Here is a 71,261-nt window from a genome sequence, read left to right as displayed (position 1 = left end):
CAGCAGAGAAAAGAACCTGAACACATGTGAATGTATCGTACCTGCCAATATTGAGGCTGTCACTGCCAAGGTGCTCGGAATTCCCTGTATCCCTTCAACGGGCTGCCTGGGAATCTGTCTGCAGTGTGTGTTTCTTCCCTATCGAGACTAACCCATTTACAGTTGCATGTTCTCTCTCTTGCTTACCTTCAACCTCAGATTTGTATTTATTCTCCCAAGCGGCTTTTATTTGTGCTCTTGCTTTTCCTTTTCTTTTTCATCCTCTGCCACATCCTTTCATATTCTTGCTTATTCCCTGTGATGACCCACATTGATGCAGAAAAATATCTCTTCTCTTTTTTTAATGCTCCATCCCTTATTCAGTTCCTTTTCATATCATAAGTATATATGAATGTGCAAGAGCATAAGAGATACAAGGGCCTAGACAAAAGAAAGGATAGCCTGAAACACAGGCACAAGGGTGTACAGTGCAAAGATAACAATGTCAAAGCCAGAGATCACATATCTAGTAGAGCAGGTTTGATGCGCAGCATGGAAAAAAGAAGAATTAAAGTGTTGTTCTTTTTTCTCACAAGTAGCTGCAGCAGATGTTCTTTCTGAACAAAGAGCAAGTGTGTGTGTTTGTGTATATATGTAAAACTGGTATTTTATCATACTCTTCATCTTGAGATGAATCCATTTCTATTTTAAACCTTTCCAGAAAGCTATTAAGCTCAGCTGTTATTTGACTGACTGATTTTAACCCAGTAGGAGGAGTCTGGACTTTAAATGTATATTTGATTAGAAGGTTTTAAATCAGTGCAATGATAAATGGGGAGCTTTTCGGCTGACCCCATAAGGTGTGGATACCTTTATCTCAAGATTCCACAGCAGTGAACATTCCTTTGTCACACTGTTATGACTTTGTTTCTAGAACAAGCATTGTCTCCTGGAAGCTGGAATAAGCTGCACAAAGGATTTAATCAAAGCCAAGATATATCCTATTGTTCTCTTTATCAGAGTCTCAGAGAAAAACATCAAGAGGTTCAGGTAACGTATCAAAACTTTTGCATATTTGATATTCTGTCTTATTCGGTGAATAATTCTCCATTTCAATAGTGTTCTCACTGAGAGCCTCTTTTCATCTAGCGCTTCTATGTGTACTATTTCCTCACGTGACTCCTTCCTGAAATCTTACAACCAGGGAAAGCAGGAATTCCCCAAATCCAGCACTCTTTGGTGTCACTGATAGCAATGAGCGTTGTGGGAGGACGACACTGAACAATATGTGGTTTTCTCCATGCTCAGCACTCCCACAGCGTTTCTTACGGTAACGCTGGCTGGAAGAGGAGAGCTCGTAAACACTTGCACCCTCCCTGCCTTCAGTCCTCTTAAATAGTTTCCCCATAGCAAATATTTTTCCTCGGGGGCAGCATGGAGGTAAGAGGAGGATAGACCTGAAGTAGCTGTATTCTCCACTGCTTTTATTGCTTGTACACTCAGTGCAAAATAAATCCTTGATGGGACAGCTGGGACCTCAGGATTAACTTAAAAGGTAAGACTTTTATTTTTGGTCTGCTCATTTGATACAGGAAATTATTGCCGAAGCCGGAGACTGAAGATGAGTTTTTACGTATGTGTCGTCTGAAGGAGAAAGAACTGGAAGCGCTGCCGTGTCTTTATGCCTCTGTAGAGGCAGATGCATGGAGCAGTATTGAAGATCTTATCCGAACAATAAAAGACAGGATTGGAGAAGAGCAGCGTAAAGTCATCTGGATAGATGAAGATCAGCTATAAAAAACAGTAAGTCAAATGGAGCTCTTTGGTGACAAAAGGACATACCCAGGTGGAGCAGGGGCTTGCAGATTTCTCTGATTCGGTGCCCAGCGCTCGCTCCTGTTTTCCCCCTTGCTGGCTGGGGACTTGCTGCTGGCAGAATTGGTGCGTGGAATGGAACTGGAGCTGTGCTGAGCAGCCGGCGGCGCGGACGCTGGGGATCCGGGACGTGGGGCACAGCACAGCCACCACCACAGCGTCTGACCACCGGCATCTCTAACGGGACAGCAGCTGCTTAACGTGCGAGAAGGACAGAGATCTTGAGACGGAGCTTGGGGTAATTTATTATGCTGAAAATATGGATCTCATTTGTCTCACTGAAAATTTGTGATGAGACCAGATAAGTGGAATAAAGCCTGGGGACTGGGTTAAAGGATACGGAGTTGAGATATACCTCACACACACCCTGAGGTGGGATCCTGAACATACTCAATTAAGGAAGCTGAAGGCTGGTTGGTAGCAGGAGAAACACTACTGCTGATGGCCATAGCTGCTCTGTAGCCCTGTTTTTCCATAACCATTTTAATCAGAAGATAATAAAATAGCTATTCTTCCTGGCATTAATTAAAATGACTATTTTCCATTTTTATACCCCCGTTCTACGTAACAGTTTTACAGGTTTTCTTTTTAGTCTTGGCACTTACAGGAAAATAGATTCCACTGTTCCAGCGGCACATTAGGTCTTTCCAATCTCTTTCATTTCGTTTATCCTCGCATCTGCATTGTATTCATTTGTACATCTCTCCATTTCAAATGTTTTTTACTTATGGAAAATACCACGGTGCCTTCTCCAGGCAACAGGTTTCTCTGTTTCTCCACTGAAATCCGTATTTTTATACAACATCGTTGCCTGCCAACACGCCTGCTCTCAACAGGAGGGACTGTGCTGAGAGGAAGGAAAGGAGAATTTCATAAGGCAGTAATCACTGCCAGCCACTCAGTCCTTGACCTCTCTGCCATGAGTGACAGCAAGGAGACCACTGAGCGTCACACTGTGCTGTGGCCAAGTAGGAGAACATTTTCAGAAGTGTGTGCGTAACGTAGAAGGCCACATTTTCAAAAGCACTTAACTCCTGAGGGAGTTTGAGCTCCACCGATAACAGGTGGGACTTAGACTCCTAAATCTCTGAAGTCTTTTACTATTTTTCCTCTATACATTAAACACTGTATTGAGACTGCCAAACTGATTGAATAAAACTGACCAGATAATAATGTGATCTGAAATGCAATAAAAATTCACCTACAGATGAAGAGTTGCACATTCCATTATTCTTAGATCCTTCATGCCTTGCCATATCCCTCCCTTTTAAGATGCGTTTAGTAACAAATTTGCCTTTGCTTCTGTGTTCATCCCAAGTCCCCCATCTTGGTGCTTCAGGCTGCTGTGCAGCAGCTGCCAATCAAAAGACAAATGGAATCCAAACAAAACATCTGGCCTGGTAGCCTTCCTAGATTGTCTTTGCAATGAGCTTCTGATGTTGTGGGTGCCTCTCAGGTAGACGGGGTCAGCCCGTGTTAACTTGTGCAATTGTGCTTTTCTGCTCTTTTATGCACGTCATTTTTTAACTAATGGTACCTTCTGGAAGTCATTTGTGTCACTTTACATCTAACTTTCTGTTGTGTTTCTCAAATTATTAATGTTTGAAAGACTCTTGGTAGCTGGCATTCCTCAGCGAATAGCTCTTTACCTGCTCAGTGCCATCTGGACTGTGCAAGCAGGGGGATACTACTGGTTTTCAATCTCTTTACAAAGTACAGGCTGCATACACAATTTGCAGCTCCCTCCAGGGCAGAGAATAACAACCGACTGGGGTATAAATAGAACAAATTGGATGATTCTTCAGAGATCCTCTGTAGCTCAACGAGAAAGTATCAGGTGGAAAAGTTAAGCCTTCCAGGAGAATTTTGCATTCATTCCTGATGTCCTAATAACACAACCTTGTGTAACAGCTGCCTGTGGTTTGTTACTGCCCCTCTTGTGACAGTTCGGAGTCCACAGCTGAGCAACGGGAGGGACGACAAGAGCATTTCTCAGCTGCTTCAGCAAAAAGTTCAGCCAGGTCAGCGTCAGGTCCCTTCAGGAGCCACCAGCTGCCTGCTCACCAGACAGAACCCGTAGGACGTCCCCGTCCCGCTGGCTGTGCCACGGGGATCAGTAACATCTGGTGGAACGGCTCGAACAGACGGCGGAGGGATGAAGTGTCTCTATCTGTCGTGGTTGTTTCTGCCGCGATCTTCTCTCACAACAGCTGTATTTCTGAGCCCTCTTTACACAGAACAGCTGTGGATGTGATTTATCTCACTTAACTTTAGATACAGGAAAGGTATATGGCGAAGTCTAAAGGAGGTTCCTTTTACAAGGAATGGAGATACACCTCCAAAGAGCCATTTGTCTAACTTACCGTAGGTGGCTATCTAAGGATGAGCTTAATTGCCCTCTGAACTGTCTTTTTTTTGTTGTTTTAAATGCACTATAGAAACAAACTAGAGAATTAACCTGACCTTTAGCATTTAGCTTTTTGATCTGTAATTTAGGACAGCTAAACCACCTCATACAAAAAGTGGAACAAGAGATTGAGGCAGAAAACAACAGATCTAATTATTCCTGTGAAACAGCAGAGAACTGAATACACGGACCAGACTTTTCTTCTTGGTATCTGAGCGCATCTCCTGTAAATCCCAGCTCTGCAGATACTATAAGGCGTTGTGGGTGTCTACTCGTGTGATGCAAAGCAGCCAGACCCAAGTTCACCGCCGGAGCTGTGTGCTGTAGCCTGCAGAACCCTCATCTCTCTCGGACTCAGTGGGGAAGGACTGAAGAGTATATTCCCCCTTGACTTCTGGATGTGAACCCAAAGGGCAAATCTATAGCTGGAGCACATTCCAGAACTGCAACAGAGCAGAAGGGGCCGTTATCACTCACACTGGCCGAGGAGGTGCTCCTGATCGCGATCCAAATGCTCTCCATCTAAACTTGAAGAAATTAACCTCTGCATCTTCTGAAATATATTCAAATCTAGAGGCTTGAAAAGAGGCCATGAATTTCCCTAAATGTCAGAGTGTTGGAACCAGTGTGGATTCCAAGCCCTGCACTGGCAGATCTGAAGTGCAAACTTGGAGCTTGGGCTGTAGATCGGTGCAGTATTTTTCATTCTGCTAAGTCTCACTTGTGAGGTGTTGCCTTAAGCTACTAACCACTTCCCTCCTCACGTGTACGCGGAATATATACAAACTGGGCTCCTCATCACATATAGAAATGCCCACCTAGGCACAGGCAGCTTGGGTAGTGGTTGTGTGGTTGAAAAACTGGAGGCCATGATTAAGGAAACAAAATGGAAGTTGGAAATGCTGTAAATGTTTGTTGTAAACTATCACAACCAAAGCAGACTCAGCCTGATCTCATCAGTGGAAGGAAGTGGCAAGTGTTATATTGGAATATTCTTTGGGTGTTTTTGTACTGTTGGCACTTGGTATGATTGGTGATCGGTAACTGGACTTGCAGGAACCACTGAAATTCAGATAAATTCCCTAACTTGGTCTAATAAAGAGAAAAATCCAAGCTGCAGACCCGGGTTTGAGGTGGATGCCGTGCTTGGACACCTGAGATCAGAGCAAGCTGCCCGACAGGCACGTCTGGACACCCGCTGCGTGTGTCTATCTAAGGTAAACAACATTCACATCATTCCATTTTAAAATCAAATCACTTCAGGTTTTTAATTGAAGCCTGGAAACATTTCTCAGCAGTTTGCATGTTAAGTTTTAAAAGGAGTTAACAGAAAGTCTGGGCGATTGCCCTCTATTTGGTATGCTGCTTTTTGTGCAGAAAGGAGAAAAGCGTAGAATAATAACCGCCTTTCAAAATCTGTTATTGGAAAACTACTACTTCTTTCCTTTAAGAGCTCACAAGGGCTTGTTGAAAAATTTTCAGATGTAAATTGTTCTTTGGAAAATGTCATTGAAAAATTGGCCACTAGAAAACGCAATTGGAAAATTTTTCAATGGAATATTGTTCTGTTAGAAAATGTGTTTTCATCCAAATCAACAGTCTATGGAAATGTTTCCGTTCTAACATTTTATTTTTTTTTAAATGCAAAGTATTTCAATAATACTGAAGCATTCCCTTTCAATATTTCACAGTCTGCATTTAAATATTTGATTTGATTGAGACACTTGTTGAAGAAAATTTGATGTTTATGTACTACAAAATAATGGAAGTAATGGTTTATATCTGTCAGATGTGGTATAATGTCTATGATCATGAGGAAAAAAATCAAACCGAATCTGGCTCTGCACTTTGTTTAACTCTGCTGCTAAAATGATGTATTATATAAGTCAGTACCATGCAGTTCGGCACATTGGGGAATTGTCGCAGGTAAAAATTTCATGCAAACTTTATTATACAGAATCTGATATTCCTTTGAATCAGAATTTTGGCTGGAGGCGAAGCTGTCAATCGGTCTGTCTGCAGCACAGACAGCTCTGGCAGCACAATCTGCAAGGGAACGGGAACACACACGCCGCAGACTTTTGCCTATGAACTTTAAGTGGAGATAGTTGCCAAAGCTGGAAAAATGCCTGTAAACCTGTTAGAGGTTTCTATATTCTTTTGTGCCAAGCTATTTTCGTGGCCTGGGGTTTGAAAACTCTGTAGCAAGGATGGAGTCAGAGACACTACTCGGGTAGAGTGAGTTGAGCTCTGAGGGGTCCGGGCTGGGAACCCTGGGGCTGTCACACAGGTTACAACCCTGTGCACGGGCACATGGGCTGAGAGGTGGGAGCAGCAGTTGTCACGCTGTCCCCTGGAGACTGGAAAAGCAAGACACAGTTGGGGGTTGCGACTTCCGGGAGGGCGACAGTGTAGAATCGTGCAATTATTTGAATTAAGTACTGCGAGTTGTTCAGCATTAATCAGCTTATACTGTGAAGCCTATCAAATGTGTTCCCCTTTGGTGCAGTTGCTACCTCCCTTGCTCTCATTCAGTTCTGGGAACTGAATAGGACAGCACTATTTTGTGCTATATGCTATTAAAAGGTACGGAACGTTTCAATCAAGAGATTGTGATTCCTTTCTTGTTAGTTAGTTTTCCACATTTCTCCTGCTTGCTCAGTTTCCAGAGTTTTCGTTTGCTCCCCGCTCCATGTAACACGTGGGCTGATTCGGGGTTTGTACCCCTGAGATCCTTCTTCAGAGCACTATGCAGTGATCTAGTGCACCAAATGCTTTTTAAAAGTGTGTAAATTGAAACTGTAATTCCAAAAAAAACCCTTGTGCTTTACCAGATTTGTCTGTAGAAGAAAAAGGAAGCTCTCCTGTGCATCAACGCAAAGCGCCTTTTGACTTTGGAGACCGAATCGCAGTGTGATCTTTGGTTCGAGCACGCTGAACAGCGTCTCGTTTCCCTGGCAGCGCGGATGGCAGCGCAGCGACTGCCTGGACGCCCCTCCTGGCACAGCAGGTTCACACCGCGGTGCGACCATCCTGCCCACACGGTGCCTGCGGGAACCGGGGTGACCGCTCTGCACCTCCCTGAACAGAAACCCTCACTGAGCCAGCACAATGCTGAACGACCGTGACACCAAACTCCCTCCTGTGTCTTTCCAGTACTTCAGAACCCTGCCGCGCTCCCCGAAATCACACAATATTTCTGCAAAACTACCTCTAGCCCTCAGGGATGATCCTGGACCCAAACACTGAAGAATCGGTGCCATTCTCATGGACTTTCTCCTGATTCTTTCTAATGTAAATTTTGATCTCTGTCTCTGAACCTGCAAAAGCAAACAGAAGGCCTCCCATCCCTGTAGTTTTCACCTTTAGAACTACTTCTTTTTTATCAGAAAGGTGTTAACATCTTTGTGCAGATAGAGCAAGCGGATGGAGAGCAGATGCGGTTTGTCCATGCAGGTCAGTGACACGGCCTGGCTCCCCTCGGTCTGCTCTGCTCTGCTCTCCAGACTCTGAATGAGAGCATAATACAAGTCTGGTGCTGTATCAAGGATTTGAGCGGTCGCTGCCTTAAGCGGTGAGATTTCTAGTTTGATTTGAGAACTCTACCAGTAAGCCAAGTGAGAACAACAGGAAGCTCATCCACCCTCTCTCCCCCGCCTCCTTTTTTCTGTTCCTCTGCTGCAGAAACTTTCTGATGTTCAGATCAGAGGCTCTCCGGGGTTAAATGCACCATTAGTCACTGGAAAAAAGGAGAAAAAGACCCTTTAAAAGCAGATGGTGGATGATAGAGAACCTGTTTGAGAGTAAATATCTACAACAGCATGTCTGCTTCATCAGATATTAGCATCAAAAGCTGTCTGACAATTTAGCAACAAACAGCAATATTGATTTTCTTCCAAACTGCAGATACAGAAAGACAAAGATGGAGAGGTGGCTCTTTCACAGGATCCCCGTCCTGCCTGGGCAAATAACGAGGCAGGGCCGCCAGACAGTAAAGTACCTGCAACACCCAGTTTCATCAGTGCGGTGACAGCAGCTGGTGGGTTAGAGGGTATTAAAGGATGCACGAGATGGTTCAGCTCCAGGCTGTGTGTGCAGAATGGAGCGGTACCGTCCCAGCGATGAAGAACTGGGACTGTTCCCAGGCTGTTCCCACCAGGGAGAATGGGAAGTCGTGTGAAGTGGCAGAGCTGGGCTGGGGTGTGGAGCAGCTCTGGGATGCAGCTTGATTCCCTCGCTGTTGTCAGAAGAGACGTGAATTCATTGCTACAAAACAGTCTGAACAGTAATAGCTACCACTCGATCTGTCCCTCCCCAGATACAGCAGCCATCCTGACTTTTCAGTCCACTGGCAATACAGCCAATTTGCCACCTTGGCAGTCTGGAAAAATTCCGCCTGAGAACTAAGATGTGATAACTTTCTCCTTTATTCTCTGTCCCATTAACTTATTTTTCACAAGTTGGTAGAAAAGCCTTCTTGTGGTCAGCAGTCAAATCTTGGAACCATTTCTTGATGACAAGTGATGGGTATATCCAGTACTTTGGAGAACAGCTTCCTTTTTCTGATTTAAATTCACTGCAACTAGTGGTCTCACATCAATTATGTACACTTCTCCTTGTCTCTCTGTCTGAAATGTCAGTGAATCTGATAATTTTTGCTCGCAGAAGAAGTGGGGAACTAACAAGGATGTCTGGCACAGCCTGCAGTGATTGCATCTACCAAGGCATTAGCAAAACAGCAAGGAAACAGAAACAGGCACTGAAACTCGCTCAAGTTTAATCCCCTGCTCACAAAGCAGTACCCAGAGAGTAACTCCTAACACTGTGCTTAGCAAGGCACCAGGGCACACTGGGGCAGTGCTCGGGAAGGGCTCCACAAGGCCATCTCCAGCTCTGCCCATGGGGACATCCACAATGTTCAGGAAAGAAATAAACATGGTAAGAAATAAAGAGCAACTCATAATTAAACTGATTTATTCCTGGCATAAATGGACACAATTCCATTACCTTTCTGTTCCGTCTGAATATGCACCAGCAGGAACTAAGCTTGTTGACAACTCTGACCTAGTTGGAGTTCTTTATAGTAACGTTACTGTATGTTAAAATACTGTTTTAAGAGCCAATTTTTGGTTGTCACCTTCATTTTTGCACCCTAGAGAAAGCCTGTGGGGTGAAGTTCTATTAAATGAATGTGAAAATTTGATGCCTAGTTCTAAGTGCACATTTATAAATATAACATCAAATCCAGCGGCTTACAACAGCTTCTCTCCCAAACAGCTTTGCCCGATGGTCTTTCTCTGACCAGCCCCCTGGAAGAGCCGAACACTCTTCCAAAAACAACCCGCTGCTGAGATTCAGCTTTGTCATTGTAACATGTCGGCAGCGTTTACTTCGCCATATCCTGGTGCTGAGCTGATTTGCTCATTATCAGATTGCTGTTTATTAATCAAAGCAGTAACAATGGGACAGAGAAGCTGGAATACAGCACAGACAGTGCTTCATTTGTTCCAATTGATTTTCCTATCACATTTTATTACTCCTATTTACTTTGTATGCCTCGGGAAGATTGAACTGCACCGTGCTGTAGGGGTACAGGTTTGAATTTCTCGTCTTTTTAGCTCTTCCTATTTCTATGATGACAGTCGGAACAGCGGGTTCTTCCCGCAACTAAGCCACGACCTTCTCCGCTATTAAACAAGGCAGGGAGATTTTGTGATAATTAGGCTCCACCAGTGTGTGAAGTCCTGCAGGTGGAGTGCCAGGGAAATCCATGAGGATCATGGATACTGTGCGCATCTGAAAATTACATCTCCAAGACGACATCTTACAAATTCTGAGCACTGACAAGAACCATTGCCACAGCTAAAGCAGCTAAAAGGTATTAATACAGTAAAAGAGCGTGCAGCGTAGGCATACACATATGCTTAGGCTGGGATGATCTGGTGGTTTCAAGATGAGGTTTTGTCTTGCAGTAAAATTAATGGGGATGATGGTGATGACACGTGTTTTTTCCTGCTTCTTCCTGGCTCTTTTCTAGTGTCTCAGATCACTGTTCAGAAGCCGGATCTTGCAAACTTCAGCCAGCACATGTAAAACATCAGGGAAAACCAGATGATGACTGTCAGGAGGTATGTGGTGGTTTATGGAAGTTGACGCATGGGTCAACAAAAAGACAAAGGATGGCACAAGCTGTAAGATTGAATTAATCGTCTCCTTTCCATAAACAAGGCTCACCGAGAAACAAAAGCAACTTAAAAACTGCCTGAAAAAAACTATCAAAATCTGTGATGAAGCTCCTGTTTTCATCACAACTAGGATTTCACTCTAGAGATTTATAAGTGAAGCATTTGAACTATATTTATTCTGAGATTGCCCCATTCAATGAGTACAACAGGAAGCCCATGGTTGGCTGCAGCTGTAGGTGTGAGATGCGGTTGCGTGGGGAGGTGATGAGAATATATTTAAAAAGAAAACAAAAAAAAGCTTTGTTTTCTTCATTAATTTTATAATTAGCTTAATTCAAGAGCGAGGAGGCGGCTAGCAGGTGGTAGCATGTGTCATTAATAAAGTTCAAAACAGCATCCACAAGCAGTCAGCTGAGCTGAAAGTTTCCGTGGGCTCTTCAGTGTTACTGGAAACAGGAGAGTCCCGCACACAGGAATTGTTTGCTTTCTTATCACATGTTTTATCTTGCTGAGAGGCTGTTTTGTGACTTTAACAGAATGTGTATGCACGCGCAAACACACAACAGAAAGAGTCTATATAGACATGTGCAACATCATCCTCTTTGGGAAGATGCCACGTGACATTAGGTAGAATTGCTTTTTTGTTGTCTTTACTGCTTATTTTGTTCTACTAGCAGAAGCTTTTGGTTTTTAGAGCAGAAGATGCTGGGTTGGAGCGCCCTGGCCCCCTCTCTGAAGTACGAACAGACACCTGTGAGTTGTCCAACAGTATCTGAGCAGCACGGCTTTGAGCTCCTCGGCTGGTTCCCTGTCCTCCTGCAGCTGATGACCTTCAGCTGCATCAAATAATTATTTTCTCACTGGGTTTTTTTTTCAGCAGCAGTAGCGGTAATTGAATGATTGTAAAATAGGACACTAGGCCACTGAGGGTTAAGTGAAAACTAAAATGATGCCATCTACAGGAAGATTTTTTGGTCACACTCGAGGTCACAGTCAGATAAAGGGTTAGGAAATATCAGCCTGAGACTTTAACATCACAAATGGGTTTCTGCAAGCACAGCTTGTCAGTGATGGGAGGGAGCGAGGAGAACATACAGATAGTGGTGGTGGATTTAACCTGGACCGAGTTCAGATGCCAGGATAAGATTCACTTGAGCGGTATTGATCAGAGTGGAAGTATTAAGTATCTTTGTTAATCTGGCACTGTCTCATTCATGCTGTATTATTATTGTTATTAGAACCTGTGATTTACTGTGTCCAGCCTGGATCAAATTCAGCAGCTGTATTTCTCCAGATAATGTTTTCACCCTTTCGTACCGAGGTGCATTGGTGGCAGCAGCAGTTTCACAGCTTTTTGAAGAATGATGTCTCCCTCCAGTGGTGACGGGATACAGCTTCGGTTTCCAAAATCAATTAGGCCCTGTAAGTCTGAGTAAATGAGTGTGCATGACAATACACTTTGCTGTGAAATAATCTTGTGACACATAGAAGAGACTGACCCTTCATTAGCCTATTTTTATAACGTTTCTCCCAGTAGGACTGCTCTGTCTCTTTGAAAATCCTCTCTTGTGTGGCAAATCTCATTTGAATATTCTTCATTTTAACAAAATAGTTTAATATATGCAAATAGTACTGGATTCCCACTCAATTTGCATGCTTTACTGTTTGAATAGTAATAGTTTCCATCCACTGATTCCGAGGTTGTACAACAAAATACTGGGTTGGGTCCCATCACCCTGTGCCATGAGGTAATAGGGTGCTTTAGACATTTTGTAGAAAAAAGATCTCTTTGGATGAAGCTGTTTTCAGTTCAGAGGAGACATGTTCAAGCCCTGGTCACCTTGTAACAGAAAGCCATATGATACGAGTGCACTGGAGTGAAGAGATATTGATTTACCTTCTGTAAAATAAATGTAAAGTCAAAACCCTGAGCATTTTTCAGCACCTCTCCAGTACCACGTCTGATTTGTGTGACCCTTGCTGCGAGCCCCAAGTCTCAGACCTTCCACTATACATCCCACACTCTTCTAATCATCCCTGGCTTGCAGATTCATGTTATGAGTTGCAAAACTTGTGCGGCCTGTGCCACAAGTGCTCCCTTATTCATCCATTTTGTGCTACTTACGTTTTCTGTTTTTCCCCCATCTCTCCACATTTCCATGTCTGAGATGAACTTCATAAACCACTTTTCTTAACCTCCCTATACTGTAATCCCAGTAGAAACAGGGCAATATTATAATAAAAAGAATATTAAAATAGCAGTGTTACCTCAACATGGCGAACAGCAAGAAACTTGATTCTATTTAAACCAGTATTTGGCGTTAATTATGCTTTTCCTTCCAATAGTGAATAACCACTCAGTGCTGAAACTGGAAGGCTTGCTCAGAAAGGGTTCCATGTGATTATTTGATTAGGATATGTCAGTGGTGCTTGTAGTTCCCATTCTGCTGATTTCGTGCCAAAACAGTGGGTTGTGATGGCTTGAGAACCAGTGAAACAGTTCCCCTTCTTCTGAGTATCATAAATGGATTGCAGAAAACATATCTGGGCATTTTCTTTCTAAGCTCTTCCATCATCTGAACTGTGATATAGAGTAGCTTTCTTCAGTGCTCACTGTATCACAACTGTTTGCTAAAATATGAATATCTTTTAGAAGATAAAATGTTATCTTGTCTCTTCCAGGAGAATGCATTCTCCTTCCGTTTATTTTGGGTTTCTCGCTGTATTTTTTTCCCTGTCACCCACAAATATTCATTGTATGTTTCTCCCTCCTTCTCTTCTAGCCAAGGTTATAAATTAAAATTCAATTTCATTAAAATTGTAAGTAATCATTCTCTGGCTCTCATTAGTAATGATTCGGTGCAGGGGGATCCCGGCTGTTCCCACAACTGTAATTCAATTGGACTCACCAGCTCTTGTTCACAAATCGCTTGAGCTGCACTTTCTTCACAAATTTATGGCATCAGCACTGTCCAGAGGTTGAATTACAGCTGCAGGTTTGATCAGGGACTGCATTATTCTGTATCTAATCCCTGCATTCTGACAGCAGCGGCGGGAGCACTGTTGTTTTACAGGAACCGTGCATTGTTCTTCTGCTTTATGTCAGGGGCTGAATTGCCTTTGGAATCGGGGAACCGTCAGCCCAAAGCTACAAGCAAACAACAAGCTCAGAATGACATGGTGTATAAATAACAAACATGGAGACAGTCAAAAGGCAGCACTCCTTCTTCTGCACTCTCCTAAATTACTGGAACGGTGATTGACCGCAGACTCTGCTCTTGCATCATCAGATGCTATCTGACTGTATTGGTGCTCTCTGAATATATTGTTGAAATGTGACTCCCAGCTTTTACCCAAAATGAGGAATGTTGAAATTCACTGGTGGCAGAAAGTCACTGAAACATTGATTAAATATTTCAGCCAGGAGCCATATTCATGCATTCATTCCCATAGAAGCCTTTCCTCTTGAGCAGTGATCTGCAACCTATGGTATTCTTGGCAGAAGGGGGATGTCAGCAGATCTGGAATGGCACGTGGCTGGACCGGTGCCGTGGTCCACAAAGCTCTGATGTCACCCATCAGCTCACAGCCAGAACTTTGCATCATGTCCCCAAACCCACCTGTACCCACCCTTGGAACCCAGTGGAAAAGAAAAGCCTAAAATATTGTGTTTCTAAACACAATATTGTCATCCAGCTGACTGGAGCGAGGACTTGTGGCTCTTAGTTTGGAATTGATCTTCATTAGGGCTATGGAGGTACAAGCCCCAGACACATTTAACCTCAGCTTGGAACAGGAAAATAAAATAGTGCATTGCCTTTGAAAGTTTCTCCTGCTTTAATGTATCCATATGCATGTGCTCCAACAACACGGAGCAGATCTGTAGCCGACGTGTATTGGTATCTCTTACTCATTCTATTGAGTTTTACTGTTAAATCATTAATGGAAACCACTGAGCACAGGGGCAATAAGGTAGTTTCACCACTGCTCCGCTTCTTGTGGTTTCTGCTAATTTTCTTGTGCAGTTTGGCTTGTTTTAATAGCAAAATCTCTCACATTCTAGTTTTGCACAGACCCTGGGATGCAAATTACAAGAGACGCGGAACAATTCAGGTTGACTTTAATGAGGGTCATGGTTTTTAAAAACTACTTTGAGAGGAAACCTAAGGTCCTTTTGTTTCTTTACGCAACCCTTTTTAATATGCGTTGTTGTTGGAGAGGCTCTGACATGAGACGGGCTGAGGGAAATGTCTGCTTTCATATGACAACTCCGAGCAACAGCGTTTGGCTCCCGGATCGCAGCGTTCGGCTGAGCCGCCCGAGGCACCTGTTGTGCACCGTCCCCTGTGGCTGCAGGATGCTCCGCCACCATTTCCCAGATGTGCTCCAACATCTTTTCAGTATATTTTAGTTCCTTCATATGCTCGTTCTTTATTCCTTTGCTAACTGAAATATATTTTTCCTATCCCTAATTAACTCTCTGCCACCCCGCTTGTGGTGAAACCTGATTTATTTCTCCTTCTCTGCACTGAGAGGACAGGATACTTAATCTCCTCCGGGTGGACGCTGAAACACCGTCTGAATAAAATGCTGATCGCTCATCTGGTTAGTTCCTGCCAGCTCTTCTCTGCATTCCTGCCTCTTGGGTTTTGCATCGTTTGCTGTTGTTTCTTTAAATGACAGAGTCCTTTCCTTCTCCATTTTTTGGAGACTGATAATTCCTAAATCAGCTAGTAGTCACATTTAGGTGTGCATGGGAGTGTTTATTCTTTCCTATTATCTGTAAGACAGGCTATAAAAGGATTGTTTGGATAAATACTTTGAAAGGGTATTAAGCTGATGGCTACAATTTGTCACACTTGCTGTTATTTTGGGGCATTTTTTTGTTGTTGACAGGGACCCACTTTTTGTATTAATGTCCACTTGTTAGCTACAGAGAAATAAAGGAGGCTTGGGATCCCCCCATTCAGGGAGCAATGAATAAACGTATTGTACAAACAAACAAATATAGCAGCCCAATGAATTAGCATTTTGAAAGCCTTTGTGTTTGATACCCATCTGCAAAGCAAAGAATGAATATCGGATATATGTGGCTGCATGCATGCATGTTTGCAGTGGCAAGCTCTTTCAGATGGCAAACACTCACTGTAAGTGCCAATGTTTTTGCACATCTTGAAAATAATTGTGTAAAAATGGAAAGAGAAAAGATTGCCCATCTGCAATGTGTAGCAGCAAATTATGTGGGCAGAATGCACAATATGTGCTAAGTGGAGGGAGACAGGTGACAAAGGGGAAGAATCAAGATTTTTCTTCTTCGTGCCGAAGCCTTGAGAGACCCATTTAGTGACATCTCTAATAGCAGCTTTTTGGATACGCATCCATTCTGCCTCTCCTTTGAAACAAACCTGGGCTGAGAAACTCCGCAATGAATTCAGCCAGAGGGCTGGGGAGCCTGGTCTGCCAGCCCATTAATGGTCTCAGGCAGATACTGTGGACTCTGTTCTATTTATTCATCCTCAAGCGTAGGTGTTGAGAAATATGAAGCTGGTAAGTGGGTGACAGGCATCTGCAAGCGTCACCTCAGCAGTTCAGGTTAGCAGCGCGCCTTGGAGTTGGATTGTAAAAATTGCATCATTTGTAACCTTTCCAGCACCAAAGAAACTGTAACCAACAGCTTTTCCTTGCACATGAAGAGAATAACTAAACAGAACATCTGTTTTCCCTTTAGATGTGGAGCTGCATTAGCAAGCCATGCATAAATTTTATTAAGGCATGCTAATTTCCTATGAGTTTGGGGACCTACATGTTGCCCGTGGAGATATTTGGCTCTACATCACCAGATGAAAAGTCAGATTAAAAGCAACGTAGAAGAAATGGGCAGAGCTTGATAGCAAATGTGTTCAGGTCTGTTCTCAAGGAGCTCCGTTTCCTTTGGATTTGATTTTGCACTTTTGAGATTGGTGCCTTTTCTCCCCGCTCTTAATGTCACTCATCTTGTTTTCTGATGACTTTTTATGACATAGACAACTAAACACGTGCCTGCATTGACGAAACTACTTTCTGCTTGAGTTTTTTGCGCTCAAAATCAGAGGTCCAAACAATTTTAGGACTTAAAGTCTGGTTTAAAATTGTCTCTGAGACATCTTCTCGTATAGACTGAGGACACAGGCTGGAGCCACCACGTGCCTGTTCTGCCCCTTTGTGTTCTAGGATTACGTCTCCAAATTTAGAACCCAAAAGCAAGGGTTGTTGAGACACAGCCCCACCAGATCCCACCGGCCCAAGTTATGTGTCCTCTGGGGAAACACTTTGGAGCAAAACCTCACTTTCTGGTCTTTCTGTACTCTCAGAACCAAGGGACACCAGCCCTGCGTGCAACCACAATAACTTCACGCTAAGAACTTAGAGCCCGCAGGACACTTGGCAGGACATGCCTGGAATTACACAGATCATGTCTCGTTGCATTAAATAAGTAGAAAAGTCACAGGCTGGGTTAAAAATATGCTTGTCTTCTCTCAGTAATTAATTGTTTGGGGATTAATGTGAGGTTTTGTGTTTTGAAAGTAAACTAATCCACTCGTTGGCTGGTGTGTAATGAAGTAGAGCAGGCTACTGTCAAGCAGTCTGAAAACAGTGAAAATTAACTACATGAAGTGTCACGACTCACGTATTTTATGTATATAAGTAAAGTATCCCCTGTGGGACAGAAGATGAAAATATCACATGGAAAAGAAAAAATGGTGGCCACAAATTTAATAAAAGAAGCGGGCATACTTTGCTTTGGCATAATTTGCTGTTTTTACTGCTTAGTGGCAGCTGGAATGGACCATTGCAAGAAAATGCATATTTTTGAACTCACAAACACCACGAAACAAGCGTTCTGCAGCCTCTGTACTCACAGAGCTAGCGAAGGGGCAAGTAAATATTGTTAACAAACAGAATACACTGTAATAAAACCATTATAATTTGGAAGGACTGTTTGGTTATCTATTTCTCTTCCAGTCTCACCATTACAATGCTGCTCATGGTCCTTTAGTTCTTCATCTGGACCTAGTTTTGAACATCTTGCAGTCAATAGTTAGAAGCTCAACAAGTTTAGGTAAATCTGGATTAAAAAAATGGGTGTGTATCCCAAACAACGGTATATTTAAGCAATGTTAAAAGGGACAAGGCAAAAACTGAGATACGAATTCACTAGTAAGTGTATTTTTTCTTGAAAGATGCCTAAATACTTCAGTTTTCTGTGGCTTCGCAGGAGTTAAGACTGCAATCACTTCAAAGAATCGGGATCTCTGAGAAAGAGCGTATTACCATAGTGATCATAAAGTCTTGCAGAAGACATCCAGCCAAGGTCTCAATGCCTATAGCAAAAACCTAATATATTAGTACTGGAAGGTTCCCATATACTTAATGACGTTAACAGAAAATAGTTGATCTATTTGAACTATTCTTGTTTCATTCCTTCACAGAACATTATTCACTTTGTCTCTCTCTGCTTTCTCATTCTGCCATGGGGAGTGTGCAGAGAGGCCATTGAAAAAGCCATATAAAACCTCTGAGAATGCAATAAGCAGAATACGGCACTTTTAACATGACAAAACTACCAGCTTAGGTAAGAGCTTGAAGTGCGTATAAACTCCAGCATCTCCTCGGGCAAAGAGAGTCACAGTCTCAACAACAGAGAAAAAGCAAAAGGAGTTTAGATCATAAATCTTCTTCAGATCTACAAGCTTTGCTATCTGAATGCACAACGAGCAATTCGAGGGCCCCAACATCTTTAAATAAGTCAGGCTAAGCCAGGAGTGCTTCTGCCCTGTGGTAACAACAGTTCGATATTTTGACTCTGCTTGCTCATCTAGCACAGTGGTCAGAAAGGACAAGGTGGATGATTTATCAACTCAGGTGATTCCATTAGCACATACTTTTTCTTGCTGTTAAGATTGCCAGGCTGTTGCCTAAACTCCGAAGTTTAAATTACATTAGCGCTAGCTCTGATATTGCCGCATGGCGCTGTACTGCATGGTAGGCTTATCCTCCTTGTTGTTCATTTGCTTCCCCGTTTCACTGAGTAAAATATTCTTCCTGGCAGTGACAGTGGCTGGTAGCGCTCAGGAAAACAACGGCCAGGTCCCAGGTACGGGCAAACATTCCGTTTTGTAATACTTACGGGGTCCATTAACTGTTTTCTCAGCTGAAGTGGTGGCACCTCCTTCCCCCTGTGCCTCCTCCACTGATGCTGATAATACAATGCCAGAGAACACAGGGTTTAAGCTGCGGGTCACAATGGGCTGGGTAAGGAATGGGCCATCATGCAAGTGGGGACTTGGGAAGACTTTAGGATTAGCCAGCTACAAGCTTCAAGACAGTGACATGGTAGCTCTGCATCCTTCAAGAGCTAAATCTATATATCCTCGCCGTGTTTGACCTGGGTAGAAACTAGTGGGACTTAGTTAGAAAGAACCGAAGTCAAGCATGTCAGCACTCCTCGTTTCACACACTTAGTGCCAGCATTCCTCAGTGAGGCCGTGTCCTCTTCTGGCCTTTCTCTAAGCAGAAAATGGGACTTACTGACTGGAGCTCAACATCAGCGCTTTTCCCACAACTTCATTTACCGGAGCTGCCCAGATGTCACTCCCATCTGCAATAACGTCTTGGTGTACCAGCAGTCCGCTAACTTCTCCAACTACCGTACTCCTGCTGCTGTCTTCTCCGGGGACAGGGCCTCAGAAGTTCATGCTCCAGCCTTTCCCTCAGGGGCTCCACATCTTTCTGCTCATAATTCAGTTGGTTTGTAGCCAACAAGGGAAATGGAAGTGTTGCCCTCATTGCTGCTTGCTTTCTGTCCTCTAGTCCTCCATTTTCACCATCTTTCAGTCTTCTTCTCCTTCTCTATATATTTATGAAGGGAAAGAAATACAAGCAGCTGTACAAGTAGTTCTTCATCTCAGTAGAAAAAGGACATGAGTTATAGGAAGAAACAGAGATGGGAAAAAGGAAAATGGAGTAGAAATAGAAAAAAAAGGTAAAGCTGGAAAACTGAAAAACTGAAAACTGAAAAAGTAAAAGAAGGAATAGAAAAATGAAGTAATTCATATTACTTTATTTTGTATCAAAATAAATTGTTTTAATTTCAGTCTAAGCCCAAAGAAGGGAGATGAACTGGAAATCTTGAAACATGGAACTGGGCAGATAATAAGAAAATGGAGAAAGGGAAGGCATTGAGACTGAGTACAAGCCTCTCTCTTATAAGCTGTTACTGGGGTGTTTACACATATTGCTTACACTCATAACAAAACATCTGCAGAAACATCAATAGGGATCATTACGTGGATTTGTGAGGTTCTGCCCAGTCCCTCAGCAAAGTAACAGAAGGCTTAGCGCTGCAGATTTGCGGTAATAAACACAATTCTGTTTTGTCCTGTTTTTAGAACAGCTTCTGAATGATTAGATGAGGAACAACAGTGCTGCGGGGGAAAGAGGGAGGGGTGGACCTTTTCCTTTTGACAATTAGATGTGAGCTGTTGAAAGCTGCTTTCATGGATGAATGCATAGAGAACTAAGGATGTCTGGCAACTGATTTGTGTGATTAGTTGATTGTATACCATAATTTCACTCTCACAGACGAAGCGGCCCTATTGCAGGAGTTGGGCTTCGTCGTTGTTCGAATTCTCTGCCAAAACCCCTTAGAACCTCAGAAGTCTGAAGAGGACCTCAAGTAGGGCACAGACAGGGCTAGTGAGGCAGGATGACTGAGCTAATCAGAAAATACCAATCTGGGCACTTCACAGTTACATTGGGTCTGATTTGCAGGCAGTTTAGCATCTGTGGATTCCAGCGGGAGTCCTGAGTGCTCAGCTGCTCTGAAAATCAGGCCCACAGAGCATGGAGGGTTCAGGGTTGTTGTTTGTCTTCATCCTACTGGTCTGACTGGCTTCTTATGGGGCAATGATGACATCAGGTGGGGAAACTGCTGAATTACAGCAATATTTATATGAGGAATGAGCTGCTGAATCTTAAATCAAGTAAGATCCTGGAAAAGAAAATAACTTTCTCAAGTAGGGTTCTGTGCTGTAGTGAGTGGTTCATGACCAAGTGTTGTGCTGTTCTCCTCCTGACTTGTGCCGTACCTAAAGGTGTTTGTAAGAATCTCTTCATGCTAAGGAGAAAAAATATTTGCTATCTGGTGACCCGTTGACAACAGCATCTCAGTACAATTAATGCTCACACGGGATTCTCTTCCATGAAAGGTTTTGGTTTTGTCCTAACTCTGGGCCTCCTCGATCCTTAGGGACATCTAACAGTTTCTGAACAACCGTAACTTTCTATGATGTTCATTTTTAGTGGTTTCCCCCAGCTATTTGTGTCACTCACCCTGGTGTTTGGTACAGGCCTGGGATGGGATAAGCTATCTGAAGCTTAAACTGGATTAGATGTTTATGGCATAAATAACTAGAGGCACAGACAAAAGAAGTAATACAGAAAAGACCACATAATCTTGTAGAACTGAGGACATATGTCTTTCATGATTTCATTTTGCAGACAGAAGGTCTGGGATCCCAGCCACTCCTAGGTGATCACATACCAGCTGCTTCCCAAAATGTGTTTGGTTTTGTTCTTTTTTTTTTCCTCCAGTACCTAATCAGGAGACCAAGGGGATTTTCTTTCAGCTGTGTACTTTGATACTTTAATCCCCGCCTCATCATCGGCCCAGCACTAGATTGTTTCAATATGCTTTGCAAGGAATTACACCTGACGTCAATCAAGAAATCAAATCCCATGCAGAAAACCGCTGCACGCAGCAGTGAGCTCCAGCACCGGCCGTGGCCCCTGTCCCCAAACCGCTCGGGAGCGAGTCCCCGGGGCAGCAGAGCCGAGTCTCTAAAGCGGGCTGAAGAACACACAGGGGATGCTGAAGCGCCCTGACTGCAGGTACTCTGATGGCGTCAGCCATGACGCGTTTCTATACGTCACTGCATGACGCCGCTGAATCGCTACAGTGCGAGCTGCGCCCCCGCTGTTCGATTTTCCCCGGCACTAACACCGACCCGCCGGTAGCTCCGGTACCGCGGGTGGCCCCAGCGCCCCCTCCCGCCGGCGGCCCGGGACGCGACCTGACGTCACGCCCTCTACGAGATCGTGTCGCTCAGGGGCCCGCCCTCTCGCCTCTGATTGGTTCGTGCTCCGCCTCCCGCGGGGAAGCTCCGCCCACGTCCCCGCCCCCGCTCTGTCCCTCCCGGCGCAACCCGCCCTGCCTTGCCTTGAGCCCTGTCGTCCGCCTAGCCCGCCCCATATGTCGGCTTCTCCAATTGGGAGAGGGAGGCGTTGACCGGCACTCCTGCCGCCCAATCAGGCTCAGCGCCAGCGGGACGGGGGACTAGGCGGGCACCTCCCTCCGCAGGCGGCGGCGGCGCTCCCTGACTGAAGGGGCCGGGGGCTCCGCCGTCCCCCGCCCCGCCGCGCCTCAGCGGGACCGGAGGCGGCCGCTGGCTGAACCCGAGCCGAGGGGCTTGGGGGCGTCTTTCCGCCGCTCCCCGGTCCTGCGGCGCCCCTCACCGCTCGGAGAGAAGCGGGGCAGCGGTGCCCCCTTCCCCGGGCAGGGCCTGCGGGCCGCGCCCCGCCGCCGCCACCCCTCCCGCCGGCCGGCCTCCCGGGCCGCACCCGCCTCCCCTCCCTCCGCAGCGTCGTCCAGCCGAGCCGGGAGAAGGGGAATGGGCGGTCCCGGCTCTTAGCCCCCGGCTGCGGCTGCTGCTCCTCCTCCCGGGTCCCAGCGTCTCGGTGGCCTCCGCCCGATGCTGGCGGAGCTGGCTGGGGTCTCGGCGGCGTTGTGAGCGCTCCTGCCGTCCCGTAGCCGCCATGTCCGGCGTGGTGCGCACCCTGAGCCGCTGCCTGCTGCCGGCCGAAGCCACGGGCCGCGCAGGGGAGCAGGCGCGGCGGGAGGGCAAGGAGCGGAGCCGCGATGCGGAGCGGGAGGCGCGGCGGCGGAGCCGGGAGATCGACGCGATGCTGGCCCGGGAGAGACGGGCCGTGCGCCGCCTGGTCAAGATCCTGCTGCTGGGCGCCGGCGAGAGCGGCAAGTCCACCTTCCTCAAGCAAATGCGGATCATCCACGGCCGCGAGTTTGACCAGAAGGCGCTGCTGGAGTTCCGGGCCACCATCTACGAGAACATCCTCAAGGTGAGAGGGCCTGGGACGGGGCGGGGGGACGGCGGCTCCAGCCGCCTCCGCCTGGAGCAGTCGGGGGTGAAGGCCGGCGCCGACACAGTTTTGGGAGTTTGGGCCGTGCCCAGCGTTGCTGTCGGAAAAGGACGTGAGCTCGGTCGGGGCGGCGGCTGCTCCCCCCGGGCTCCCCGCCGCGGCTCTGGGATGCGCCCTCTGTGCGGGGAAGGGGGTTTCTGCGGTGCAGGTGTTTGTGAAGGCGTGTACCTTTTGTGCCACTGCCTGGCGGGCTGAGGGAGGCGAGGCTCTGGCTTTCCAGCGTCATCCTCCAGAAGGCCTCGATGAAAAAGGCCCAAAGGAAACTTCCCTGCAAAGGGGATTGAGAAAAGCTTTGTGGAAACGCAGGGGAAAGAGGATATAGGTGTGGCTTGTGCTCTGGAAAAAACATTGTGAGAGCATCTTCTAAGTCAGAATTGGAGAAACTTCCAAATTTGAAGAAATGAGGAGGAATTTCTGTGCCTCTACTAAGTGCCCTGAGTCTGTGTATCCCAAGATGGGACAAGAAATGGGTCCCTGCATAGGTGCTGTGGCTGTGAGTGGTAGTTACTTGGTACATCTTTAGAAACAGAGGAGTCTGGGCCCTTAGAGTTGGATAGGGTGGAATGTTATGAAGCAAAACTTTGTTTTGGTACCTTTGCACAAAAGTTTTTGTTTAATGTATGTGCAGGCTTCGTAGTGTCGGTAGTATATTTCTCTATTGGCTGGAGAATATAGCAGCTACTGAAAAAGTCTATAGGTAGAGCATTTGATCTACAGAGAGTTAAGGAAAATCAGCCTTGACAAATACTGTTCCTTTCTGGGAAACAAGCTTTGATGCTCTGTGCAGGTAGAAGTGATTGCATTTCAGAAAATCCCTGAAGATGCGTAAAAAGCACATGTGAGAATGTATCTCTCTTCACCATCATAATCTCTCTGTAAAAGAACTGCTACTTTCCTGCCTGTGTTTTGCTGTTAGGCTGTCTCCATTCTTATGTGGGCATGGATTTTTGAGGCTCTGTGAGATTTCATAGAAAATAAAAGGAAAAGGGAACTGTGCAAGTTAAAGATAACAAGAGTTACTTCTGAGTTTTCAGATTTGTTTGAAATAGAAGCTTAATATGCACTTAAGTACATGCACGCAATGACTTTTTTTTAAAGAATGCTGCTACTCCATGACTAGTTATGGTAAAATATTGTAATATTTTATATATGCAGAAGGTATAGAGCTTTTAGCAGTAGAATTTAGGATGATTTGGAAAGTGTCTCCATCTTGTAGTAGTGGAGGCTGAGTTATGCACTTGAAACATTAGTCTGCTGGATGGCTTTGGGCAAATTTGCAGAACTTAAGAGTAGAATCCGGATGCCCAAGGTAGCAGTCAGGTGTACTGATTTTGAGAGTGGTAGTTAACAACACTCCTTAGACTGTTGTCAGCTGAACTCCTTTTTAAGCTTCCCAATCATCAAATTAAAATTTGAAAGTATTTTTAAAGTGACCCTTTTGGCCTTGCAGTTTGTGATTTTGGAGTGTAAGGTTAGGCTGCCCTTCTAGGTGCATGGCCAGCATCTGTCAGGCTCTTGCTTCTCTTATTTCTCTGGATGACAGAGATGGCTCTTGCATATAAGAATAGAGTTTACTCTTCATCCGTAGGTTTTTGGGAATGGCCTGGGACTGGTCGCTATGGAAAGAGTATGCAGAAGGAGGGAGAGCAAACAAAAGAAACTAAATGAGTTTTCTGGTGGGAAGGAGGACTGAGGCTGGAGTGTGGGGAGAAAGCCGTAGATGTTCTTTTTGCTCATCTGAAAGAAACCTGATAGCACCTTGATGTTCTACCATAATCGTCAGGAAGAAATCAAATATCAAGACAGAATTACATGGCTTTCAAAACAGAGTAGTGTTGCCGGTGCATTTATTTTAGGGTAATTGTGTTATATTTCCTTGTAGTAAACTTGGTTCTGCAGAAAACTCTGAAGTGTTTCAAGTAAACTTGTTTTGCTGCTTTGACGATGTAAATTGTCAAGTGAACCTGATTGCCCTTCTTTCTATAATAAAGTGTTTAGACTACATGTTGTTCTCACTTTTTCAGGAAGTTCAGGCTAGAATGATCAGCCATGAAGACTAAATGGAGCAGAGATCACCATGTATCTAACTTACAAGAAAGGATACAAGACGAATTTTTGTAATACATGTACATTGCAAAATGAGAATGATCCTATAAAATAGCATATAAATCCGTTTGACGTTATGAAGTACAGCTGCAGCAACCTTAGCCCCTTTTTCCACACTGTTCTTGGCATGGTCAAACAATGGTTCTGTTAAGCTCGTATAGCACTGAGATCTGAGTTAGAAATGCAGTGTAAATCTTTGGGATTAAATGGTCAATTTTCGTTTTCCAACCATGACTAAACTTCTCTCTGAAGGAGGAGTGTTACTAGTCTCTCAATAGTGCTTGATAATTCTAAAGTGCTTATTGCAGTAGTATTTAGGGAGTCTGTACAGCGTACAAAGAATGAAGGAACTGATTCAGCGGGCAGAACCTGAAACCTCTTCGAAAATAACAGTGCTAAGTATGACTTGACATTAGTGTCAGCTTCCACTTTATTTTGAGTTTTCAGCTTCTTGCTTTTCTGATATCTTCTTATTGCTGAGTTCTTTCCTTATCCTGTTCTGTTTCTCATCCCCCACTTTGGGAAACCCTAGTTAGAAACAAAATGCTGAAATGAAATAAATCTATGATACAGAATTTACTTTTCCATTTAGTACAGGTGATGGCTCAGGGCCTTGCTAGCTTTTTCTGGCATTTGTGGGATGGTCTTCAAATACATTAGTTTTGCTTTGGTTTTAGGTAAATAGTCATCGGTTGACTAGGGTTTTGCTTGTTAATCGAGGCTAAGTTTCAAAGTAACTTTCTGGAACTTTTTGATGATTGAAGTGAAAAGCAGCAGTGTTAATGTTCTGGGATGAGTACACAGGCTTCAGGACTTCAGCACACCCACCTGAAAAAGGAAAGCGGAGAGGACAGGGCCAGCTGCTGCAGCCTGAATTTTAAGGCAACTCTTGGATATACAGAGTAATTTGGGAAACTTTTCAGTATCTTAAGTTGCAAATCTAAGAAGTGGCTGATAGTGTTACATGGATGTTTGGTGCCTTCCAACTGCAGCTGGAGTGATCTTTTGATACCTTCCAAAACACATGGGTTGGCCTTGCTACTCTACTCCCTTGCTTTGATAACAGTTAATGAATCATGGCTCTGATGTTCCTTGTGTAAATGTTTGTTTGTTTCTTTCAAGTATGAGAATATCGTGCTGCTTGAAAAAAACCCTTGTTTAGCTGCATGGAAAATAATTAATCTACAAACACTGGAGTGGTACTTGCACCAGCTTGTTTGGGAGATTTCAATCTGAAGAGAGAAAAAAGTTCGACTTTTAAAAGCCTGAAGTATAATCTGTTGAGTTTGTTTTGGTTTTTTTGTAATGTTAGTTTCCGTATTGAAAATGAAAAAGCCAGTTCAAGGTTTCAATACATCCATGAGTGTGGTTTGGTTGTCCGTGGCCTGAATTACGATAATTGACTAAGGAATTGAAAAGCCTGGAATTATGACAGAAGGAACTACTCAGGAAATGATGTGTAACTTCATTTCTGTCTCTGAGTGGGGAGAAAACAACTGAAGATTTTGAGCGTGAAAACACCCTGAGGATATATCTTTAGGACTTCTGAGAGCAGTTGCAGTACAGGTGGGCATACCCGAGAACATTTCTCCTCAACAGCTTGAATATGAGTGACAGTAAAGCATACAGAATGAGTAGCCTGTGCTGAAGTCCATTTTAAGAAGAACTTTGGACTTCTGCAACCAATACTAAACCTAGCCTGCTTCTGCTTTGTTGTTGCATGTACCCTGTATACCTTGAATGGGCTTATGATTTTTTTTATGGTCTCTGATTATAAGGTAGTTGTGTAGTTGTCATTGAAAAACAAAACAAGAACACTCACTTGCAACTTGGAAATTTCAGTCTAGCACAGATACAAACTCTGGGAAATGGGAAGAATATTCCTCAGTTTGGTTGGGAGACACTCTTTAAATGACCAAATTGCTTAGTAATTTATAATGCAAACCTATTTCTTCTAATAGCCTAGAAGGGCAGAGGTAATAAATCATTCTATTGTATGAACTCTAGTTACTCTTTAAATTGACACATTACTTGGGTTTACATGCAAATGAATTTGCTAACCTGTTAGGAGGTGATGATAGTGACAGCCAGGATGTTTTTCCCAAGTTGGGATCTTGCTGTACTTGAGTAGTTTGTTGCAGGCCAGTGTCAGTCTTGTTCCCACTGGGACAGCTTCTTTTGAAAGGAATGATAAGGAGAATACTCTGTAGGTACTGTGGCTAATTAGGAGCGTTTCCATTAAATTTAACACGCGAGTGCTAAAGTTCCACAATAGAACTGATATTTAAATCTGATTATCTTTGCTTTGTGCTTTTACTGTTTAGTGGTTCATTTAAAATGAAAAATAATAGTCACAAAATTATGTGGAAAATTAATAAAAATATAAGTCTTGTTGGTCTTGCTTTTCCAGGTTCATTTAATCAATGAAGATCTTATTAACTACCAGTTGATGTATTTTCTGTCTTAAATATAAATTCTGTCACCTCTAGTGGTCTCTTTGTGTTTGGGGTGTCTCTTGGTTGGGCTGAGAGAGAACAATCTGTCTTCATCAGGGTGGGTAGTGGAAGAGGAGTAGTGGTCAATAGTAAATGATAAATATTCATTTTTGTTCCAAAATAGAGCTTACAATGCTCTTGTGATGCAGTCATTAGTATTGCAGAACATGACTTAGTCCCTGGAGACTGCAGACACATACTTTGATGTTTTCCAGACTAAAGTTTAGTCACTTGAGTGACTAAATTTGGGAGCTTACATTTTACTCAGTTAGTAGAGTATACATATATTTTTATAATTCACTTGGAAACAGTATTGGCAAAGAAATTAGCAAATTGTGCTACTAAGAGTGTTTACAAGAAAACTTTGAAGCGATGGCAAACTAATACACGTTGTTTGAAAAAGTAAGTTCAATAAGAATTACAACAAGAAAAAAATCTAGAAGGAATCGGAGGCTGTAGAGCTTTCAAATGAGTTTCCTTCACTTGCCTGTTTTTTTTTTTTTCACCTTTGTGGGGGTGAGGAACTGGTTTTATCCGAGCATTGAAGGCCCTTCCCTTCAGTCTGGCATGTGTGCTGGGTACCGTGGCAGTATGTTTGAGGGCAGCACTGTGGGGTCTTACAAAAGGTGACTTTTGGGATGCTTTTGGAACTGCAGATGCTGCTTCTGCTCCATTGAAAGCGTGAACTAATTACAAACTACATATTAGTGCGATGGTCTCGGGAAAAGGAGAAACCCAGTTATGTAGTTCTGAAAGCACCAACTGGGAACATTTTTTCAGGTCCTGCGCCGGTCGTCACCTCTGAGGTCATCATCTCTCTGCTTTGTGCCTAGTTGCAAGTAAAGCTTGCGGGGAGAATATTTTTCTTCTGCTGCATTTATCGTCATTTTGCTGGATTCAGTCAAAGACAAGGACTCTTTTCAGAGTTTCCAGACAAGCAGACATGACTGCTGCTCCCAATTCAGAGATTCAGTGGCTAATCCAAATGTTTCTTAATGTTTGTGTTCCTGTGGACTAGGTAAATGACACTTCCGCTTTGTTCCTGGTTTTTATTTGTATGTTGGGCTGGAAGGTAGGTCATCTTTGCTGTTTACCTTGCTCTCACCTGGGTGGCACTGGAGTATGTGAATGGTGAAAATACATGCGGAGCTGTTGAGCTTTTTTGTTGTCTAGCTGGGCTAACTGGTGCTGTTCCCACCCCTACCCTCGTGTCTGTCTCACAGCAAACTAATATAGGCAGTGGAAGCCACTTTCTATATAAATGAGTTGGGTTTTGGTGGTGTTTGCTCACTGGATTGGCTTGTGGGGTCAGACAAATGACAAACCCATCAGACAGGAGAGGGTGGAACTTCACTGCCAGGAAAGATTCCCCTTTTGATGGTAGTCAGTTGTTAGACTGATCGGTCTGTAATATGAAGCTTCATCCTTAATGACATTGGGACCTTGACTGTAACATTCCAAGGACACAGATCAAATAAAAACACTGTTAATGCTTTTACGATAGCATGCTGTGAAAATCTGATTGTCTTGCTCCTACTTTTCTAGTAGTAGGTCACCTTCTTCTGGTATTCCAGACAGCAATTTAAAAGAAGTGCACGTGACTATATTTGCAAACACTGCCAACTTTACTTTTAAAAATTGTATTTGAAAATGTCTTTTTTTAGAAGGTTAAGAGAGATTTTCTAAAAATACACGTAGGTTACATTTTATCATCTTACTTTACTTGCCAATAAGAGCATTGCCACTGAAAAGTCCAGCCCCATCTATGGCTGTGTGATTCAGCTTTCTCTCTCTTGTATTGGCACCAGTGATCATGGAGCTGTTGCAGTTTTTTGGGTACAGTTAGAATTTCTTCTCCAGCTGGACCTGCATTCGTAAACCTGCTTCACTTTGTGCTGTTCCATTGGCACAAGGGTCTATCAGAAATACCTCGCCAAGGTGGGAGCACTCTCTTTGACATTAGCTCAGATTTATATTGGTCTATGTGAAATGTGATCCCCGGACTTTGCCAATCCCTTGTCAACAACAATGAGGAAAAACACACAGTAGGCAACACGTGTGTGTCTCCCTGTTGTGTCCAACGTTCACGTTGGTTTACAGCCAGAGGAGAAGACAGTATTGCCTCTTACCTGTGACTTAGAGTCCCTGATCCAATATTCAGCAGTGATCAGCACTTCTGTCACAATTTTCATGAGTGATGCAGGTGCTGGTGATCTTGGGCTTTGGTATGAGGTTAAGCAGTGTATTAGTGGTAAAAGCTTAGAAAGTAGCTGCTCCAGTATTTCACATATAACAGTGCCTCTGTTCTCTGTGATCTCATACCCAGTAGTAGTTCCTTAAAATTATTTTGATAAAATGCAGTGTAGCAGACTTTTCTGTTTGTATACAAACTCTTAAGTAGTTTTGCAAGTTTTCTCTAGACACTTGACTAGAATAATAATATCTTTTGATTATTTGACTCGTGCTTTGGGCATGGAAGAACCAGCCCCTGCGTATGAGCAAGTGCCCTCCAAACCTGTTGTTTCCATTGTGTTTGATGCTTAACTATGGTGTGTTCGCTCAGCCTCTGTTTTGGTCCATCTGACAAAAAACAGGAGATTTTTAAGGATAAGAAACCCTACAAGTACTTAATAATTTATAACGTGAATGTTGTGAACTATTGTTGTAGATATTCTTAAATCAAGCTCCTCTTTAAATACTGTGACACTTATTCTCGTGTATTGGCAAGCGTCATTGCCTTCAAGTGACATAGCTGGCAATAACCTTTCTAATAATTCCCGCTAAATCATTTAATTAATTATTATTTTAAAATACAAGATGACCTGATTTTTTGCAGAGCTAGAACAATTTCAAAAGTAAAGGAGAAAAAAAATATATTTGAGCCAGTCCTAATGATGAGTGTTTTTGCTCACGAAACCTTCATACTTCTGGTGAGTAGCGAACATTCTGCTTAGTGCCGAACAGCTGTGCTCTGTCAGGCCAAGGATCTGGTGCTTTGTCTCTGACATGAAAAAAAACAGCCAAAAAATGGGTACAGGAACAGGCAATATGATACTTTGGTATACTCTTAGAGTTATTGGCAACCTTTGGTTTCGGAAACTTCTCGAGCCAGGAGTTGCATCTGGAATGTAATCGAATAGTCCTTTTTGGACTTTTCTTCCTTCAGTTTGTCTTGATTACTTTTTTAGCCCGTTTATACTTTTGGCCAGCATCCTGTGTAAATGAGTTTGCCCTGTTGGGGGCTGTACAGGAAAACCCCTTCTTTTAGCTTAACCTTCTGTTCAATAACTGTATCGCTGAACCACTACTGCTTGTCTAGCTAGGGGCAGGGAAAGAATAATCTTTTCCTATTTTGTAAGCAGTTTGTAATTTCTGTCGATTTCTGATATGTATTGTCTTGCTTGTCTTTTTTTTTTTTTTTTCAAAGCTGTGGATTTCTAAATCTGTTTGTGTCCTTCTGTATAGGATACTTTGAATTAGATCATGTGTCACACCATTATTGCACCTTTTCTGGTTCTACCCTATCTCCATGCCAGGGATTTATACAGTGACTTGAACATATTAAAAACCATTAGGGAAGAAATGGAACAGAACATCCCCAACTGATGCTTCCAGTATGCTGCTTTTTTGCCATTTTCTAATACTTGACACTATCCTTATCTGTGAATTTTTGTTCTTTTCACCTGTGCTTATTCTGTGTGCTGCTTTGACTGCAGCACAAAAGCTTTAGATCAGTTGAACTGTGCAGAAGTTTATTTAATATCAAAAGTTATTGCCACAATTTTTTTCCATATTCTAAATTTGAAAACAGAATTGTAGCAGAGAGTATTCAATTGTCTGAATGAAAGAGTGGGTTGACATTTTTCTGTAGTCAAAGAAAATCAGAACTATCAAATGCTCATTGTGACTGAAAATAAATAGTGTTACCAGTAACTCTGAAAGGCGCGAATAGCAATACACGGTATCTAAATTTGGAGATTTTTTTTTTTTTTCCCCCCTGGTTTTCCTCATCTTTCTGACATCTGCTTGTAGCATTTATAGAACTGTTTTGTGGAGATGGAGAAATGTTAAGCTTAAATTCACGTCACTGTGGATCTTGCTGAGTCACAAATACTTTTAACTGCTAAGAACTAAGGGGAAGAAACATTTGCTATTTTACTCATTATGTAAAGCTTTTACTCCTGATGTATTTTAGGTGTATAGCTCAAAGCCAGTGTGTTCTTAAAATTCTGATTTTGACAGGTGCTGTTCCTGTAGATATGCATACGACAGCATTCCTGCTAACCCATTTCCTATTTTTTAGGTTCCTCGTTCAGTGTTTAAAATTGACCTATGTATGCCTATCTATGTCTTTTTTTGTCAGTGCTAATGCTGATGTCTCTACATCTGAATCTGACACTTTGGCCTGGTTGGGGCGCTGTATCTGCTTTGGTGGCAACCATTTCTCTCTCTAAAACAGTCGGAGGAAGGTGCTGATGCTACACGATCCCCATGGGTGACCTCGTGGTAGTTGATGCACTCGCACGGGGTCTGTGAGGTCTCGGTTCTGTCCCCTCTTTTGCCCCAGGAGATTCAAACCTGCATTTCCAAGGAGCAACAGCCAGCACATAAGTGACTATTCTTGGCCTGCAGCAGCCTCTGTGCCCTTGATTGAAACTCTGTTCTGTGGTTTTCTCCAAACAAAGGATGAAACTTTCCTTAGCAACAGTCTCTTGAGATCCTCTGTGTCTCCAGTGGGAGCTGGAAAAGGCAGAGTGACAGCGGGGGAGATGCGCCCAGACCGAGGGCCTGGTGCTGCTTCATCCCACCAGGAATTGTTCCTTTGAGCTGCTCTGAGCACCACAGCAGCTGTGAGATGCGGAAGGGTTAAACCAGCCCCGGAGCTGTGAGATAGAAGAGCCGGAGCTGAGATGGTTGCAGAGCTGGAGCCGAAGCAGGTGAAAGGTCAGAGCTGGCTGTGTGGGCTGGGAGCACAGATTAACCATTTCTTTTCATAAATGCTTCTTCTCACTGAACAAAAACAAGCCTGGCTTTAAATACCTAGAAACAGTAGTGTCCAGTCTCGGTTATGATGCTTTGGAAAAAAAGCAAGTTCTCAGCTAGGAGCAGGGGGAGCTGACACTGGCTTTGAGTCGCAGCTGGGATGTTCTGGGCAAGTGATGGGTTTGCAAGTGTCTGCATAGTGCAGGCATCTGCAATTCAGAGAGAGAACCTTGTGTTCCTTTTTCTCATGCTTACATTTGTTAACACCATTCAAATAAAGCAGATCTAAAGGCTTCTGTTAATAAAAGGGTAAACTCTGTAACCAGGAATGAGAGATGGCTTTTGGTCTGTATGGCAGAGTTACTAATTAGTTTTGTCTGGCATTTAAAGCAGCAGTTTGTAAATATATTCAGTTTTAGGCTTCTCATGGTATTGTGGAGATACAGTCTCTGCATTAGAAAAAGAAAGTAACTAACACTGGAGTCTCATAAATATTTACATTTTTGGGAAACTGCACTTCAGGAACACAGTTGCATAGTGACAACTACAGTGCTTTGCTTTGAGTTCCAATTCTGTGACACTCACACTAAGTTGCTTCTCACTTCCCTCTCCAGTCTTAATTTCCATTGGGAAAGTTACTGTTCTTGTTTTGTGCTGCTGTTAAAGGACTGGAGAGGTGAAAGGTTCAAGTGCTAAGAAAACATACGTGCATTCTTGATAGCTTAATATATTAAAAAAAAATCCATCCAATAATAGGGTGGTTCATGTCAATAACTGTGGCAACAGAACTTTTTTTTTTTTTTAATAAACTGTAAAACCAAAGGATCAACTGAATAAGAAATGTAGTTCAATATAACCCAGAAGTTTTATTTGTGAATTAGATGGTATTTGAGATGCTAAGCCACCATTAAGAGATCTGTCCATTATTAAAATGGTGCCTACTATTGAGAAATACCTCTTGGCTCTCTGAAGCTATTTAGTATAGGTGTTGTTAGGTTCAAGACTGACATTTCAAAGTTACTTAACCTCATGTGTTTGGCTTGTTGCCATGAAAATTAAGTTTCCATAAAAATAGCAAAATGTGAAATTGAGCGATCTCAGTAATCCTGAGTTAAACTTGAGAACAAGACCAATTGCCTTCCCGATAGTTTTTCCAGAATTAGAGTATCAAAACTTACCTGTCATGACTTCTTAGCAGACGTGTGGCAAGTTCAAGAAGTGAGCTGATGCTGATGGAAAACTGCACCTGCTTCACTGAGCCCAGTTCCTTGAAATCTCTGTGATGTCTTCAGTCTCTTGCTGCTGGGCTTTCCTGCTGGAGCTCACCATTTGGACGATTGTCTCAACAGAAAACGCTCGTTTACAGCACATTTTTGAAAAGTCTATAAGGCTGGATAGCTGTGTTTTCTTACACTGTATTGTGTTTTGTAGCATCCAGGTAGATTACATCAAAATTGTGCTTTTTGGGTATTGCTTTACGTGCTTTTTGGGTATTGCTAGTTTGCTATTGCTACTGCTGCTTTTTTACCTATGTTTAACTAGTTAGTGGACGCATACAGCACTGGAAGTTACCAAGTGTCCTCAATTTTGGATGTACAATATACGTTGCTTCACCAGAATATACCAAATATTCTTTCAACAATATTTTTTAATGTTCTTCTGATCCAATGCCTGAGAAAAGTAGTACATCTTTTTTGATATCTAAAACCCAAATTCAAAGAAAAATAATACAGTTTCAGACATAGTGTTACTTTTAAAACTACAGCTATGAGGACCATAGGTTATTTCCCACTTTTCTTACGCATTTGCTGTTTGTTTTTATCTGTTGGTAGTATTGCTTGTTGCAACTAGCTGTTGCTGCTAGTATTTTTTTCCACCTGGAGAAGTATATTGTGGCTAAGTTGCTTACACAAGCAAACTCTATATTATTTGTGTTGGCAATGTTGCAATAAACAATGTTTATGATTCTCTCCTGAGTTCAGTCTCACCAGAAAAAAGAATAGCTTCAAGTACCTCTGAGTTCTTCTTTTACACTTTAATCTTTTTATCACTGACTTTCTTATCTGAATCATTCTTTAGGGCTGCAGGGTTCTGGTTGATGCACGGGACAAACTGGGGATCCCTTGGCAGTACACAGAGAACGAGAAGCATGGAATGTTTTTGATGGCTTTTGAAAACAAAGCTGGGATGCCTGTGGAACCTGCCACCTTCCAGCTGTACGTACCTGCACTGGGCGCGCTGTGGAGAGATTCGGGAATCAAGGAAGCTTTCAGCCGCCGGAGCGAGTATCAGCTGGTGAGTACGTCCATCTGCACGGGGGGAGGAAAGCACTTCCCTGCTGCGTAAATCTCTCAGTTGAAAGATTGCTTGCTATGTGCAAGATTTAACCATCGTATGAGCTGTTTGTAGTAATACTGTAAATCGGAGCACTTCAGCAGCAAAAACAAGTGGTAATTGGAGCCAAACTTGAAAAACTACATGGCAGTAAGAGGGAGTGGAAAAGTGCGCGACTGGATAAACTGGAAGAGCAAGAGGAACCAAAAAAGGCAGGAATTGGTTGAACTAAAAATATTTTAGTAGCTCAGTAGGTCTGTTCATAGTGGGTCTCTGATGAAGGCACACTTAATTTGTAATTTTCCAGTCCTGCCAGCTTGCACTATATTGATACTGGCAAACTGTTCCTGCATGCAGATCTCTTCAAGTGAATGCAACACCCATTCCGGCTGCTGCTATTTGGCTGTTTCTTTTCATCCTGACGTCTGCAAGTGAAACTTGGATAAGAAACTGAAAGATGACAGTGAGCTTAAAAATGTGCTATCTTCGTTGCTTTCTTGTTATTAGGTTTTCATGTTCTTGTGCCAAAATAGCTGCACTTCTGGTATGGAATATGTTTCTGACAGCTGTTCATAATCCACTCCTTTTTCTTGCTATGTACAAGATGGAGATGCTTTTTTCTTTCCTTCTCTTCTTTCTTCAGTGATATGCTGTACTGATCCATGCAACTTAATGCCACTGTTACTAGTTTTTGGAAGATGGTATGGGATGATATCTAATAAAAGTATCTTTAGGACTTTACCATCTTAATGATGCTTTAATCTACAGGTAGAATTCTTTGTTTTGGGTGTTCTGTCCTCAAATTTCACTCAGCTTTTCTTTAAAAAAAAAAGCCAGTTAAATATGAAATTCCTCATGCCTGGAAATGTTATCAATGTTTAATTAGAGGAATTAAGTAGATGTTAGAAACATGGCTTTGTATAGTCTCCCTTAGACTCTTACAATGGAACTCAATATATCTATAGAAAAACTAGAGAAATTCAGCAGTGAAATTCTCATTGTTTGTTTGCTTGTGCTGCTCCTCTGCCTGGGTTCTCTAGTGTCTAATGGTGTAGATAAACTCATGTTGCAGCCCTCAGGTACTCATGCGTCTCCACTAATAAGATGCCTATTTGAGTCTTATATTTTTGAAATTTACCTCTGAAGTATCTTGAGACTGGTAAATGGCTAAAAACTAAATAAAATGACTAGGTTAAATTGTCGCAGGATGATTGTATAATCCTAATTTCCTTAGGCTAAAAATGGAACAATTTCCATGTTACAGCGTTGGGGATGGGGGAGGATGTTTGGGGGAGGGAAGATGATTAATTGTTCCATAATTTGTAGTGTCTGTAGACACAGACTAAGACTTTGCTGTTTTAAGTATTGTTCAAATGTGGAACAAAAAACTGGTTCGTGCCACAGGGAACTTGAATTTAACATGAGACAACTACTAAGAGAATCCAGTATAATAAGCAATAATTGCATCAGCAGCCTGTTCTGATTTTTTTTATTTCTCTGGGAAATGCTTTGATCAAGAATGGGTTTTGTTTTTAGGGGGAGATTCAGGTTGGAATCACGTGGGAGGTTCATTCCTGTACTGATTAGCAATAGAATTGCATCAAACTTGAAAAAAATAAGTCTAGCTTGTTGAATAAATAGCATTCCAAGAGTAGTAGGCCTACCTCTGCATTCTCTGGCTTTGAGAGCAGGATTAAACAGGAAATACCAAAAAATAAAAGAGCCCCACAAAACCCAAGCATACAGGCATGCAAGTGATCACTTAATGTGCTGTCATCTTCAATGTCATAGTATGGTTCTACCATGCATCTTTTTGGATGGCGTTCATATAACCTGTTTAATGTTACTGGGGCAACTGGAACTGCTGCAGGCACCAGAACTGGGATCTTGTCAATAGTGCAATGATATGGTGTGTGATCCTGCTGCCTGCACCTGTGGCACTGCCAGCTTGAAAATCCTGGGTGCCTTTATTTTACTGTGCAGGCTGCAACACCAGGAGGTTATAAAGTGTCTCAATTGTAAATCAAAAGCACTTCCTGCATCACTTTCTTAAAATGTAATAGATTGTTCTTAAGGATACAGATGCTGCTTCTGTATTGATCACCGAATAAATTATTAAGACCTTAATAACTTGAACAAGTTTCCAAGCCTTGCTTCTGGGTTCAGAAATCTGATTCCATGCTCATACAGGGATTAGCAGCAGTACAATTTATTTATTTATATATATATATATATATATATATATTTTTAAACAAACTAACAAAAAAACACCCCCAAACCTGCATAAATTTTCAAAGAAAACAGGTGGTTTAAGGAGGTGCCTTATTTAAACTTGCCTATGGTGTGTATAAACCCATACCTTCGTTTAGTTTAAACCCTTTCTGGATATAGACTCATGTAAATAAATAGAAGCCGGATATAGTGGACTGAGAAAATAAATCTTTTCTGAACCGATTTTAACTAAGGCTAAAGAAAAACTCTGCATCGGCACTCCCTTTCTTATTTAGTGTAAGAGAGCTATTAAATGAAATATATTTGGTTTGAACTGAATTTATTATCTTTATACTAGTGTTAAAATCATCACCAAAACGTGAAGCTTTACATTACTGTGATCTTTCTGAATGGTTCTGGACGATGTTTGAAATTGCAACCTTTCTCAGCACTCTGGTCTTACAGTTAACTGAACATTAGCTTTTTAAAAATTATTTTAGGTTCTAAGCCTCAGGATTCTATTGGTCTGCTTTTGAACTCTGTATTTCTCCAGGAAGCTGTCTGACTTTGTTTAAAAATAAAAAGTAAAACATGTTAGTTTGCGAACTAGAGCTGAAAATTGCAGAATATACAGGTGGCTTGCTATGGTCCGTAATGCCGAGCTTACCGACTGCCTGGGCAGTAGCAAACTTGTTGAAAGCAAATGGCTCTGACCAGAGCCCTGGACAATCTGAAAGTTGCTTCTCTGGGACCACAGAAGCCGCCTCTGGGCATTTGAGTGTTTTCTGCTTCGTATTCAGTGCCTGGAAGTGCTGGCTGTAGATCCCTGTCTGGGTCTTGGAGCATTTCAGAAGCGAGTGGGCGGATTCTGCAGTGGCAGGGTGCTTTTTTTTCTTCACTGTCTTTCTTAAAGCAGACTAACCAATTGAACTTTCTTTTCACAGACATCAGCCTCTCGCTTTCCCCGCCCCAGCCTGTCCCCACCGACCCAAGTTCCTCTGTTCCTTGTACGCAAGCCAAGTAGTTTGGGGACAAAAGCTTCATTGTATGTTTGGTTACATTGTCATGTCTCTGTCCTCGTTTTATTTAACAACTAGAATAGGAATTCCTTTGTAATCAGGATGTGATTCTTCTCCCTTCTCCTTTGCCCTCATTATCCTACCCCGTTTTCTGTCTGTATGTTAGAAAGGAATACATTTGTCAAATGTCTCAGCGTCCTGTAACGTTTGTTCTTTTGAGGTTGCCTGTGGTAGTTTGGGCACCTGGATGTTAATTCTTCCTTGCCAGCAGGTGGAGACAAATTCTATTTTGGCTTCCTCGGAGGTGGGACCTTGGGACTTCAATTGGGATTTAGCTGCAAGGATGGAAGCTTCTCCAGTTTGAGCCTAGTAACAAGTATTTTGGTATATTTGGGAAGTGAGGTGCACTTATCTGCAAGCCTTTTTGCACCCGTAAATGATGTTTGCTTTTATGTCACAAGCCATTGAGACTGAGGCCAGTGTAGGAATTGCTTTGGTTGGGTGGTTTCTGGTTTGGTGGGGGTTGTTTATGGTGGTTTTTGTTTCTATTTTTTGGTTTGGTTTTGTTTGTGTGTTGTTGTTGTTTTCTCCCAGGTCTTGACTGGGACAATGTTAGAAACAATTCAATTTTGTTTTAATCTGCCCAGAACAAACAAATCTGAAGCAAGGTTAACTACTGCTTTGACTTCTTGCAATTTGGGATGCTTCATGTCGTTGTGGGTAAGAATGGGACAAGTAGGGCCTGTCAGGCAAGAAACTGATACTTTTTGTCGTGGTCAGAACATATAAATATTGTGCGCTAATGACAAGGAGCAGATCTGCAAAGGCCATCACCTGGCTCCATCAATTCTTAAAGCAGAATTGACATTTCTCGTCAGTTTTTTTAAATGCGCACAATTTTTTTTTTAAGTCTTGTTTGAATTATTATACTGCTTCACTTCAAAATACCAAGTCTTTCCAGCCTGTAACTATGTATTTCAAGAGCTCCTGAACTTCTCCTGTGGTACAAGTCGTATTCTCATCTCTCCAGCATTGATGGGGCTGTTTACTCTGAACTCCAAAGCCTATTTGCAGTTAAGGCATCTGTGCTGAGTTATTCACATGCAGCCCGTGGCTTCTGACTTGCGCTTAGAGATACCAGCTCCTCTTCATACAGAAAAGGGCATGACCAGCCAAGGAGGCTGCAAAAGGCATCTGTTTTAATGCAATTATTCTTAATATACAGAATATATTCATGATTCATCATTATTGACGTATTATTATTACTGTTCATGGCACTGTTGGATTTCTAATGTTTTAATAGCTCCTTCAAAAAAAAAAAAGTGTCAGCATTAATGGGAGTAGTGGTTCCTGAGAGGAAAGTAAGTAGCTTGCAAATATAGACAAAAACTTACTACTGTGTCCAGAGTTATTTTTAGATCTGTGCACAGGGAATTGTATGGAACACTTCCAGTAATACTTCAAATACTAAGAGCCTCTGAAACCTTGGATGTGGGAAGACTCTGGAAAATGTTTTAAAGACCCTTTCTTTGATATCGCTTCACTGTTCTGTGAGTGTTTGGGGTATGGAGGTTTTGGAGATATTTGTAATAGGACACGAGTTGCTCCCCTATAAATTAACTATGTGGTGGGCTTTTTTTTTTTTTTTCTTCCAAGCAGACCCTTGAAATAAATTGAAGTGGTTAAATTATGCCTGCCAGCGCAGATAGTGTGCTGGAAATGTTCTGTAGTGTACAGCCTGCTCCTTGCGTTACTATGGTTTTGTTACTGCATTTTCCTTATGCAGCTGTGTGTTTTGGGAAGTGTGGAGGTGAAGCTCTAATCATTGGCATCAATTCTTGACTTAAAGTGGACACACTGTTGCTTAAATGTCTTTATTTTGGTAAATACTAGATATGGCAGTAATGTAGGATGATCAGGAGTTAGACAATACACCAGCTGCTGTTGCATATGGAGCCTATGTGGCAGCATTTGACCGGCACTACATTGTGAATTGTGAATTGAGAGGCTGGGCAGCAGAGTACGGACTTGACGAGAGGAGTGTGTGACTTTTGAAGTGGCGTCTTAGATGAAATCCGCAGCAGTGGGGTCCCTTTCATCAGAATTCTTCAGTACGCTTTAATAGAGATTTCTTGGATTCTTAAGTAAAATGTTTCCACTGATAATTTGTCTTTAAGATGCTTTAAGAGTAGATTTAGCCTTAAGAGCGTTTGAGCATTTTGCTCTTCTCCCAGCATAAATGCCATTGTGCCTGGTATCAGCAGAATGCACTTGCTAACGCGCTTCCTCCTGAGGAAGTACCGAGCGTCACAGCAACTCCAGCTTACACAATTGCCCGTAACACAGAAATGAGCTTTTCTTTTTGCAAACTACTGTTTGAATATGAGCTTACACAGGAGACATTGCGTATTCTGTAAGGAGGATTTTTTTTTTTTTCCCAGAGCCATGAAACTCTCATATTTCATCTGTGAAATCCATTGGGGCTTGACCAATGCTGGTGAGATGTACAAAGGAAATAGCCGCACTGTTCAAAGGGCCAGCATGGGAAATCTTGTCACCATTTAATGCACGTAACTGGGACTAGGTGGCAAGTCTTTGCCAAATGGCTTTTGAGCTTTGCTTGGGTATCCCTGTTTTGCAGAACTCATGTGAAAATAAGTTATTGCTGGGGAAGTTATGTGGATTTTTAAATTATTTTTAATTTTCTAGATCTGGATGGGACAGAGCAGTCTGACACTAGTGCTACAAACCAGAAACTCATGTTTGCTGTTGCTGAGCCTTGATATTTTGTAATTACATAGTGTTAGTGCTGAAAGTCAAGTACATCTGTGTCTAACAATGTTATATGAATTTTTTTTTTACAGTTCATTGTGAAGCTGTGCATGGTAAATAGGCCTGTTTTGAATTAGCTGTTACACTTAAGGAGCGATAGTGCTATATAACCTAGCCTTCCCTTACATTTGCCACTTATTTGTTGTTATAAAAATAACAGTAATAGTCTGTTATAATCAGATTTTTTTAATAATTCCAAAATAGTGGCTTAATCTGACATGTCATATTAACTTAAACGATTGTTAATTTGCAGGCTTTAACTATGCAGCTTGAATAATATCCTGTTCTGGAATCATACAGCAGGGTGACTTGCGGAGATGTTTCTCTTAAGTTAAATATCTAGGCTAGGTTTTATGCCAGTATTGTGGCAATTAAATGCCATAGGTCCAGATTTAAATTCTCAGTTCAAGTTCTGTCCTCTAATTCCAAGACCTCAAAAGTTTATGGTCAAATTATGGAGTTTGGCTCATCTTTGTTCAGCAAAAGGAGTTAATTGCTTGTGTAAGTATAACAGTGCAAAGCATCGTGGCTGGTCCGTAGTAGGAAGGATTAGCAGTTGGAGTCCCTGGCTTCTAATCCTGACTCTCAGACCAAATAGGAAAAATTTCTTCAGATCAAAGTCTCAAGTAAGACCTCTCAAACAAAAGTGGCATTTTGTTGAAGGAGGTGAGAGTTAGTGAGTTATAGTTTGGGTTTTATTAAAAATTGAGAGGTAACATAAAGCAAAAAGCAGCTGGAAACCTTTGCACAAAACTCTGTGGATATTGGCTAGTGCTGTAGAGCTTGTCAGTTTGCATCTGCAGAAGTTAAATGCTCTGTCTCCTATTATATTTGCAGTATTCTAAAAATAAATGCTCAAATGAGATACGTTAATGGGCCTGCTGCCACCAGCAGAGCTCCTTGAGCAGTCTGACGTTTGGCTGTGCCAGCGCGAGGGTGTCTTGGCAGTCACCGAGACGCGAGCTCAGGACTCAGCTGGAGCAGGAGGCAGAGCTGCCGATGCCTTCAGAGCGCGTTGTCTGTCACCTACGCCAAGGAATGCTTCTCTTGATAATCTCAATTTTACTTTAAGTGCCACTGAGACAGAGGTGAGAAGAACTTGGATTTAAAGTAGGCTGGATACGAAACCATTTAGAGAATCAGAGGTCATAAACAATTTTACATCGCAATGACGCACTGCAATTTTACACTGCAAATCATTTTGAATTCTAGCAAAATCCACTTGTGCAATATCTTTTCTCAATGATAGAAGCCGCTCTCTCAAGCAGAAACATCTATAGAATGCTGTGTGATGGGTAAAATAGTTATTAGCTGTTCTTAAATACTTCTTGCTATTGGAAGGAAATAACAAGAACCGGAAAGGTCGTGAATTATGACCTTTTCAAAACACCGCAAATGGAAAAGTGTCAGAGAATAGCAATTTCTTACAGTACCTACCTGAAGTCTCAACCAGGGATTAAAGCCCTCTGTACTAAGTGCTCTGTGGAAAAATAAAAGGATTCCTGCCATGAATTGCTCCTGGCCTTAGGTTATGACTAAATGCAACAGCTGGATGAAATGTAGCCTGCATGGAACTGGGAGGATAAGTTGGAAAGTAATGAGCAGATCATACATAATAAATAAGTGGATAATAAGAAATTGATATGCCTACCATATGGGAACTGAGATGGACGCTGAATCAAAAGAGCTGTGCTACTGGCTCTTCTAGTGCTCTGCTAGTGAATTCCCAGCACTCCACATTTTTTCCTTTTTTTTTTTCTTTTTTCTATGTAAAGATTAAAAACTTATGACAATATCACGTCTAAAGGCTGTAAAATGTGCAGTGTATTAACACGATTGATGCCCTGCTGTCTATGCATACCGAAAGGTTGAAATTCAGACTTTGTGTGGTCCTGCTTTTTAAATTTCAGGCTCTTGGAGGTAGATTAAAAAGCCTAGGATTTTTTATGGTGCTCTGTAAGGCTGCCTGTAGGAGTTTTTGCTTTTGGCCCTTGGATGCCAATAAATCTTGACTATATTCTTGGTGTGGTTAAGGTGAGTGAGAGAAACAACTTCATAGATGCAGCTCCCGTGTTGAAAATTAATTATGGGAATTTGCATATTGCCTTATGATTGCCACTTTTTTTGGTAGAAATGTTTCTTTCCACTCATGTATTTTATTAAGAACAATATTTTTTTGTCTTTACCTCTTAGTCATTGATCCCATTGGATAAATGTCTGGGTGCCCCACAAGATTTACTGAATAAATACTGTACTCATCCTTGCCTCTGTATGCGTGTGGTAGTGGTTAGAGTTTGATGTCTTACCTCCAGCAATAGCACTGAAACACAAAATCGAATGTTCTTAGACTGGAAAAGTCCTTTTGGCTCCCAACTCTTGAGAATAAATGCCACCCTGCTTCTGGAAAGGAGCTTTAATTTTATTATGCATAAAATAATTAGAAAAAATACTCAGTATGCCTGTCTTTACAGAATTGTTGTTCTAAGCCCTAATTAGCACTACTCTAAATCTTGCAGGACTGTATTGAATATAAGGATTTGTTCAGAGCAAGTACAGCTGTAATTAATCTCTCCATTCCCATCAAGAAATGCTGGCACATGCTGTGAGAAACAAGGAAGGAAACTTTCAGTTCAGGCTGTCTGAGCCAGTACCCAACTGCAGCTAAAAACCACTGGAGTGATCTCTTTATCCCTTCCTAGTGTGCAGGAAAGGCCTGGGCAGAGACAAATCCAACCCAGTGAGCAGCCTTTAGCTTTTGATTTTGCTGTTTAATTTCATTTTCGGAAAGTTTCTAATCGATGTCAATATTTCAAGATATTTCAAAATTGGCAACTAGTAGCTCTATAGAGATTCCCAGTAATGAGAATGTATTCCAGAAGTCTGAGCAAGTTAAGTACATTTAAAGATGTAAAGCTCTTTGTGTGACTGAGGGAGACTAAGAACGAGTTCCTACTGAAATTTGGTGGAAGCAGGAGAGAGCTCATTTACTGAGTAATGAGCATACGCATAGGTTAAAAGTGTAGTGGCACGAGGACAATTTTCATTCTAGCTGCAACAAAATACCTGCATTATGCAGAGACATATATGCTAATATTTATCTGTTTACACTGAAGTCTAAAAAGTATCAGAGAAAGTAGTTTCTCTTTGAAGAGCTTCACTTGTCAGGCTGGTTTCAACCCTTTAATCCAAAGATATAGCTGAAATGGAGACATATATTTGTATTCCCATGATACAGGTTCTTGAAGTTTTTGATGTGTTAAAGCTGTGTTCACTTCAAGATCCAACAAGGACTGGTGTAGCTGTGTAAAAGAGAGGGCTTCTGCTGCTTCCTATGCGCTATATTAGCAGCTTTCTGACCCTATGCTGGTGTCAGGAAATTGGGTGGAGAAAAATAAAAAGGCATTGCAGAAGAAGAGGTGAGTGCTTTTGTTAAACCCATCTCCCTGACGTGGCTCATTGTGCTCAGAAGGGCGGTGCTGACAATACACATCAGAAAGTTCCAGTTTTACAGGTCAGCCTTCTGCACCTCATTTGTATGTTCTCTGTAGTAATTCAGCTTTCTTTCGTATTGGTACCAGACCTTGTCCTCTCTGTCTAGAATCGGGACAGCAAGCAAGGGTGACCTCAGTGGCTTTCCAAATTCTCTAAAATGTTTCCTTGAGGAAAAACAGAGTTTACAGCTTGGATTTTTCAAAGAGGCCACTGAATTTAATAGGATAATGGGTGATGAATGCTTTCAAGCCTTCCTGAATATCCTAGTTTATAGGAAGCTATGTAGAATCAAGAACAAGTAATAGGGGCGTATGAGCAAATAAGCAAAACATTAAAAACTAGGTGTGTTTTCACGAGGAAGTCTTACTGGCATATCTCCTGGATTTTTATACTTAGAACAGATATTTGGAATTGTTTTTAACTAGTCGTGCTGACAATAAATTATGTTTAATGAGCCTGTTCTTTAAAAGACAAGACCCGTCAGAAAGCTGAGAAGGAAAATGCAGGTATGATAGGTAGCGATAACTTTCATGGTTGGCAATGTTGCATTCTTGTTAGCCATCCAAATCTTGATGCTTTTGCAGTGGCTTCTTGAAAAGATTTTCTTTAACCTACTTCTGTTATCTTCCCCTGCTCCTGCTGTCTCCCCGACATGCCTGCTCTGCCTTCAAACATGGATTGGTGTGCTCAGTACGTCGTGCAAGGACAGAGCTTAATTCAGGCTGGAGCTCTGATAATCACGGTGAACAATAGGAAATGGTGGTTTAGGGAGTTCTGCTTTGTGCTGTGCTCTTGCTTATGTTGGCACAGCTGTTTTTTGGAAGCTCTGCTGTAAATTGGGAAGCTTATCTGAGGCAGAATGCGCCCCTATGGCTGATTGTACACGCTGTGGGCTTGGTGGAGGAGCAAGCAGCCGCCATTGCAAGTGACCACAAGTCACCGCAACCCACGGTTTGCCAAGGAATGATGGCAGTGTCTTTATTTACTGATCCTTCATCCAAGCAATGGTTCCCGTCCTCGTAAATCTTTCCTGATAATGAAAGAAGATGCCTGTACCTCAAGGATGCTGTTTAGTTTTTCAGATGTTTGTGCTCAGAGTTTTTAGAGTATCTGGAATGTTTGCATACTGTTCAAAATTAAGGCTGTTTCACAGCCATTGACTGTAGAGGAGGAGGTGAACAGAGGGAGGAAAGAAACACAGTATTGGAGGTGTTCATAGATCGGATGATTTAAGGATGGATCTGAACATGATCATGCTCCAGAAAAATCTCCGAAGGTTCCATACTGCCACAAACCAACCAGCTGATAGTTGAACACTAAAGGAAGGAGCAGAGCTCTTGTGTTCTCGAAGGAGAAGACTGAGCTTAGCTCAGTACTCTGTTTCTCCTTTTTCAGAACCTGCATGAACTGGGAGGGCTCTCTGTTACAAAGGCAGAAGGCAGCATGGGCTCCACCTTCTCATTAGTTTGCAGCTACACTTAAAGCAGTTCTGTGGAGTAAACCTATTTTGCTCTACTATTGACTTATTATTTGGGGGAGGGGAGGAAAACTTCTTGGAAACATCATGCAAGATTTTCTGTTTGAGAAAGTGGAAAACATGTTTCTCTGAGAAGTAATTTATTGACACCTTTCAAATGTCTCCTCTGTATACAACACAGATTCCTGCAGTTCAGACTGTGGCAGACTTGTGCTTCACTTGGCTTTACTCCTGAACAAACTGTTGGTGTTTGTCCTTAGAAGGTCCGTTCTCCACCCCACCCCCAAAGCCTCTTAATTTGACTCGCTTTCCTTGAGATTCACTTAATTCTACTTTAGAAAACTCGCTAAAATCTCAAACTGAAAAAATGGTGGTTTATTGATGGTACCCTTTCCCATTTAATTCCATCTCTGAATTCTGTGTATTTAAGACTTTGATCAATCTAGTTGCAGTCTGGTCGGACTACAGTACTGAATCAGTAATGCTGTTGGATGTGGGCAGGAGGCGAAAGAACCATCTTCTCTATCCTTTTTTTGGTTCTCTGTCTCCCAGTCCAGCACATTCATTCGCGCTTACAAGGAGTTCAGATGGCCATCCACGTGGCTGGACTGTTTCCCTCTCTGCTGTTCAGTAGGATGTGACCAGGGCTTTAATTAGGATTATTTTTTTAATAGGCTAGTCTGCTCAACAGCTTGTAGAAGTTTGTTAAACACACTTTAGTTTCCACTGTGACTTGATTAATTTACATGTGTAGATGAGGCCTTAAGGATGGAAGCTTACTCACTTATTTCAAATAGCCTATTTTATCTTTAGATTTGTTTTTAGATGCGTATAGTTCTTAATTTGTATAAATCATATGCACATGAGGGTTGGAAAAAAATAAAGCTTTCCATTTGATACAAGACTGCAAGGTTACTTGTGGGCTTTTCCTGCATGGTGAGTCATTTCTAATAATCCTGAGCTTCAAGTTAGTAGCTTTATAATGATTGATGACTGATGGACTCGGCTGTAGATGCACATGAAAATAGGATGGAGTTGCACATTAATACAGCTGTGGTTCATGCAGTTACCAGCCCCATCTCACCTTGTGAGTCTTCACTCAGGGATGTTTGGTCCTTTAGTGAATCAGTACCTGAACAGCTTTAATTTTCAGCTTGGGTAAATCCATTCCAATTTTGGTTACTTAAGTGTAAGCAATGATGTGAGTTGGATGCACTGAAGTGAAGAATGCAGGAAAAGCAATCCTGAATGTTTTGAAAGAGAATGAATTCTGGAATTAAATAAAAAAGAAGTTTATGTTGCTTGAAATCTTCATACTAAAGTATCAATAGTGCTATGGTTTCAGTGCAAATTTAGAACAACTTCCCTTCTCAGGCCAAAACGACCTTCAGTAGAGGAAAGAATATTTGGGATAATTGATATGTCATGACTGGATAAAAAGTGTTTTGAGTTAATGACTATAAATCAGATCACAGAGAAAAATTGACATGATTGTGAATGGAAACTGAAATTTATTTCAGATTGCCAAGGGTGGTTTGAGGTTCACTATCGCTCATCTGCTGGACTCAACATGCAGCGTCAGCACTGCAGCTGGAGAGCTGAGGTTATAGGGAGGGCAGCGACTTCTCGAGTGAAACCCAAAGTGCAGCTGTGAACTAATGAAATCAATGTTCTCGGCATATGGCGTGAGACAGCTTGATCACTAGTGATATAGGAATCTACAGGTGCGTGCAAAGGTCAGGCTTTGTAGAAGGCAATGCCAATTTGAGTGCAAACGGGAGGTGTTGAGTAGCTGCTCGGAGCAAGCTTGTGTACATGGTGAAATGCGGCTGATCGGAGAGGTCGCTGGGAAAGCAGACACAGTAACAGCTGGCAGAAACGGGGCACTTCACAGTTCAAAGTTGGTCAGTCTCTTAGAATTAACAAGTCGCAAACTGCTATTGAAAAAGGAGAAGTTTTTTTGTTTCCAGGGCAAATATTTTTGTAAGTCAGACATGGAAACTGGCTTGAGGAGTCCCTTACGCTTGCGAGCCTCGTGTTCTGTGTAGCTGAGTGCTGAGGTAATGGGCATGGGGAAAAACTTCAGAGCAATGTAAGCAAGGTGAAAGTTTTGTTTTCTGCTCTCCACTGCCTACACACTTGGTTTTATAGCAATCAAACTGTTAAATGGCACATCTGAGTGCAACCGAGACTTAACTTGCATGTTACCTCGGTCTGCTTTCCACCTGAAGCCTAATTTTCTAATACTCAGCAGCTTTCTGAGTCTTGCCAGACTGTATCTTTTTTTGCATCTAATAAAGTCATGGTTGTATAGAGACAAAATTAGAAAATATATTTTTTTTAATAAATTGTGCGGGATAAATGACTTTTTCCAATACTTACAGTCACCTTAACAGCAGATGTAGACAAATTTCACTAGAACACATCTGAGCTGACATCTCCACAGAAAGTGGTGCATTAGAGCACTCTGCAACAAATGCTTTGGTGTAGAAACAGAGTAGGAAGCATCATTCTTTGAGATACTCAAGGTTTTGCCTGTTATAAATGCGTTTGAGTTGCTTAGCTTTCCAGCTGGCCACCTGCCATGGAAAAGTCCGAGCTCAACATTCTCTCATGGCTGGTGTTAGCTGTTTTTTTCAGCCCACGAGATCTAAGATATTTATTTCCCATCCCTTGATCTGATAAGATTTGAAAGGGAAACTCACTGGTAAACTTGTGATTTAGTCTTGATCAGATAGTCAGCACTGCTGACTAGATTAAATCATAAGGTAATTTTTTGTTGTTGTTAGTGTCTGTTCTAGTTCTGCAGATGTCTTCTGGAAACAAAGCAAGGTTCAGGTTTGCATACTGAGCTGCTGAAAACAAAGCGTCAGACCAGGGTCACATAATAACGTGATTGTGCATCGTTCCTGGTGATTCGTAAAAACATCCAGTTGTTTCTAAATACTGATGTGTTAGTTGGATTTTTTTTCTTTTGCATGGCAGCTGCCCACTGAAAATAAATGGGATAATTTGCTAGTGATTGGCCAGAATCTTCCATTTCCAGCTCAGGACTTTGTTTTAACTGTGGCAAGATTGCTGCTTTCAGCTGCCGCCTCGTGCGTTTTACCCGGCTGTGCTTGGAATGAGAAGTCGAGCTGGCGTGCGTAAGTTCAACTACACGGAGAACCTCCGGTGGTGGAGATGAAAGGCTTCTGGCAGCAATTTCAGACAATGCCGGCGCTCAGACAGTTGGCAGGGAAACAGGAAGGAATCCTTTCATGGGATGCTTTTGACTAGATCTGTCCTCCTCCCGTGCCAGGGTGAGTGTGCGAGCTGGGCACACCGCTGATGTTGGATACAGTGATCAAACTTCTATTGTTTAAACAAAACTGTTTCTTCCACGTTAATTGGGTGTGTATGTCCTTAGATCTGCTCCTTGAATCTTGCTAGCTACTAGTCACTGAAGGCTAGGAAATGCTAAATCGCTGGAACTAACCTGCAAGACTGGTCAAGGATTTCTCTAGAATTAACAAAAAGGCACAGTGCAATACAAAAAGGTTAAGTTACTGCCTCTTTGTGTTTTGTGGGTGGCCATTTTTCTGTTTTCTCTGCTGTTTGCACCTGCTTTTCTGCCAGTCATTGCTGCTGTTCCTGCTTCACAGATTTGCAATGAAGAGACAGTAAGTAGGAGTAAAATCAAAACAATAGGTGTTTGCGTTAATGTTTCTTGAAGCTTATAGTGTAGGATGAGCCTGCCTTAGTTTGTTACAAGAAAATAGTTGAGACAAATGGACAGAATTGTTAACATAGTATCAAGAGTAATTTATGTCGTCTACATCCTGTTGATGTAGAAACACCTAGAATTTCAGGGAAAAATGTGACTTCTTTTCCCTTGCAACACTTTGAGAAAGACTTGCTGTATTTCATTGCTGGGAAAAGCCAACACGTGTAGGAGTTGCCCTTTGCCACAAGAACGCTGCTCCTATTAAGAGAGTTTCTTAGCTGTAGGTTTAGAATTTCACTGGGTCACAGGGATCTGCAGTTCTTATCACTCATGTTGGAGCTCAAATTAGCACAGATTTTTGGGAAAAAAAAAAAGAAATAACACCTACTTTTTAATCCATGAGCTATAAAGCATACAGTTTGGCCAGTGTGTCTTGTATCAGAGCAAGATGAGCTTATAGAAAGTCATCCTGACTTAGCCAAACACATTTTTGCATTGCCTGTTTGTAGTGAGCTGGCAAGTAACTCATTTTTAAAATCTTTTCAAACTTTAACATCTGATATCTACACTGTACGAGTAGGCAGTAGAAAGAAGAGGTAGCTTTTAGAAGCAGCTTGAAACCAAATGGTACTTTTTGTAGTCGGTATGTTTGTAGGGCACAGATAGCAGCAACTTGGATAAGCGCTGGAGCTGCTGGACGGGAGCCAGTAGCTCAGTCTGTTGTTAAGGAGGAAGTTAAATAACAGAGACGTTCAATAGTTAGAATTCTGTGTGGCTTAAATAAGGAGAAGTGGTCAGTCTCTGCCTTGGAACTGGCGATTCAATGAAAAAAATTAATGTTCATCTTGTGACAATAGATTTCAGCACCCAGACGGGATGTAGAATATCTGTAGAGCAGAATTACGATGTAGAATGGGCACGAGGATTTCAGGGCAATTTAGGTTACTTCAGCATCCTTCTGAGTGAATTCGTAACAAGCACAGACTTGCTTATCTCCTTGGAAAATAATACCTAATTCATCAGCTGTCACAGGGGAGAGAACACACTTTGGCTGGAGTTAATGTGTTGTTACCAACGAGGCTGAATAGAAATGCAAATTTAGATGTAACCTGTTGGAAGAGCCTGCAGGTTCAGGGAGAGGGGTTGTTTGTTTATGGTTGTGTAGTTTATAGTTTCTATTTTAACCCTGCATCTTGGGGGTTTGTAAAGCACTGCTGTTTCACTTCCCAAAGTTACATGGATTTTAGTGGCAGGATGTTTTCACCTGCTCGTTGTGTCCTGTGGGTCTCACAAGAGCGTTTTCTGTGTGTCTCTTTGCTGGTGAGGTTTGGGTACTGAGATTAGAACCCAAAAACGTGGTTGACCTAATGTCTCCAACAGTTCCTAATGCTAGTCTCCTGGTTATTTTATCCTCTTACAAGTTAGCACTAGTATTGCCCTGTGTCAGTATGTGTCTTTAACAGCCTTCATGGAATAGTACTGTATGTAAAGGTGAACTTCGGATGGAATTGTGTGTCAATGCTTTAAGTCCATCCCATTCGTGTATTTGGGATGTTGGAGGGTAAAGGTTGTGAGATTTCCTGAACTTATTTCTGGTGTCTCCTGTGTTTTTCAGCGCTACAGCTGAATGTTTTACAGCTCCTGGATGGAGAGTGGGATACAAACACCACTGTTCTTTTCATTCCAATCACTGTTGCTTTCACCTTGCAGATTCAGCTGCAGTCTGTACAGTTACAGTACCCATTTCTGTGTGTTCTGCTGTATTTGTGGGAATCTTGTTAGATCTGTATTATATGCTTCCTTGAAATCTAACGTTTCCTTCCTGTGTGGTTTAATTCGTCATCTGAAACAAGCCAAGACTGACAGGTCTACCTTAAATTGTCCACTCTAAATTTAGCAGCTAGGGACAGAATGATCAGGAAGGGCTAAATTAATATTATGTCAAAAGGGCCTTGGGACAAGGAAAGGAAAAAAGCCAATTTGAAACAGAGGGTCCCCTTTCAAGTCTCTTAGTTCAGAGCAGAATTTAGAGGAACTGCTTTTCAGGAGGAAAAGTTTGAAATAAGCGTGTATTTTAGGGAACGGGACAATAGGATGTTTCATTATAATTTATGATCTAACCAACTATCACTTTGAATAACTGGCTGAGGATTAAAGCAACAAGTTGATAAATTCTAGCCTTGTGGAACATTTCTTCTTATTACCGAGTTTCCCTGGTTATTTTAAAGCAATCTACATATGATCTGTTGTGCGTTTATTTTCATGAAATAAATACTGCTTGGGCACTCTGCCCAAGTGTTTTCTGCTTGCTTTTTGCAATGAGGCTATCGCTGGCAAAGGAAGTGATGCCAGATTAGTTATAATATTTCTTTAGGGAGATTTATGTGCTATGAACTTAGGCTGAAGGGACAGAGATATTAAATTCAGCTAGTTATTTTCATGGTAACTATTTTGGTGCTAACGTTAAGATAACATTCATAGAGCACAAAATACATAGAATAGTATGGAATAAATATCTCTTCTTAATTTTGTGGGGTTTGCCCCTTGAGAATGCTGTGTTCAAAATAACGTAGGATATAAAAGAGCTTCAGAGCACTATTTCAGGAAGAAAGAGTATATGTTTACATTTTACTGCTCCTGCCTTTATCTTCCACCAGTCAGTTTTTAAGCAAATTGTACTATTTTCTCTGACTCCACCAAACTTTATACTGCAAATAGGGCAGTTTTAAAAAAAATATAATAGCAATTTTTAGAAAAATAATCCAATAGCGATGCTGCCTTGTGGAACTTGTGGGCTCGTTTTCGGCCCTCGTGTTTGTGTTTCTTGGTTCCCAGATGTGCAGTGACTCATCCCACTGAACAATGGGAACAGCAGCTCTTATTCCTTCACTTGGTCCCAGTTGGCAAAACTGTTACTCAGAGGATGTGTATTGCAGAGGGAGAAGAGATTAGCAGTGAGAATTGAATCATCCAAGCCTTTGTGGTAACTCTTCTGCAGTGAGCAAGATGTTAAGGAAGACTTATGCTCTATACTATGCTCTCGTGCATTAAAAAGGGGTAACTGAATTCTGTGAAATTCATAACTCGGAGGGTGGTGTTCTCTCCGCCACCATCGTCATGGAGAACACAGGGCATGGACGGAAGACAGCATTGTGACATTTTAATTTAGTATCAATTAGAGGAAAAATAAAATAGCTGGTTTGTACCAACAGCAAAATAGATGATGGTCATCTTGGGCTTTGTTGATGTAACCTTTGAAATGTGAAATATGCTAGTAGACTATCCATTGAAAATAAAACTGAGAAATGTCAGTACGGATGCGCCTCACTGCCACACTTTGGGGTGACTGGGACAGAATGGTGCTTTGTATCCAAGTACTGTGCTGGCTGAGATGAAATCATGTCTTTCAGATTTCAAGAAGCTTATTTATGTATATTGTTAGAATATCTTTTAAAATGAAATAGTGTATTAACAGGGAAATACAAGAAGATTTGGGTCTTTTTTTAAATCTGAAAAGAACAGCTCAGCAATGTTCTATGAATGTGATTGATCTGGGAAAGTGTCCTGAGCTGCCACAGTTTTTCTTGACACACCAACCTGTAAAATATTGACACATTTGACCTGGTCCTTTTTTGTTTGTTTAAGTGAACGCACCATGATGTGATTACCTTTAAGTATTTAAATATAGTGTAATTAGTTTAAATAGCTCTGATGGCTTCCATTTCTATTTTGCTGCTTGCAAGCATAGTTCAAAATGGATTGCAATGTTCAAAAAAGCTATATTTTTTTTTTCACTAGAACCATTAAAGTAGTACAATTGAAGTCATCAATCTGCATAAAAATATTTTTACTTTCTGTTGAATCAATTGCAAATATTTGCTGCCTCTGCTATAGGAAGTCATGCTAGTGAACAAGAAATAACTGGAAAAGGAGAGCGTTTGAAGTGCTAAGCCAGCTTTTGAATGCATTTGACTTTGGAGAAACCCTAAGAATTTGCACTGAAAAAGCCAAACCAGCTTGTTTATGGTCAGTGTCTTCAAGAGAGAATAATAGTTCAACATTAGAGGGGCAGCTGATACTTTTTTATTGTGATACTAATTTGCTTTGATTGGAAAACCTGCCTTGATGAACAATTCATAAACTGTGTGTGTATGTGACGTTTTGTGTATGTATGTATACACACACACACGTGTTTGTGTGTGTATGTATAATACCCGAAGCGTGAAATAGCTTTGCATAAATAATAATTTACCAATAGAATTCAAAATTGCATCTTGATATAAAAAACAAAAGAGCAGCTTGATATAAAACTAAATAAATTTGACTTCTAGATCTAATGAATATTGCTACCTGTTTTCCCTGGATGACAAGGAAAAAAATGAAAAGCTAAATGAATGTTCAGCTAATACAATTATTCTGATGAAAAACACTAATACAAAACAGTCATAACACCTGGAGTTTCCATATTTTCCTAATTTAAATACACGACAAGTTATTCATGCAGTGGTTTGGGGTTCTCTCCAGTTGTTCTGTGCTGGATGAACTGAAATATCCCACGCGCTTCCCAGAAGGAACCAGCTTTTCCGTGAATCAGCCTGAGATGCAGAGCAAGGTCACTGGCCGAGTCTGCGGGGCAGGAACTGAATCCCCAGCTCCATGGGCCAGAGCACAGGACTTAATCAGGGAATTAATCATCTCTGAAGTTGTGGGGTTTGAGAGTGTGTGTGGGAAGGTTGTTGTGGTAGTTTGGCTTTTTGTTTTTTCCTCCCTTCAGGTTTTTGGGCTTTAACGTTTTGAGCTTTTTCTTAACTTCAAACCCTCCAGAGCTTGTGAGAGATTTGTTGTTTTGACTGGAAACAGATATTTTGGTTTAAGTACTGGGTGTCTTTGAATTCCGAGCTAGAAGAGAATATTCAGACATCTTCAGATATGTCAGACCATGCATATGGTGTTCACACCTGTTCCAGCAACCTCACTTGGTTACCCAGCCATCCAAGTGTTTTGCAATTACTGTTTAAAATTTCCCAGGATGAATTATTTGGCTTAATTGCAATGTTAGGAAGAGCTCTATAAGAAACCAGTGAAGCCTAATTTCCTTCAACCACTGCAGAAATGAACATGTTATTTTTTTTCATTAATCAGATTATTTTGTTACCTTACTATAAATGTACACGTTGTAAAATGGATTGATGCGTGGGGCAGGAAATGGGGGAGGCGGAGGCCGTAAATCAGGTGAACTCGCTGCGTGTCCCCGCGGTTGACGTGCAGGCAGCTGTTTCCTGCTCGGCGTGGGAGGGCGCAGAATCAGCGAGGGCTCTTCCAGCAACCCGCTAGAAAATAGGAACAAGTCGTATCGGAGCCGGCCCGTTCCAGCCTTGTCGCACACCGAAAAGCGTTTTGTAGAACAAAGCACAGTGGAGAGAGGAGGTTTCTTTTGTAGCTTCAGTGACCTTTTCTTTTTGTGCTCTCCCAGCTCTTAAACATGACTAACGCTGTACAGGAAGGCCTTTTCTCTTATTCATGCACTCTGTGATATCTCTTCTGGTCCAACAGTGCCAAAAAATACAGGAAATTACTTTCACCTTATGAAAATTCATGTTTGTAAGGAAGCTCTTAGAGCAATTGTTCTTTGGAAACTTCCCCCCAACCAAAAAGTCACCTCTTCTGCCAGCGAACCACCGTAAATCTGTTATGATACATGGTAGCTTTTTGCAAAAATGCGTGTTCTCTCTCCTTTATAAAAAGACACTTCCAGTTTTAAAAGTTAAGAAATAAGTTACAGCTGCTTTTTGTCTACACCTTATGCTGAAAGTCTGTGTTTGTACAGTACGTTGAATCCTCCCATCTCCAGTCTGATTCTTCAAAATGAGCTGTTGTGCTGGCTTCTGTTTACAGTGGTACTAAAGGATAATAGTTTTATTCTGCTGTCTCAAACCTCCTATCATATGGAGGAGAATGTATGGTTTAAGAATTCATATTGCGTTTGGAATCCAAGATGATATTTCGAGAATGATTCTCATTTTAAATTACTGACTTGTTGAGAGCACCTGCTGTTTGGTCATTACTGATCTGTGAGAGGTAGGTGGGTAGATAGATATAATGTGTTTTGCTGCCTAAAAATGAAGCAGAATTTTCCATTTTATCGTTCGTATGACATGGCTACAACTGCAAGACACATGTCCTAAACAAAGCAGAATGCTTTCTTGCTGAACAGATCATCTTCAGAAATGAAAGGGCAGCGTTTGAAGGAGAATGAGGCTCTTCCAAAGACAGTTTCACTCCAGAAGTCAAGTCTGCATTTGTATGGAAACAATTTGATTACTTCTAAAAAGCGTGGGCAAGGCTTATTCTATGCACTAATGCAAAGTGGCACTTGATTTGAGTGTGATACATGGGCAACCTTGGTTAAAAAACAAAACTATTACCCGTTTTCACACAACAACAACAGATTTTCTTTGTAAACATTGCTTATATTCTTCTCAGTGTAACTGCTGTTCTTCTCTATGTAACTGCTGAAGGATTTTCCTCAAGTTCAGCAAATGCATTATTAAAACCCTTGAGCCTAAAAGGGAAATTATTTGTAGAAGTTCTTCAGAATGTTCCTTTTTTCTAGCTCAAATTATTACAAATTGTGGCTGGGTTAAATCTTTCACTTTTCTAAAGATACGCCAAACAGTCTAGGATATGCTTTTGTTCACTGTTACGAATTGTAAACAAAATACTTTGGTTTCTAATAAACACATTTCACTTTTACTCCCACCCAGTTAAGCTGAAGGGCTGATTTTAATAACACTTTCTTTTCTTTTTTAAGTTTTACTAGATAGATTTGAGCATTTATTCAGATCTGTACTCAACCTTGATTTTTCTAGAAGTGATTGCTGGAGAATTGCTTCCACACGTGATATTGCTGTGTTAGAACTCGGTGCCTGCTGGGAAGCGAGAACACTATCGCTCGGTTGGATTTGCTGTGCTAGAAACAAGCTGAGCTCCCATCTCTTTCCTTTTCCACAGGGTGAATCGGTGAAATACTTCCTGGATAATCTGGATCGCATCGGTCAGCTGGTAAGAGATACCTTCTCTTTGTAAACCAGAAGAGCTCAAATCGAAACTAGAAGCCTGGATGTGCTATGATAATTGCTTTTGGGTTGGTTGGTTGGTTTTATAATAATGCATTGAATAACTACAAAGTTCTTTAGAAATCGTAAATTCCAGCTTTATGAAACTGAAGCTTAGTGTTTGCTTCATCTTTTTTGACAGACAACAAGTGTTGTTTATGGAAGTTGTCTTTATGCCTCTGTTTTCTTTCAACAGTCCTACTCAGTCTGTGGATCTCACTCACTTATCGTGGTGATCTGATGGCTACTTGAGGTAGCAGAATGAAACCTTACCAAATAAAAAATTGCTAGCACTTGTAGGATTCAAAATCAGCAATGAAAACATCTGTCAAGAAACTTGGAGAAGAAAGGAGATGATTCTCCTAAATAATAACAGTGATAAGCTTCTGACTATCAAATTTTGCTACAGTAGTGGGCTGGGCCACAACCTGTGGTAGAACATCTTACTGTACTCACTGGTCATGGACTGTGAACCTGAAAGGAGTTATTTCCACTAGAGCTTGCAAGATGCCCTTTGTAAGAGTAATGAACTGTGAAAAAATAGATTTAAAAAGTCCTTTCAGTGACAGCTTGGTGATCTGCTTTGCTGGACACATCTGAATGGCAGTAACACTGTGGCTAAGAATTCCATAATGATAAAATAGACTTCAGCCTGAAAATGAGAGGATAGAAATGTGAACGAGTGCATTGGTTCTGTATTTTTATTCTCTCATATCTCAGGATCTTCTGTAGCTATTTACCATTGTGTTGAAATAAATGGTCAAAAGTCCATTATTTTAAAGTTCGGTATTATTCTTTACTCAATAACTAAAAAATCGTGACTCTTGTTTTTTATTCCCATTGCATCAATGTTCTGTCATTAGCCAGCACTTTAAAGGACTTTTTTTGACTCTTTTTCTCCTTTATTTTACAGAATTATTTCCCCAGCAAACAAGATATTTTGCTGGCTAGAAAAGCCACCAAGGGGATAGTAGAGCATGATTTCATCATTAAAAAAATACCTTTCAAGATGGTGGATGTAGGTGGACAGAGATCTCAGCGTCAAAAGTGGTTCCAGTGCTTTGATGGAATAACTTCAATTTTGTTTATGGTCTCCTCCAGTGAATACGATCAGGTTCTCATGGAAGACAGGCGCACAAATAGACTTGTGGAGTCTATGAATATCTTTGAGACAATAGTAAATAACAAGCTTTTCTTTAACGTTTCTATTATCCTATTCCTCAACAAGATGGATCTTCTTGTAGAGAAGGTAAAGACTGTCAGCATTAAGAAGTATTTCTCGGACTTCAAAGGTGACCCTCACAGGCTAGAAGACGTTCAGCGTTACCTGGTGCAGTGCTTTGACAGAAAGAGGAGAAACCGCAGCAAGCCGCTCTTCCATCACTTCACCACCGCCATAGACACTGAAAACATCCGCTTTGTGTTTCATGCCGTGAAGGACACGATCCTTCAAGAGAACCTGAAGGATATTATGTTGCAGTGAAGGAGAGCAGCCCGTGTTCTGTTAAAATTTGCCAGAGGGTTAGATCGAAGTTTTTATCCTTTCTTTATGGCCCTTGCATGTGGTGTGGGACCCATGCTAATTACTCGGCTCAGGAATGCTGTAAACTAGCCAGTCCAAACAGGAGCTATAGGCCGAAGGAGTCAAATGTTGATGTTAGCTACTGAATCATTTGGACTAGAAACACTACTGAAACATGGCTGTTGTAGGTTCTGTACCTAGTTTGGAATGCTGAATAACACAACCACCTTCTGCCTTCTTAGAGAAATCTCTGACAAACCGTGTATGGAAGACATGTTTTAAATGAATATGCTCATTTTTCAGAGACACTAGTCATACAAGCTGCCTTTTTTATAGTTTGGAGGTGCTGAATCGATCAAACTAATCTAAATGTAATGAGAATGGTAGCCGTGTTGGAGAATGTTAATGGAAGTTCCGTTCTTAACCCTTAGGAATATAACCAGATCTCGTGTGCCTGTTCAGCTTTGCCAAGGGTCTGGAATCCACTGACCAAGGTGGACGCACAGCTCTTGTCTGAAGGTTTTGCATGAGTCTCCTGAGGCAAAAGTCTAGAACTGTATAAGGAGTAAATTGGCTGGGAAGCTGAGGCCTCGCTGATACGGAGAAGGGTTTATTTTGCACTATGTGGAAGGGATGTTACATCCTGGGGAAGCTGATTTCCTCGGCGAAGCAGCCTGTGCTAGAGCACCTGGCCGTGGATCTGCACAGCGGGTGCTCGAGTGAGATGTACTTCGTGGAAATTCAGCGCTGTTCTCATACCCGCAGCTGGCAGTAGTTGTGAAGGTTCAGTATCTCACGTGACAGGGCTTGATCCATCTTCCGAAAGTTTGAAAGCTGGTTAAACTCTTAAGCAAAAGTTTTGGTAGTACAGCTGCTTGATTAGTTCCCAAGAGCTGACCGTATAGGAAGACTGAACACCCTAGAGATCCCAGTTTTACAGCTGCACTGATAGATTTGCACAGCAAGACCTTGCTGTAAAATTAGCCTTTAATCTGTGTCTTAATGGGATCTTTAGCCTATAGTAATGCACATGTGATAATTCTGAGTACAGTCAAGTTTGGAGTTGCCCACTTTGGGCAATGTTTTGTGTGAAAAGTTGCAAGAGGCTATGAATAATGTTGATATGAACTGTTAATTTCCTAGCTCTCTCAATCTGTGTAACTAACTATCAGGTGCCTTTTTTTGTGTACAGACATATCGGATCTTTTCTACTACAGTGGGGTACACAGACAAACTGAAGATCTGCCTTTTATATCAACATTGTAGTGCTATCCTTTAGGTAATTTTCAAACATAGTTTACTGTGCAATTTTTGTCATAGTTTTTATCCAAGAATAAAACCTAAAGGGCTCTTTGTACCCGTAAAAATTCAGCAGATTCCCTGGAGTTCTTATCCCTTTTGAGCCTGCAATGGCATGTCAAAACAAGCAATGTTTTACTTCAGCTGGCAATCCCATGGGAAATGTGGTCAAAAAAAGTCCTGTTCCGATGTCCTTTCATGTTAATTTGGATAAAATCTGGAATCTTCCTTCCCCTGTGAAGCCTGCAGATGTTCATATCGGTATTTTTGTGTAGTTTCCTAACGTAGCAGTCTCTTGGCTTTCTTGGCGCAGGCTTCAGAGTGGAAAAGATGTGGCTCTTTCAGTGCTATGTCACGCGTACAATATCGAGGTAAGACGCAAACGAGAAGTTGCAGATGGGAACATCTAACTTAAATTTGAGCAAACTTAAACAGGAATTAGCTTCCTTGTAACAAGTCTTATTTTTGCCAGGACCAACTGTGTCTTTTAAATATTTATTCATTTTTAACCTTGAAGGGGAAAAATGTTATGTGACTCTAATGTTCAGATAGGGGGAAAAAAACCTCTTAAGATTACTACATTTGAAAGGGGAAATGTTTCAACAGAGAGTGACGCAAGCAGGTTTACTCATCATATAAGGGTCGTTTTTCTGAGCTGGCCCATTTGTTTGGCTGCAGGTTAAGACTTTCAGAAGCTTTCAGTTATTCTTGGAGTTCTTGGTGGTGGTTTCCACTTGACACAAGACACTGGGGAAGAGGAGACAGTTGTGGGCTGACCTGACTTCTAGGTTGACTTGACTTTATTTCCTAGTTTGCTGTGAGCTTTACTCTTTCAGTACATTTTCTAGATGGGTTATTATTGATGCTTGTTTTCTCCAATGAGTGAAGCATTCCCTTTCAACTGTATTTTTTTTCTCAAGAATTACCTCAGTTCTGTGTCTGAATCTACTGTAGTTTTACCTGGAAGGCGTAGCATGGAATTTCCTGGTCCGTTTTTCTCTTCATCCTCATCTATGGTTTTGTACCCTTAGTCACCTTATGGATTTAAAACTCTGAACAGAGCTATTAATGCAACATATATTTTAAAGTAAATTAATCTGCACCTGGAAAAGAAACAGCATGAGATATCTCGCTAGCAAGCTTGAGAGCTCAGTATAATTTTTTTGTATGATATGACGTTTTGCACACTAAAACAGAGTTTTAGGGAACCAGTTTGATCACCTCAGGCCTGTCACTGCCTTTCATCTTTCTGTTGTAAAAATGGGCCTTAACACAATGCTGGAGGCTGCGCATGAGAATCAGTAGCTGGGCTCTGTGTTGTGTTCAACTTTGATAGTGATGGTTCGCACCAGGGACCCAGATCAGGAAACTTACTGCAAAAGTCAAGCACTTCTTACGTTTGCAAAGGATCTGGCCCAGGAGGGAAAAGGACTTTTAAGTGGCAGGTATATTTCCTTCTCTGCAAAATACACTCCACTTCTTGCCACGACTGAGGTTTTTTTGGGGGTCGGATTTTTTTCGAGGTAAGTTGTAGTATAATAAAGCTCGAAAATTGCCTTATGGTAAATCAGTTAATTACTAAAGCAGAAATGTAGGTAGCTTAGGTTGTACAAACGTCTCAGAACAGGCTTGGTCAGTTGCATGGTCCTTTCACAAGAAACAAATGAAAAAAACTTGAAGTGACATCCTGTAGAACTTTGCAGGTAAACACAGCTGGAGAGAACATCTTTTTTTGTTAACTTTATAGGCTTATTGTTCATCTGGCTCGTCAGGAAATGGGTCACAGGCAGGATGATAATCACACGGAGACCTTGAACAACTGCTTTTTTAAAAAAAGAAAAGGCAGCCTTTTGCTGTCCCTCCTCGGACACCCACAGGTCAGTGAGCAGCGCCAGGGTGTTGCGCACGGGTTGTCTCTCACAAGGACAAAGAGAGGAAGTGCTTGCAGGAGAGACTTACGTAGTCTTGCAGTTTAAGTAGAAATGCTAACGAAATGGGAGTAATTTATCAAGCGCTACTTTGTATTTGTTGTCCTCAAAACAGGCTTTGAGCTAATACAGTGGGTCCGTCAGTGCCATTCCTTCAGATTGCAGTGCTGTCAGCTCTGAACAATTCGGAGACGGCAGGATGAGGTGACACGGTGGATTGGAATAAAAAAGGAAGAATAGTTTTCTGTAAGTGGCATATTTAATAGGCACTTGTCACTTTGAAGGAATTATTTAGTCCTTAAAGTTAAAAATGAATTAATTTCCATTATGGAATGGAAATTACTAGCTACTCAGCTTTACAACTCAAAGGTGCTTCCAGTTTGATGCAAAGAATTGATCTTATTTAATATGGCAGCAGAGATTGACTTACTAACTTCATAGTATATTCAGTTTTTTAAAACATTGCTGTGTGAAGCCTAGAACACGTTGCAAGTGAAGATGCTCCTGAAGATGACCCTTCCCAGGCTTTCTGAGCCAACTAGAGCCTGAACCTCAGCCAAGCAGAGTAGAGAAAATAACGGCAAAAGAGCTATGGTGAAAAGGAGTAGGAAGGACTCATCTGTATGTGGCACTGCAGATGAAAAACTAGTTCCACTAGGAAAGCTATAGTAGTTCTTGGTATGAAAAACGGGGCATTTACAACGTATGTCCCATCCTGTCTGTGTGTCGTCCCCCCATCCCCTCTGGGTATTCACCAGTCCTGGTTACTGTAATCTGCAAAGAATTCTAGAACTAAAGAAATTAAAATCGACATGGAACCACTGCAGAAGCTAGCAGCTTTCTTTAGCGACAGCTTGCTGCCTTCCACAGAGTATCATTTTTGAAAACAAGCCCTTTGCCTTTAGATGGGTGGTTTTGTGGATATTAACTTCATGTTCTGGAGGTTTTTTCTATGTATGTACCTCTTCAGTTCTCCTGGAATTAAACAAAAAAAGCAGCTGCATGGAACTACAAGATTTCTGTAAAAAGCCCCTCTGATTTTCAAGTAGTGAGTATTGACACCTGACTTAGCTTTGCTTGTGTCGCCATGTTTCCAGGAGTACTTATGGGGTTGATGGACAGTTTGACGTATGCCAGCTGGAGACACAAACCTGACATGCAGTAACACCTCTGTGCAGTGCAGCTTGTCGTGTAAGCCAAACACTCATCTCATGATGAGAACTGTACTGATTCCTGCAAGTTTACTAGTAGCCTCTTTTCTGTATCATTTTCCTAGTATAAAATGGCATGGTGTAGTCAGGGGTTTTAATATAACACAGCCAACTCTTTACCTCAGTGCACTCTTTATTAATTCCTTAACACAAAGTGGTGGGCAGGGTGTTTCAGCAGCACCTGTAAAACATCTGCACCTACTTCTGTAAAGGAGCTTTTAACACATTTCTAAGGAGTATCCGTTATGGGCCAGGAGAATGGCATGGTCTGGGCCAGACTTGGCCTGAGTTAATACTGACTCACATACCTGTAGCTGAGGGCTCTCCAGCCTGGTGAGGAAGTGATGGGCAGGACAATACAAGACCCAGTGCTTTTTAATATTACCTGGCTTGTCATTAGCTGGGGTGAGCTCTGCTTTGTGCTGTGAAGTGGGCACTTCTTCGCTTTAACACTAATCTTTTTTTACGTAGATGGAAATGAGTAAAGCCAGGATATTTGGAACTGAAACTGCCGGTCTGCTAACCAGGTGATGCTGTCTCTTTGCTTGTCTTGGTGGTTGGACAGTTTAGCTCTATTCTTGACGTTTTTATCTTTCTAATGGCATTTGGAAATGAGGTGTTGAAGTTTCTGTGTGTTGATATGCTTGTTTTCTTTTTGGTGGGGAGTATGGAGGTACTAGATTGTCAGTGCTGGTGGTTCTCTGCCTGGTGTGACGAAATGTATCACAGCCTAGCTCTTGATTTATGTCCAAAGGTCATATGTTCTGTCCAACGTGAAAATATTCACAGTTGGAGAGAACAAAAGGGCAGCACTGACTTCCAAGGTGGGTGTGCTGGTAAAAAATAAAAAAGCCAAAGTATGTTGGAGGGAGCAAGAGAGGGGAGCTATTTTCTAAACAGATCCCAAAAGCTGATGATGCTCGAAGACTGTATTGAGGTGAAATGCCATCTGCTTTGACCCCGAAAGCTTTGGGTGACCTTGGAGAGCTGGTGGCTGTGAATTACCAGCAGCCCTGGCCCTGCAGCAGCCGCACAGCCTTCTGTTGTACGTCTCTGTTCATCTGTACTTACCTGGGTGCTAAAACTCAATTCCTACTAGAACGCGGAATGCAGATCTCTGACCGGACAGTGCATCTTGCTGCTTTCGAACAGCTGCTTAAAATTCCTCCAAGATATCAAAGCGTGAGTATTTCAGGGGAATGGCCAGCTCACAGGCTGTTTTCATTATCTCAATCAAACGTGGTACTGACGGAGAGCACAATTTTTGCATAAGTAGGACCCAAGAAAGAGCATCTTATGAGAGAAGCAACAGATTTTGAATAGCACTCCTCTGCTAGTATTCCTGTCAATCTCTTGTGCTGAGCTTATGTGCAGGTGGTCGGGCACAAAAGCCGAGAGAAGACAGCAGGGAGAAGGGGATGTGGAAGAGAAAGGATCTTTTGGTAGCTCACGAGACGTGGGAAGAGTGGTTGATGGACTGAGGTTTGAAAATGTGCTCCAGCTCCCATTTGCATTGAAGCCATTAACTGGCTTTAGGATAATGAGCGTTTTTCCAGTGAACAAGTTTCGTTATCTGGAATGTGTAATGAGCTTGAATTGTTGGTACATGTCAAACAGTATTTCTGGAGACTCCATGTAACAAAATGGCTAGTATTTATTGCTCTTGTGATGAGTTGTCTTGTTTATGGAATCAATATGTATGGAAGCAAACTGCAAAACACAAAGCTATCTCGTTGACACAATCATGTAGCTAGGAAGCCAATTAATGTTATCTTTTATTCTGCAATTTACTTGCTCTCTGGTGCCTATGCATTGTAACACACATACTATGCAATAACATTCTTTTTTTTTAAACCAGTTCACTGCATTGGGCAAGAAAGGCCTGAGTTTAGCCTTAATTTTCTAACAATTCACAGGAAAAGTACTTTAAAAACAGTGACAAACTAAAAGAAGGTGAAAAATGCATAAAGTAGAAGCACAGTTCCAGACTGCTCACATAAGTGTCTTTCTAGCACCAAAACAGCATCCACGATAGAAGCAGCTACTCGCTGTAATAGTTTCAATTTATGAAAACTGTGTACTAGATAAAATTATATTGTGATGTGTAAAAAGTGTATTTTATAGCTTTGGTGACTTAGTTTACTGTTTTGTATATATGAATTTTATAAGTCTATTAAAACTTGACTTGTTATACTGTTCTTTATGGGTTTTATCTTTTGACGAAGTTTAGAGCTACATTCTTTGCTTTATTCAAAACATTTCTGCAAGAGAGCTGCTTTTTGAAGAAATTACAGCATGAACTGCATGAAACTACTGCTGGCATGCAATGAAATCTTATTCTCTAATCTTGACATGTCTCCTACCTCTCCAGTTCTGGTCTGAATCATTCTTGCTGTGCCCGGGAACTGAAGGTGGGTGAAACATTCACCTCTATAAAACTTCCACCCCGTTCATCTGCAGCATTTCGGTAGCCGACTTGGGCTTTAGAACTGATGGGAAGTGACACAGCTGGAGTCTGTGCTCATAGAATCATTTCGGTGGTAAAAGACCCTCAAGATCAAGTCCAACCATTAACCCACCCCGACACTTCCCCATGTCCCCATCTCCATCTGTCCAGCCCTCCAGGGCTGGTGACTCCACCACTGCCCTGGGCAGCCTGTTCCAATGCCCCACAGCCCTTTCTGGGAAGTAATTTTTCCTAAATACGTATTTTAAGCTCAGCAAAAGAAGATAATTAAGCCTGGCATCAATTCTGCCAGAACTTGAGCTCCAGTTCGTAGGAATGTTGTTAACCTTTCCTCACTTGCCCTTGGAAAGGTCACATCTGGCAGATTTTTGTGGCAAGTTGTGGTTGTTTCTTGTGTGAGCTGTTGATGCCTCATCAATTACACTGGCAGGTACACATTTGAAACACTGTGCAGTGTTGTTTGTCCTTTTTACTAGTCACTGAGAATGTTAGGTCCTTGGCTGCATTAAGTTTTTGGGAATAGTTGACGTCTTTTCCCCTGGAGGTGCCGAGCACTTTTGGGTAACAATGTGGACTGACAGTGTTCAGCATCTCTGAAAATGAGGGCAGATGAATTGCAAACTCAACATGTGCTCATAGCAGGTTTCCAGGTGTGATCACATACTTTCTCATCTGAAAAGCCCTCGGCAACAGCAGGAGCTCCAGGTGAGCTCTGTGAAACCAAATTACCCCTTTTTCTGAGCCAAAACATTGCTGTGTATTACAGCCCTACATGATAGTATGTAGAAAAAGTTTAACAGGTTTCTCACTGGAGCAAGAAAAGGCATTTTCTGGCAATATCTGCTGGGCCACCGGCTGCTGTGACAGTGGCCGTGCCAGGATTTTGAGGCACTTGACAGGGAACGGGGTGGTTGTCACTTCTGTCTGCTCCAAAGCTGGGTGGGCTTTGGTTGGTTTGTTTTGATGGCATTTCTCTGATGTCTGAACTGCTCAGTCTCCAAAGCTTTAACCAAAAGAAGAAACACATTGTCACTGGAATGCCTACCTGGGCTCATCCTTCCCCCATCAGAACTTGTGAGCAGGTGCCTAAAAAGCACCGATTTCAGTGGGATTTAAACATTTATTTGGAATACATGATGGGAGGCTTGAATTGGGGTATTAGTGACACCATTTTTCCATACCTGCCAATATTTCTGCACCTCAAACTATCCCACTTCATACAGCAGAGATGTCCCTTCCATAATTCAGCTCCACAGATGCTCCGATGCTCCCCCATAAGGAAAGAGGCTGGCGCAGTCGGTTCTGCAGGTAAGTTTCTCTTCGGTGCCGATAAATGCCGATAGTCCAGGGAGCCTAAAATGAATATGTAAACTTGGAATTCTCTTCCCTGGGCCAGCATGGCTGCCTGTCGCTGGAGTATCTCTCCAGCAATTTCAATAATCCAACGCTCCAAAGACAAAAGGAAGAATGTGCTTTTTTCCTCAGGTAGAGGCTTCTCTAAAATGCAAAGTAGGCAGGGCTTTATAGCTTGTGTTTGTGATAAAGTGTACTAGGTGTAAAGTTTGGGGTGGTTATAGTAATATTTAAGTATTCATTAAGAGAAATGAAATCCCTGTGGTTTCCAGCTCTGGTATCTCATTATCCTGCATAGACCTGGGAGGAAGTTGGTTCAGTTACTAACAAAAAATGACCAAATTTCTCGCCACGCTCCCCAAGACTGACCAGCATCTTGGGAAGCTGCACAGTGTTAAGGGACGAAGAGTTATTAGGAAAAGTGTTTGTGGATCTTTACAAAATGTAGCTTTCCTTTAAAACCTCAATTTTTGCCCAGTAGAAATGGACTTCAGTTAAAAGCACCATCTCTGGGGAGGGAGGTGGTCACATCCACTGTTACAGCAGAAAGCGCCAGATGCTGCGAGTGAAATGTCCGTGGAAGACGCTGATTTCTCCTCTCTGCCTTTGCAAGCTGCTGTAGGCAACTTCACCCGCAGCCAGCAAAGTGTCTGGGGATTTCTTATTTTCCACGGACAGTTGCATTGCATCCCCACTCCTTTCAATTACAGCAAAGTCTTGTTTGAAGAGTAGGAGTGGAATGTTCCGCCTGTTTATTCTTGGGAGAAGATATTTGTCTTTATGAGCTCGTAAAGCTATTAAAAGACTCATTTCTGCTCTGTTTAGGATTGTAGGCTTTAGAAGTTCCTTCAAAGCAAGTAACTTTGAGCTTGGGGCAGAACGGGTACGAACGGATTTACTCTGATGGCGGAGGATGCTGTAGGTAGCCACAGGGTGATGTGGTTTGGGAGATGTTCGGAGCAAGGTGACTCTCTAATGTGAATCCATGTCGTACCATTGCTGTAAGGAATGTTATACAGAATCATAGAATCATGTAGGTTAGAGCCTTCCTGTCCCATGGAAGGCTCACCAGGCTGTCTCTGAAGTGCTGCACAATGAATACCAAGGTTCTCCTGTCTGCTGGCTACTACTCAGTGAAGCTCTGCTCCTGGACCATTTGTAACCAACTCTCATCCTGGCTGCTGAGTTGCAAGTAACCTCTGGGTGTGCATTTATATATAGAGTATCCTAGTACTTCTTGCTGATGGTTGATCCGCAGCTTGACCTTCTAAAAATGACTCCTAAGCATCTCATTTGTATTTCTGTTCCACAGCTTACTCAGCAGATTATTAGCTCCAAGTTGTGCTGCTGTTCCCACACCCTTGCAGGCAGAAGTGTCTCCCTGGAAACCTGCTTTGATAGTGGGACTGCTGCTTAAAATTCAGGAAATCTTATTTAGGGGCTTACCTACAATTTATTTTACTTCTAATTCGCCCATTGGCTGTTTTCTGCCCCTCTACAGCTCTGGTATGTGCAAAGAATAGGAATTGCACCTTTGTGCTTTAGTCCTGGCTATAACCTTGATTTTCTGTATAACCTGGGCCAGTCATTTTATTCCTCTCTGAGCCAGGCTGCCTCCAGTCCTTCCTTGCTCACACTGGCGTAGAGTGTGTAGTGTAAGTGCAAAGTACTCCTTCCAGGCCCTGGGAACAAAATGTTGTGCTGTAACGTACAGCAGCAGCACTGGAAACCTTTGCTGATGTGCGGTAGCCACTTCCACACGAATGTCTTTGCACGAACAAAAACCTGCAGTGTAACATTGCATGGATCTCTCCTCCGGCTGCCTAAGGACTTAAAAGTGTATTCGTCCACTTTCTGCCTCTTGCTGCAAAGTTGGATCCTGCCTGCGGACCCTGCTGAGCTGCCCGTGCAAGCAGACGAAGCTCTGAGTTGCTCACTTATTTTTTACCTGGAGCATTTCTGCACAAACTGAGCTGGTAAATGGTGACTTTTGTCAGTGGCAGTGTCAAAAATACCTGTTACCGGTAAGCAACAACTCTTGAGCAGAACTTCACGCTTTCCCAAGAGTTAACGTGAGCCTATAAGCCAAGTGTCATGTAGGGAGTTTCCCACCTGTGACTTCGGCCAGCAGTTCAGATTTTCTGTGCCACCCCTTTTCTGTGTTGTCTTTGGACTTTGCTATGATAGAAAGCTGCCTCTTTCCTTTAGGCAATATTGTCATCCTGAGTTTATAGCCTATTTCTGGAAACTTTCTGAAGTTCAGCTTAATGATTTAGTACAGGATCGAGTAAGAGCAAACAAGGCTGAACAAAAAGTAATCTCTTGCTTAAAATAGTAAATCGGGTAAGGCAACAACTGAGCGAGCGTGGGGCGGCGCATGGATTTGTAATTCAAGCAGGATTTGTGTGCGAAGTTGCTGCTGCTGGGAAGAACGTCTTGGATGAGGAGCCCATCGCCTTTGGGGCTGCCAGGAGAGGGCGGCAGCATCGCAGCATCGCGCCTGCGCGCGTCCAGGAACAAACCTTTCCAGGAATCGCCGTCATCCGTCCCGAAGCCAGAACTCCCTTCTGCTCCCTGTATGAATCACGCAGATGTGAAGTTGCTTGTGTTTCCGGAATCCAAATGAATTTATTACAAGATCGTCTTTTCTACTCACCTGCACAAGTAAATCTCCAGCTTTTCTCAAATGTCTCCCCCTGATTATCTCCCTTCCCATTCCAAAAATGCATTGCAGGGTTATTGCTTGGTTCGATGCTCTCCAAGTGCACAGGCTGAGTGCCCAGAAAAGACAAAGCTATCAGCTCCTCTGAAGGAAACATCCTCCCTCTCCTCCCAGAACTGGACCCAGTCCTACTTGCTGGTATTTTTAGACAGGAGAAATCTGAAGCGTGAGCGTTATCAGTGCGGAGGTCTGAGAACTGGGATGGAGCGGGTCAGCCTTCCCCCAGGGCGCTGCTGCTACAGGGCTCAAAAACCCCTCATCTCGAGCTCCGTGTATAAATAGCCCAGAGGGCTGGCGAGGGCCGGCTCTGCAGCTCTGGCGCCAGCACAACGCCCGTGCCTGTTCAGTGGGTGACTTACAGAGCGGAGAAGAGGGAAAGGGCCAGGGTTTTAATTTCCCAAGGCAGAAAGAGAGGAATGCATGTGTAGTTCCCCCTTTTAGTTAATAATCAATGAGTGAATGAATGTTTTCAAAGGTTTTCTCTCCTTTGCCAATCTACAGAGGATGTGAGTAGTTAGAGCTCACAGCTCCAAGCCTGGTTTTGTTTGAACTGAAGCAGCTCTGGAGATCCCCTTGAGTGGCTGCCAAAAACCAGTGGCCACACTGCGGCTGTTCTCTATGGACCTTTCTGCTTTGTGTCCATCCTTCTCCATCTCTCCTCTCCTGCTCGTAGCCCATCGGCACTGGCTGTGCCCAGTGCAACCTCCAGCTGACGGAGCAGCAACCGGAGCAGAGATGAACATTTGGTACAAGGGGAAATGGAGAGAGGGAAATATCATCTGTGCTTCAGCCTGAAATGTTAAGCAGAGGAGAGCTCTGGGTATGGGAGAGCTGCCCTGGCTTAATTTGCTTGTTCAGATGGACCAAACTTCTGTGTGAGCACGTTTAGTGTTTATCATAGACCTCTTCCTGGCTGACTTCAGACCAAACGAAATATGGCAAGAAAATACAAGCAACTACATAGGACTTGACATGTGTTTGGAGTGGTGCTGTCGTGTAGACCAGCACAAGAAAAACCCTTAGAGAAGAACTGATCACATCAGAAATATTTTAGCAATCTCAGAAAAAGAAACACCTTTTATTCCCGTGGGGAGTTGCTGTTTCTCTTGGATAGCAACAGCTTGCGGTGAGAAAGGTCAGAAGCAGGGCAGTAACGTAACCGGTGCTGTGGGAGCAAAGCTGGCGCGACCCAAGGCAGACCCAGCCTAGTTTTCCTCCCATCGCCAACGATGAGGGGATGATTCTCCTTTGGACAGTTTTCTGGAACTCAGTTTCCTCCGCAAGGAGGAAAATTTGTCTCCGAGAACTTTCCGTAGGCCGGTGTTGTCCCTAGCAAAGGGTAGGTCCTTCTTCATAGCAGGCAGCTGTCCTGTAAACATCTCCCACTTAGCCAGGGCGTCTACGGTCTTGTCGACTTGAGCCAGTTCCTCCTCGGAGACGTTCCTCTCCAGGGCAGCGATGCACGTCTCCAGCCACAGCTCGTAATCCTTGATGGTATCCGTGGACCTGGTGGGCCCGGCGAGCGGGGGCGGGTTGTGCAGCTCGGCCAGCGAACACGAGCGCTCGTCCTGCTCCAGCTCCTGGCCGATGGACAGCGCCTGGCTGCACGTGTCCGGCGTCAGCGGCTCCGACAAGGAGGTCACGGCCTCCGAGTCGTTCTCGCAGCACATCCCGGAGTCCGCGCTGAACGGGAGGACGTCCTCCGAGGTGGACAGGTCTGCCGACTCCTGCCTCGGCCACGTGGACAACACAGTCTGAGTCCAAGCGTACAGCTTCTGCGGTGAGAGGGGGAAAAGCTTTGTGTTAGAGAACGAGATAAAGCAGGTACGTGTTTCCCAGTGTTTGTCAGGCAAACCTATTCATCGTGAGTGGCTCAGCTTTGGGTGTCGTGGTCCTCTCTGCCAGAGATGGGTTCAGACCCGGGTTACCCTACAAAACTGGGGCTTTCTCTTGCCTCATTTTCTTGAAGTCAGCACCTGTGGCAGAGCTGCCCCAGCCCGGTGTGGACTGTCTTCTCCCAGGCAGTCAGCAATAGGACAAGGGGCCATGGGCTTAAACTCTGCCAGGGGAAATTTAGGCTGGATATTAGAAAGAAATTCTTTACAGAGAGAGTGGTCAGGATTGGAATGGCTGCCCAGGGAGGTGCTGGACTCACCGGCCCTGCAGGTTTTTAAACTGAGATTGGACATGGCACTTAGTGCCATGATTTAGTAAACGGACTAGAGTTGGACCAAGGGTTGGACTCGATGATCTCTGAGGTCTTTTCCAGCCCAGTCGATTCTGTGATT

The 71,261-nt window shown here is 42.4% G+C and overlaps 3 protein-coding genes across 4 annotated transcripts in view; 2 read left to right on the top strand and 1 right to left on the bottom strand.

Moving 5' to 3' along the window:
- The window catches only part of CARD11 (caspase recruitment domain family member 11), a 44,170-nt gene extending 41,147 nt beyond the window's left edge, over positions 1-3,023 (top strand). Inside the window, exons 22-24 of the mRNA XM_082064260.1 lie at positions 1-70; positions 914-1,029; positions 1,572-3,023. The exon at positions 1-70 is cut by the window's left edge and continues 55 nt beyond it. Coding sequence (XP_081920386.1) covers positions 1-70; positions 914-1,029; positions 1,572-1,776 — 391 coding nt within the window. The 3' untranslated portion in view covers positions 1,777-3,023. The remainder of the gene's footprint in view (positions 71-913; positions 1,030-1,571) is intronic.
- An 18,790-nt stretch (positions 3,024-21,813) lies between these two features.
- GNA12 (G protein subunit alpha 12) lies at positions 21,814-64,629 on the top strand. Of its 2 annotated transcripts, XM_082064149.1 has the most exons (4): positions 21,817-22,620; positions 34,365-34,580; positions 56,368-56,418; positions 57,385-64,629. In XM_082064149.1, the coding sequence occupies exons 1-4, from the start codon at positions 22,300-22,302 to the stop codon at positions 57,952-57,954; spliced, it is 1,158 nt and encodes a 385-aa protein (XP_081920275.1). In that variant the 5' UTR covers positions 21,817-22,299; the 3' UTR covers positions 57,955-64,629. The 2 variants fall into 2 exon arrangements, with proteins under 2 accessions (XP_081920276.1, XP_081920275.1); XM_082064150.1 differs by lacking the exon at positions 34,365-34,580 and having other exon boundaries at positions 21,814-22,620.
- A 5,480-nt stretch (positions 64,630-70,109) lies between these two features.
- Positions 70,110-71,261, bottom strand: part of AMZ1 (archaelysin family metallopeptidase 1) — a gene marked incomplete at its 5' end in the record, with an annotated part of 8,480 nt that continues 7,328 nt past the window's right edge. The window contains one exon of the mRNA XM_082064554.1: positions 70,110-70,748. Within this exon, the coding sequence (XP_081920680.1) occupies positions 70,179-70,748 (570 nt within the window). The 3' untranslated portion in view covers positions 70,110-70,178. The remainder of the gene's footprint in view (positions 70,749-71,261) is intronic.

Source organism: Streptopelia decaocto (assembly GCF_964273445.1).
Source record: "Streptopelia decaocto genome assembly, chromosome: 13".
NCBI classification, from domain to species: Eukaryota; Metazoa; Chordata; class Aves; order Columbiformes; family Columbidae; genus Streptopelia; species Streptopelia decaocto.
Note: the sequence above shows the minus strand (reverse complement) of the source record. Positions and strands in the feature narration are given on the sequence as shown.

Coding starts and splice junctions, on each gene's coding strand:
- GNA12 (XM_082064149.1), top strand. CDS start 22,300: ATGTCCGGCGTGGTGCGCACCCTGAGCCGCTGCCTGCTGCCGGCCGAA. Junction 22,621..34,364: donor TCTACGAGAACATCCTCAAG/GTGAGAGGGCCT, acceptor ATCATTCTTTAG/GGCTGCAGGGTTCTGGTTGA. Junction 34,581..56,367: donor GCCGGAGCGAGTATCAGCTG/GTGAGTACGTCC, acceptor CCTTTTCCACAG/GGTGAATCGGTGAAATACTT.